The following is a 64,784-nucleotide window of genomic DNA, read 5'->3' as shown; positions in this document are numbered from 1 at the left end:
GGGCCAGGCAGCATTTTGTTCCATTGTGGATGGATGGGGTCACCATGAGTAGGGGCCAACGCGAAGCCACGTAACAACACACAGTTATCTGGACTCTCGAGAGTGGAGTAAAATGGAAGCCAGTTTTACTGCTGCTCCCCGCATTCCTAGACCTAGAGGGTAGAAGATGGAGCTGCTACCCCGAGAGAGCAAGGGTTCAGCTCTCACCAGTGCAGGCAGCAGATGGTGCCCCCTGGTGGTAGCTGGGAGGAGAGGTAGCTTTGGGTTGGCGGGTAAAGTTGACCGGTTAGTGGCACAACAGTGGCTGTGAAGCCGTGAGCAGGTTCCATTGAGTCAGGCTGCCCAGGCAGAGGGCTGGAGCATGCGTGTCTCCTTTCCTGGGGCTCACTGGGTGTCCCGATGCCTCCTGTTGAGGTCAGTCAGCCATTCATCAGTGGTGCATACACACCAGTAACTCAGTCACACTCATAATTCAAACTTTGTGTTTGCACCTAAATTCAGACTCCTGCATCATCCTATTTACAACGCAGGGCCTAGGACTTGAGCTCAATTAGAGGTCAGCCTGGAAACCTCAAGGCGAGGCCTCATTACATGATAGTGTTTGCTTACAGGGACCAGGCCACACATGAGGGATTCCCTGGGGACCGCCTTGCAGAGTGCCCCAAGGCCCAGCCTCACGAAGTCAGACAATGACCACTTGTAATAAAAGACAGGAAGCGGTCGTAGCTGGGAGCACAAGGGAGGGGTGATGAATTCTGCTTGGGGAGCCGGGGAAGGCCTGACATCAGGTTTATAAAACACCAGCACACCCCGGGTATTCACCACACCCTGCCTGCAGCCTCTTAAACAGGAATCACAAAGTGTGTTGACTTTGAGCGTAAATACGGAAAGAGAGCTGACAAACTGAATCTCTGATGGTCTCTCTACATTACCTGGGATAGTCTTCCTCGAATCCTAAGAGGCACCCTTCCTAGAGAGGGACAGGGGAGCGGAGCAGCTGGGAGCCAAGGTGCCTGTGTTCTATTACCAGCTCCTACCTCTGACTCATGGTGTGACCTTGCTGAGGTCATAGCTATGCTTTTCTGGCTGGTCGAAAATCAGGGGGAGCAAAGCCTGCATTTGTCCAAGAGAAGGGAGTCTTGGAATACAGGGGGGACCTCCCTGCTCCTCACAACCCCCAGTCCTGTCTGGCCCTGCTGGTGTTAATGGATCCCAGGGGCTTTGGGAGATACTCAAAGCAAGGAGCAGGTAGTTCCTGAGAGAGTTTAAGGGTTCAGCTCTCACCAGTGCTGGCAGCAGATGGTGCCCCCTAGTGGTGGCAGTGAGGAGGGGCAGCAGGTGAAAACAAATTGAGCAAGACTTGTGGTCACTTGTATATTCAGTGTTTCTCTGGACACTTTTTGAATTATATTCCCATACTTTTCTCCACATGGCTCTAACATCATCTGTGTGGCGGGGGGAGGGAAGGTATTTTCTCCCTAGTTTAAAGATGAGAAAATCAAGACCAGGAGTGGGATTTCTCAGCATTTTCATTACCAAAACCCCAAAAAAAACCCATTGTCATCAAGTTGATTCTGACTCATAGCGACCCTACAGGACAGTGTAGAACAGCCCCATAGAGTTTCCAAGGAGTGGCTGGTGGATTTGAAGTGTTTACCCAGAGGGATCAAGTGGCCCATGAAAAGTTCTAGGGCAAGTGACGGGGGGACCAGGATCAGACTCCAGCCAACCAGGCCCCTTGGCAGAGAGGGCTCGTGCACACACAGACACACAGACACACAGATGCACACATGCTAGATGGCAGCCCCACCAAATGTGGGGTATGCCAAGGGCTCAAACCAGGACAGGTTCCCCTCAGTAGTAGAGTGGGCAGCCAGAACCGAGCTGGAGCTTGCGTTTAGAACGGTAGAGGATCTAACAGGGTGTTCTAGAGAGTTGCAAGAGAGATTGCTGTTGTATGTTGTCGAGTTGGCTCACACTCATGACGACCTTGTATATAACAGAATGAAACGTGCCAGGTCCTGCACCATCTTCATGATCTTTGATAAGTTTGAGCCTGTTTTTTTTTTTCATGCAAATGTTTCTTTTTTATTTTTTTTGTTGTTGTACTTTAGATGAAGGTTTACAGAGAAAATTAGTTTCTTGTTAAACAATTAATACATATTGTTTTGTGACATTGGTTGCCAACCCCGTAACATGTTAACACTCTCCCCTTCTCAACCTTGGGTTCCCCTTACTAGCTTTCCTGTCCCCTCCTGCTGTCTTTTCCTTGCCCCTGGGCTGGTGTGCCCATTTAGTCTTGTTTTGTTTTATGGGCCTAATGTTTGGCTGAAGTGTGAACCTCAGGAGTGACTGAGTTAAAAGGGTGTCTGGGGTGTTTCAGCCCATTTGAGGCTATTGTGTCAATCCATCTCATTGAGGGTTTCTCTTGTTTTTGTCTCCCCTCTGCTTTGTCAAGAAGACGCTGGGTGGTGCAAATGGTCAAGTACTCAACTACTAGCAAAAAGATTGGCAGTTTAAACTGACCCAGAGGTGTCTGAGGAAAAAGGCCTGGCAATCTGCTTCCAACAGGTCACAGACTAGAAAACCCTATGGGACACATTTCTACTCTGCACATTCATGGGGTCTCCATGAGTCAGCATTGACTCAATGGCAACCAACAAACAACAATAACTACTTTACCAAACATTATGTCCTTTTTTAGCAGTTGGTCTTTCCTGATGACATGTACAAAGTAAGCAAGACAGACAAATCTTGCCATCCTTGCTTCTAAGGAGCATTACAGTTGGGGACCTGTTTATTCTGCCACCTGCCTCCGTGTTGGTGGCCTGTTCAAGAAAGCACCATTTCTGCAGGCCAGGCACCTTCACCCACTCGGGGAGCATTCAGATTATTCACCTTTCCCCCAACCCATACCCAAATCCCAGTGCCTTCGAGTCGATTCCGACTTATAGCGACCCTATAGGATAGAGTAGAACTGCCCCATAGAGTTCCCAAGGAGCGCCTGGCAGATTTGAACTGCCAACCCTTTGGTTAGCAGCCGTAGCACTTAACCACTACGCCACCAGGGTTTCCTCCCCCAACCCGGAACCTGCCTTTTCAAGAGCAAGAGACCAGAGGGGGCCCAGAGCCAGTGATGATGAAGTCAAACTGGGGGCCTAGGGAGAGAGGGACACAGACAGGGGACTCCGGAGGCCTGGCTTGGTGGCCTGGGGTTGGCAGAGAACAAGCTGCAGAATCCCAAGTGCCTCAGAGCTTCACCTGTGTCTGTCCCCACCAGAGACTCCTGTAAACACTTGTCCTCTGTTGAGTTCTTGGCTTGGTCCCAGAGGCTCAGTTTTTCATCCTGCGGGCTCAGAAGCATCGGAAGGCATCAAGGCTGCATGTACCTTTGGAAAAAAGCCGGGGGCTTAGCTTTGTGGCTTCAGATTCCAAAGCTCCACCAATCCCCATCAGAGACGGGGTCAGGGCAGGGTCCCTGGGGGCCTGTTGCCCAACAGCTGTTCCCTGGGTTATTTTGGTCCAGTAAGAGCTTGTCAATTCCAGGGTATTTGGATCAAAATAGCCATCAGCAGCAACAATCTCTTGGTGGCTCCGTTAGGACCCCAGCATAAAGAACTTTCTAAAAGGGGGTGGGGTGAAGGGAAAGGAGTTTGGCTTGGGGGCGTGGCAAAAAGGAAATCTGCCAGAGTCTGAGACTGAGCTCCCAACTCCTTCAGCCTTGGCAACTCCCTGACCACCTATCTTGGGAACCAATGCTGAGGGTTTGGTGGGGGAGGGAGTGGATTTTTTTTTTAATATGGTTTCTTGACTCAGTGATCCTCCCCCAAAGCTAGTGAGACACATCTTTCCCTTTCCTACTTTACAAATGCCGCTATGAGGTCCAGAGATGCCTAGGCACTGGTCAGAAGCCTCCCAGCTCTCAAGAAGGTTGGCTACTGCTGAGTGGAGCCGGGACTTCCTACCGCCTCCCAGCTCGCAGGCCACAGTGTCTCTGGGTTTACCCCAGTCAGGTGTGCGCGTGCTCCGTGGTTGCCAATTCTGCCGAGAAGCTCGCGGTCAGCATGGAAAGTGCTGACTTGCCCTGGCCCACAGAGGGGGCTTGGCAGCACCGGTCGATGACCCCTCCTGCCTCGCTGAGATGGGTCAAGTGTAGGTGGGGGGAGAAAAGGGGGAAGACCAGCCACTCTCTCGTCCCCACCCCCACCCCAGCCCAACCTCGGGCCAGCAGCTCCTGGTGCGCAGAGCCAGAGTGACCCAGGTCCTGCTCCCTCCAGCAATGAGATGACGTGCGGGGAGCGCGTTTTGGCACCAGGCCGGCGTGGGGTGCTGGGCGCACGGCTCCGACGCGCCCTATGGAAACCTCTCGGTGGCTCGGTAACTTCACTTAGTCGTCGAATGTCGCTGGCCAAGCCCGCGCGACAGGTCTTATTTTCCGGGCTCGGAAATAAGCGGCCGGGGTGGGGCTGCGCTTGGCAACAGCTACTCGGCCACCCTGACAGCTCCCGCCCGTCCCCTGGGATTTCCCAGCTGGTGAGTTGCCTGTCCGGGTAAATCCCTTCGCCCCTCCCTCTGACTCTCCCCTACCATCCCTGCCTCCCCGGTCCCCGAGTCCGCCCGCGTCGCGCCGGGTCGCCCCCGCGCGCCCGGGCGTACCACTCCCTGCCAGGGCCGCTCTCCCGCTCCGGGCGTCGGCAGCCGGCTGGCCGCGCCGCCGGGTGCAGGGCTCTCCCCGAGAGCCGCCCCCGCGCCGCCGGGCTTGCAGCACCCCTCCACCAGGCACCCCTTGGCCATGCGCCCGCACCACTCCGCCATGCGCCCCTCAGCCTTGCGACCCCGCGCCTCAGCAGCCACGTTCGCGCTCTGCAGCCTTTTGCTGCTGCCGGGGCCCAGGCACGCGTGTCCCACGGGCTGCGCCTGCACTGACCCGCACACGGTGGACTGCCGCGACCGCGGGCTGCCCAGCGTGCCCGACCCCTTCCCTCTGGACGTGCGCAAGTTGCTAGTGGCCGGCAACCGCATCCAAGAGATCCCCGAGGACTTTTTCATTTTCTATGGCGACCTGGTCTATCTGGACTTCAGGAACAACTCGCTGCGCTCACTGGAGGAGGGCACGTTCAGCGGCTCCGCCAAGCTGGCCTTCCTTGACCTCAGCTACAACAACTTGACCCAGCTGGGCGCCGGTGCCTTCCGCTCGGCCGGCAGGCTGGTCAAGCTGAGCCTGGCTAACAACCACCTGGCCGGCGTGCACGAGGCAGCCTTCGAGTCCCTGGAGTCGCTGCAGGTGCTGGAGCTCAATGACAACAACCTACGCAGCCTCAGCGTGGCCGCCTTGGCCACGCTGCCCGCGCTCCGCACCCTGCGCCTGGACGGGAACCCGTGGCTCTGCGACTGCGACTTCGCCCAGCTCTTCTCCTGGATCCAGGAGAACGCCTCCAAACTGCCCAAAGGTGAGCTGAGCTGGCTGAGGGGAGCGGGGAGAGGCCACCACAGCTCCAGTCTAGGTATGAGGAGCCAGGACCAGCCCCAGGATGAGGGATCTGGATGGAGGGACCTTTGCTGGCTTTGATCTGACAGGGGCTTGGTGCTGAGATTGAGAGTCTTCTGGTGGGGCCCTCCCAGATTCCCAGCCTGAACTTTTCTAGGTCTCTGCTGGGGTGAAAGGGACGCACCAGGAATTCTTTGGAATTTCTGGACCCTCATCCTGAGCTTCTCCCTGTTCCTCCAAAAACTCACTTTTATTTTTATTGTGCTTTAAGTGGAAGTTTACAGATCAAGTCAGTCTCATACAAAAATTTATCCACACCTTGCTGTATAGTCCTAATTGCTCTTCCCCTAATGAGACAGCACACTACTTCCCTCGACTCTCTATTTTCGTGTCTATTCCAAAAACTCACTTTTGGAAGTTAGGAACCCACCAGCTCTCAGTTCTCCACCCACAGAGGTCACCTCACTGGTCCTAGGACTGAGGGGTGCAGGTAACTTACGGAAGGCACCCCAGGGTGTGGGAACCAGCTAAGCATCATTTTCTGTACCCTGGACTCAAGGAGCATAGCCTCCGCAGCCTGAACTGGTTTCTTAGCCTCTCAGCTTGCATTGACCCTTCTGTCTAATGCGGGTAAAGAATCTTCTTGGTGAGGAGTAATGACAACCATCAAGAGCCAGTGGTGCAGTAAAGACTTATAGTTCTGTGGCTTTTCAGCCCAGGTGTGAAATAGCTGGTATACTCTTTACTTCTTTCCATTCAGCGCCAAGGGGACAGGAATGGTGATATTGACTTACATACTTGCTCGGCAAACAAGAATACAAGGGCACAGGGAGTTAATGGGCCCTTGTGAAGACCTGGTGGCACAGTGGTTAAGTGCTACGGCTGCCATCCAAAAGGCTGGCAGTTCAAATCCACCAGCTGTGCTTTGGAAACCCTATGGGGCAGTTCTGTTTTGTTTTATAGAGTTGTTATGAGTTGAAATCAACTTGACAGCAATGGGTTTTTTTTGGTTTGTGAAAAACAGGCAAAGCAAGCAAAGGCAGAACCAAGAAGGAAGGGACCTGAGAACCTACACGGGTGAGAGCCAGGGCTGGGAGTAGGGGGAATGTCCTCACTCTCAGTGGGCTCCAGCCTTCCATCCCAGATGCCGCATACACCCATACACCCTGCCCCCAAGGGTTTGTGATAATAGGGACCTGAACTGTAGGCACACATTATAAAAGACAACATAAATGAGAGTTTAGCTTTAGTGTATCTTTTTTTCATCTACTAAGAAATTTTCCATTTGTTCACCTTGGTCCTGAATTTACTTATTCATCCAATAGGATTACTCAGCACTTACTCCATGCAGCTAACAACAGAGAATTCAGAAGGCGGTAACAGTGTCCTACACTATAGGGTTGCCGTGAGGTTTAAATGAGATAGACTATGTAAGGGGCACTGCAGTGTGCCAAGCTCAGAGTTGTCGTTAGGTGCCGGCAAGTCGATTTTCAACTCATAGCAACCCCCTGTGACACACTAGAACTGCCCCATAGGGTTTTCTAGGCTGTAATCTTTACAGGAGCAGATAGTCAGGTCTTTCTCCCGTGGAGCAGCGGAGTGGGTTCAAACCACCAACCTTTTTCAGTTAGCAGCTGAGCACTTAACCATTGCGCCACCAGGGCTCCTGAGCACAGAGTCGGTGCTCAAAAGATGTTAACCGCTGCCTTCCCTCCTCTTCCTGCGTTTGTGTTTATTCTTGTACTGCCCCAGAGGCAGCCGGGTGAAGTGGTTAAAGACTTCACTCTGGTGCCAAGCTGCTTGGCTTCAAATCCTGCCTCTACTTCTTAGTAGACGTGTGACGTTTTTGTACCCCATTTTTCTAATCTATGGAATGGGGATGATAACGGTACCCACCTCGCAGGTTTGCTGGTAGAATTTAAAAGGTGTTATTTGTAAAGTAAAATCTCTGGATGATGCAAACGGATCATGCACTCAGCTAACCACAAGGTGGGTGGTTTGAGTCCACCCAGAGGTGCCTCAAAGAAAGGTTTGGTGATCTACTTCTGAAAAGTCAGCCATTGAAAACCTTACGGAGCACAGTTCTACTCTGACACACTTGGGGTCACCATGAGTTGGAATGACTCGATGGTACCTTTATTTATAAGGTACTTAGAACAGTGCCTGACACACAGTAACTATGCTATCAAACCCGCTGTCATCAAGTGGATTCTGACTCGTGCTGCCCCCGTGTGTTAGAGAGTAGAACTGGGCTCCATAGGGCTTTCTTGGCTGTAGTCTTTACGAACGCAGATAGCCAGGTCTTTCTTCCCTGGTACTGCTAAAAAAAAAAAAAAAAAAAAAACACCACCAGTAGGTGGGCTCAAAACACGAACCCTTAGATTAGTAGTGGAATGCAAACCATTTGCACCACCCAGGGTTAGGGACCTTTTAACTAGCATGTAAATGTCAGCTATTATTAATATAATTACTCTGCTTTAACTAGGAGAGGAGCCCTAATGGCGCAGTGGTTAAGGTGCTCGGCTGTTAAAGGTCAGTGTTTTGGACCCACCAGCCAATTCACAGCAGAAAGATGTGGCACTCTGCTTCTGTAAAGATTACAGCCTTGGAAACCCCATGGGGCAGTTCTACTCTGTTCTACAGTCAGAATTGACTTGCCAGCAGTGGGTTTGGTTTTGGGTTGACTTTGGAAACCCTAGTGGTGTAGTGGTTAAGAGCTACAGCTGTTAACCAAAAGGTCTGAAGTTCGAATCCACCAGGTGCTCCTTGGAAACTCTATGGGGCAGTTCTACTCTGTCCTATAGGGTCGCTAGGAGTCAGAATGAACTCGATGGCAGTAGGTTTGGTTTTCTGGTTTCAGGAGACCCAGAGTGCTGATGTGATTTGCCTAAGGTCACACCAAGAGATAAGACAGAGCTGGTGGTTGCACCGGGACCTCCTGGATCCTGGTCCCCACCACACTGACCATCCGCTTCCTGCCAAAGAGAATTGGGCTTCATCCGGGTACTTGCTCTAGGGCTTTCTAGGCAGGTGCTCTGCCTCCAACAGGGGAGGGAATTCAAAGGAAGGAGCAGAGGAGATCCTGCCTCCGTGCCCTGCCGTTACCTCCCTGCCGCTGCCTCCCCAAGAGAGGCAGGAGCCACGCTCTCTCCCTGCGACCTTGACTTGCTCTGATGGTTACAAAAATGTGTGTGTCTCTCTGGTGAACCTTATGGGCGGCCACAGCGCTGATGGGGAGGGAAGAAAATGTCGTCAAGGCTGACAGGTCCCTGCCATCCAAGCTACCCAGGGCCAAGGGGTCTAGGTCTGCGGAACCAGGAGGAACTGCCCTGCTGCTGCTGTGTCGAGGGAAGAGGGCAAGGGGGTGCCAGGGTGCCCAAAAGCTGATTAGCAAAATACAAAAAACAACCAGCCAAACAAACCAACCCAGGTTGCCTAATTAACGTTGAATTTCAGATAAATGACAAATAATTTTTAATATAAGCAGCCTGGTGACTCGACAGTTAAGCGCTTGGCTGCTAACCGGAAGGTTGGCAGTTTGAACCCACCCAGCAGCTCCTAGGGAGAAAGACCTGGCCATCTGTTTCCATAAAGATTACCGCCTAGGAGACCCTATGGGGCAGTTCTACTCTGTCACGTGGGGTTGCTATGAGTCAGAACCGGCTTGACAGCACTTGACAACAACAAATATATTCTCTACTTTATTGCTGTTGTTGTTGTTGTTAGGTGCCACTGAGTTTGTTCGAACTCCTAGTGATCGTACGTGCAACAGAATGGAACACTGCGTGGTCTTCCTCCATCCTCACAATCGTTGCTATATTTGAGTCCATTGTTGGAGCCACTGTGTCAATCCATCTCATTAAGGATCTTCCTCTTTTTCATTGACCCTTTACTTACCAAGTAAGATGTCCTTCTCCAGGGACTGGTCCCTCCTAAGAACATGTCCAAAGTACGTAAGACAAAGTCTCACCATCCTTGCTTCTAATGAACATTCTGGCTGTACTTCTTCCAAGACAGATTTGTTCATTCTTTTGGTACCAAAAACCAAACCAAACCCATTGCCGTTGAGTCAATTCTGAGTCATAGAGACCCTATATTCTTTGGGTAGTCTGTGGTATATTCAATATTCCAAACCCTGAGTTCCCTAGTCCCAGCTTTCTTGTTCCCTCCTGTCTTCCAGGCCCTGCCCCAGGGCTGCTGTGCCCCTTTCGTCTTGTTTTGTTTCATGGGCCTGTTCAGTCTTTGGCTGAAGAAACCCAGTCTCTTCTTGAGAGGCATTTTCAGAATAGAAAGGGACAGTAAGACTATCTCCGACTCATCGCCACCTTAGAGCCTCCTAGGTGACAGCTGGCTCTTCGTCCTTCCAGCCCCAGATTCTGCACTTGCTCTCATGGTTCTCCTGTGAAAGAATGGGCCCAAGGCAGTTTGGGGCAGTGTGCCACCAAGGGGGCAGTGATGACCCCTCTCTAAGTAAAAAGGGCTGGACTTCGAAGCAAGAAAGCTTGGAAAGGGTGACTGGCCAGGTCCAGAGGGAGAGGATGGGGAGGTTCAAGAGGGAACAGGGAAGAAGAAGCAATAACATTTGTTGTGGGTTGAATTGTGTCCCCCCAACATATGTGTTGCAATCCTAACCCCTGTGTGTGGATGGAATCCTATTTGGGAATAGGGTCTGTTTTGTTATGTTAATGAGGTGTTATGGATTGAATTGTACCCCCCAAACAACTTGGCTAGGCCATGATTCCCAATATTTTGTGGTTGTCCACCATTTGGGGATCTGATGTGATTATCCTGTGTGTTGTAAATCCTAACTTCTGTGATGTTATTGAGGCAGGATTAGAGGCAGTTATGTTAACGAGGCAGGGTACAATCTACAGGATTAGGTTGTATCGTGAATCAATCTCTTTTGAGATATAAAAGAGAGAAGTGAACAGAGAGGAGAGGGACCTCATAACCACCAAGCAATAAGAGCTGGGAGCAGAGTGTGTCCTTTGGACTGGGCGTCCCTGCCCCAAGAAGCTCCTAGACTAGGGGGAGATTGATGATCAGGACCTTCCCCTAGAGCCAATGGAGTAAGAATGCCTTCCCCTAGAGCTGGCACCCTGAATTCAGATTTCTAGCCTCCTAGACTTTTAAAGAATAAATTTCTGTTTGTTAAAGCCACCCATTTATGGTATTTCTGTTAGAGCAGCCCTAGATAACTAAGACATGAGGCCATATAAGTGTTGGGTGTGTTCTAAACCTAATCACTTTTGAGATATAAAAGGAATAGATTAGGTACAAGCTGGGGGAGACAGAAGCACATATGAGGATCACCAAGGAACGCTGGGGCTACAGACAGTGGTGTCACTAGGTTGGTGTCACCCAGTGCAGTAACTCATGGTGTCACTCCCCTCCCCCCATAGACATCCTCCTGTACCAGACCATACAGAATACTTAGTAATGTTTATTATCAATTTTAATCATAGAATAATATGTGATAAATATCATTGTAAATTGATGAAATGTAATATTTTTTAGATTGTGAATGTTAATAACAAAATTGTTTTGTAAAATTTTTCTGCATTGAATTATAACATTATTAGTTATAATATTAATAATATTATTTTTAATTTTTCTTCTTTTCCTTTAATTACTACTTCATTCTCAAAAAGGTATTGATGTCATTGATATAGATTCACAAATGCAAATTACCACAATATTGTAGCTAAAACACTAGAAAATTCAAGAAACTCAGCAACTATAAAAACACCAGTAATAACAAAAATAACAGCACGTGCTTGTGGCACGTGCAGATAAAACCACGTGATTCAAAGCATCGTTGTAATTGGGTGATAACGACAGCTCTGATCAGAGTGTATTAGAACGTTCAAAAAAGTAAATTAGCATAGAGTTTTAGCTTTGTAGGTATATTAACACATGTAAGCTGGGTATACGAAAAATGTTTTTGTTGTTATAATTATAACTAACTACAGGGATATATATATATATATATTTAATGTATTTATTGTGCTTTCCGTGAAAGTTTACGAATCAAGTCAGTCTCTCATACAATAAGCCATACACACCCCGCCGTGTACTCCCAGCTGCTCTCCCCCTAATGAGACAGCACATTCCTCCTCTCCACCCTGTATTCACCGTGCCCATTCAACCAGCTCCTGTTCCCCTCTGCCTTCTCAACTCGCCACCAGCCAGGAGTTGTTCACATAGTCTCGTGTGTCTACCTGAGCCATGAAGTTCACTCCTCACCAGCATCATTGTCTATCTTGTAGTCCAGGCTAATCCCTGTCTGTAGAGTTAGTTTCAGGAATGGTTCCAATCTTGGGCTAACAAAGGGTCCGGGGACCATGACTATCAGGGTTCCACCAGTCTCAGTCAGACTGTTAAGCCTGGTCTTATTTACGAGAATTTAAGATCTGTATCTCAGTGTTATAGGGATATTTTTTTTTAATAATTTTTATTGTGCTTTAAGTGAAAGTTTACAAATCAAGTCAGTCTGTCACATATAAGCTTATATACACCTTACCACATACTCCCATTTACTCTCCCCCTAATGAGTCAGCCCGCTCCCTCCTTCCAGTCTCTCCTTTCGTGACCGTTTTGCCAGTTTCTAACCCTCCCATCTCCCCTCCAGACAGGAGTTGCCAATACAGTCTCAAGTGTCCACCTGGTACAAGTAGCTCACTCTTCATCAGCATCTCTCTCCAACCCATTCTCCAGTCCCTTCCATGTCTGATGAGTAGTCTTCGGAAATGGTTCCTGTCCTGGGCCAACAGAAGGTTTGGGGACCATGACCGCTGGGATTCTTCTGGTCTTAGTCAGACCATTAAGTCTGGTCTTTTTATGAGAATTTGGGGTCTGCATCCCACTGATCTTCTACTCCCTCAGGGGTTCTCTGTTGTGCTCCCTGTCAGGGCAGTCATCGGTTGTAGCCGGGCACCATCTAGTTCTTCTGGTCTCAGGATGATGTAAGTCTGTAGTTCATGTGGCTCTTTCTGTCTCAGGCTCATAGTTATCGTGTGACCTTGGTGTTCTTCATTCTCCTTTGATCCAGGTGGGTTGAGACCAATGGATGCATCTTAGATGGCCGCTTGTTAGCATTTAAGACCCCAGACGCCACAGTTCAAAGCGGGATGCAGAATGTTTTCATAATAGAATTTATTTTGCCAATTTACTTAGAAGTCACCTTAAGTCATAGTCCCCCAACCCCAGCCCTTGCTCCGCTGACCTTTGAAGCATTCAGTTTATCCTGGAAACTTCTTTGCTTTTGGTCCAGTCTGGTTAAGCTGACCTTCCCTGTATTGAGTATTGTCCTTCCCTTCACCTAAAGTAGTTCTCATCTACTAACTAATCAGTAAATAACCCTCTCCAACCCTCGCTCCCTCCCCCCTCTCATAACCACAAAAGAATGTGTTCTTCTCAGTTTATACTATTTCTCAAGAACTTATAATAGTGGTCTTATACAGTATTTGTCCTTTTGCATCTGACTAATCTGTCCTGTAGGGTCGCTATGAGTTGGAATCGACTCAGTGGCAATGGGTTAATTTCACGCAGCATAATGCCTTCCAGGTTCCTCCATGTTATCAAATGTTTCACAGATTCGTCATTGTTCTTTATCAATGCATAGTATTCCATTGTGTGAATATACCATAATTTATTTAACCATTCATCCATTGATGGACACCTTGGTTGCTTCCAGCTTTTTGCTATTGTAAACAGTGCCACCATAAACATGGGTGTGCATATATCTGTTCGTGTAAAGGCTCTTATTTCTCTAGGGTATATTCAGAGGAGTGGGATTTCTGGGTTGTATGGTAGTTCTATTTCTAACTTTTTAAGAAAACGCCAGATAGATTTCCAAAGTACCATTTTACATTCCCACCAGCAGTGTATAAGAGTTCCAATCTCTCCACAGCCTCTCCAACATTTATTATTTTGTGTTTTTTGGATTAATGCCAGCCTTGTCGGAGTGAGATGGAATCTCATCGTAGTTTTAATTTGCATTTCTCTAATGGCTAATGATCGAGAGCATTTTCTCATGTATCTGTTGGCTGCCTGAATATCTTCTTTAGTGAAGTGCGTGTTCATATCCTTTGCCCACTTTTTGATTGGGTTGTTTGTCTTTTCATGGTTGAGTTTTAACAGAATCATATAGATTTGAGAGATCAGGTGCTGGTCAGAGATGTCATAGCTGAAAAGTTTTCCCAATCTGTAGGTGGTCTTTTTACTGTTTCTGTGAAGTCTTTAGATGAGCATAGGTGTTTGATTTTTAGCAGCTCCCAGTTATCTGGTTTCTCTTTCTCATTTTTACTAATGTTTTGTATTCTGTTTATGCCTTGTATTAGGGCTCCTAACATTTCCCCTATTTTTTCTTCCATGATCTTTATTGTTTGAGTCTTTATGTTTAGGTCTTTGATCAACTTGGAGTTAGTTTTTGTGCATGGTGTGAGGTATGGGTCCTGTTTCATTTTTTTTGCAAATGGATATCCAGTTATGCCAGCACCATTTGTTAAAAAGACTATCTTTTCCCCAATTAACTGACACTGGGCCTTTGTCAAATATCAGCTGCTCATATGTGGATGGATTTATATCTGGGTTCTCAATTCTGTTCCATTGGTCTATGTGCCTGTTGTTGTACCAGTACCAGGCTGTTTTGACTACTGTGACTGTATAATATGTTCTAAAATCAGGTAGAGTGAGGCCTCCCACTTTCTTCTTCTTTTTCAGTAGTGCTTTACTTATCCAGGGCTTCTTTCCCTTCCATATGAAGTTGGTGATTTGTTTCTCCATCACTTTAAAAAATGTCATTGGAATTTGGATGGGAAGTGCATTGTATGTATAGATGGCTTTTTGTAGAGTAGACATTTTTACTATGTTCAGTCTTCCTAACCATGAGCAAGGTATGTTTTTCCGTTTATGTGGGTCCCTTTTAGTTTCTTGCACTATTACTTTGTACTTTTCTTTGTATAGGTCTTTTACATCTTTGGTAAGATTTATTCCTAAGTATTTTATCTTCTTGGGGGCCACTGTGAATGGTATTGATTTGGTGATTTCCTCTTCAGTGTTCTTTTTGTTGATGTAGAGGAATCCAAGTGATTTTTGTATGTTTATCTTGTAACCTGAGACTCTGCCAAACTCTTCTATTAGTTTCAGTAGTTTTCTTGAGGATTCCTTACGATTTTCTATGTATAAGATCATGTCATCTGCAAATAGAGATACTTTTACTTCTTCCTTGCCAATCTGGATGCGCTTTATTCTTTGTCTAGCCTAATTGCTCTGGCTAGGACCTCTAGCACAATGTTGAATAAGAGCGGTGATAAAGGGCATCCTTGTCTGGTTCCTGTTCTCAAGGGAAATGCTTTCAGGCTCTCTCCATTTAGAATGATGTTGGCTGTTGGCTTTGTATAGATGCCCTTTATTATGTTGAGGAATTTTCCTTCAATTCCTATTTTGCTGAGAGTTTTTATCAAGAATGGGTGTTGGGCTTTGTCAAATGCCTTTTCTGCATCAATTGATAAGATCATGTGGTTTTTGTCTTTTTTTTTATTATATGGTGGATTACATTAATGGTTTTTCTAATATTAAACCAACCTTGCATACCTGGTATAAATCCCACTTGATCATGGTGGATTATTTTTTTGATATGTTGTTGAATTCTATTGGCTAGAATTTTGTTCAGGATTTTTCATCTATGTTCATGAGGGATATAGGTCTGTAATTTCCTTTTTTTTGTGGTGTCTTTACCTGGTTTTGGTATCAGGGGTATGGTGGCTTCATAGAATGAGTTAGGTAGTATGCTATCATTTACTATGCTTTGAAATACCTTTAGTAGTAGTGGTGTTAACTCTTCTCTGAAAGTTTGGTAGAACTCTGCAGTGAAGCCGTCCAGGCCAGGGCTTTTTTTTGTTGGGAGTTTTTTCATTACCTTTTCAATCTGTTTTTTGTTATGGGTCTATTTAGTTGTTCTACTTCTGATTGTTAGTTTAGGTGGGTAGTGTTTTTCTAGGAATTCATCCATTTCTTCTAGGTTTGCAAATTTGTTAGAGTATACTTTTTCGTAATAATCTGATACGATTCTTTTAATTTCAGTTGGGTCTGTTGTGATATGGCCCAGCTCGTTTCTTATTCAGGTTATTTGTTTCCTTTCCTGTATTTCTTTAGTCAGTCTGGCCAATGGTTTATCAATTTTGTTAATTTTTTCAAAGAACCAGGTTTTGGCTTTCTTAATTCTCTCAATTGTTTTTCTGTTCTCTATTTCATTTAGTTCAGCTCTAATTTTTATTATTTGTTTTCTTCTGGTGCCTGATGGATTCTTTTGCTGCTGTCTTTCCATTTGTTCAAGTTGTAGGGACAGTTCTCTGATTTTGGCCCTTTCTTCTTTATGTATGTGTGTATTTATCGATATAAATTGACCTCTGAGCACTGCTTTTGCTGCGTCCCAGAGGTTTTGATAGGAAGTGTTTTCATTCTTGTTGCATTCTATGAATTTCTTTATTTCCTCCTTAATGTCTTCTATAACCCAGTCTTTTTTGAGCAGGGTATTGTTCAGTTTCCAAGTATTTGATTCCTCTTCCCTGATTTTTCTGTTATTGATTTCTACTTTTATGGCCTTGTGGTCTGAGACGATGCTTTGTAATATTTCGATGTTTTGGATTCTGCAAAGGTTTGTTTTATGACCTAATATGTGATCTATTCTAGAGAATGTTACATGTGCACTAGAAAAAAAAAGTGTACTTTGCAGCTGTTGGGTGGAGTGTTCTGCATAAGTCTATGAGGTCAACTTGGTTGGTTGTAGCGATTAGGTCTTCTGTGTCTCTATTGAGCTTCTTATTGGAAGTCCTATCCTTCTCTGAAAGTGGTGTGTTGAAGTCTCCTACTATAATTGTGGAGGTGTCTATCTCACTTTTCAGTTCTGTTAAAGTTTGTTTTATGTATCTTGCAGCCCTGTCATTGGGTGCATAAATATTTAATATGGTTGTATCTTCCTGGTCAATTGTCCCTTTAATCATACGTAGTGTCCTTCTTTATCCTTTGTGGTGGATTTAACTCTGAAGTCTATTTTGTCAGAAATTAATATCGCTACTCCTGCTCTTTTTTGATTGTTGTTTGCTTGATATATTTTTTTCCATCCTTTGAGTTTTAGTTTGTTTGTGTCTCTAAGTCTAAGGTGTGTCTCTTGTAGGCAGCATATAGACGGATCATATTTGTTTATCAAGTCTGAGACTCTCTGTCTCTTTATTGGTGCATTTAGTCCATTTACATTCAGTGTAATTATAGGTAAGTATGTGTTTAGTGCTGTCATTTTGATGCCTTTTTGTGTGTGTTGTTGACAATTTCATTTTTCCACTTTTTTGTGCTGAGACGTTTTCTTTGTAAATTGTGTGTTCCTCATTTTCATAGTAGTCGAATTTATGTTTGCTGAGTCATTATGTTTTTCTTGGTTTTTATTTTGAGTTATGGAATTGTTAGACCTCTTTGTGGTTACCTTAATATTTACCCCTATTTTTCTAAGTAAAAACCTAACTTGTATGGTCCTATGTTGCTTTGTTTTCCTCTCCATATGGCAGTTCTATGCCTCCTGTATTTAGTCCCTCTTTTTGATTATTGTGATCTTTTACATAATGACTTCAATGATTCCCTGTTTTGAGCATTTTTTCTTTTTAAAATTAATCTTAATTTGTTTTCATGATTTCCTTATTTGAGTTGATATCAGGATGTTCTGTTCTGTGACCTTGTGTTGTGTTGGTATCTGATGTTATTGATTTTCTGACCAAACAATTTCCTTTAGTATTTCTTGTATCTTTGGTTTGGTTTTTGCAAATTCTCTAAGCTTGTGTTTATCTGTAAATGTTTTAATTTCACCTTCATATTTGAGAGAGAGTTTTGCTGGATAAATGATCCTTGGCTGGCAGTTTTTCTCCTTCAGTGCTCTATATATGTCATCCCATTGCCTTCTTGACTGCATGGTTTCTGCTGAGTAGTCTGAACTTATTCTTATTGATTCTCCTTTGTGGGAGACCTTTCTTTTATCCCTAGCTGCTTTTAAAATTTTCTCTTTATCTTTGGTTTTGGCAAGTTTGATGATATGTCTTGCTGATTTTCTTTTTGGATCAGTCTTATATGGGGTTTGATGAGCATCTTGGATAGGTATCTTTTAGTCTTTCATGATGTCAGGGAAGTTTTCTGCCAACAGATCTTCAACTATTCTCTCTGTATTTTCTGTTATCCCTCCTTGTTCTGGAACTCCAATCACACGCAAGTTATTCTTCTTGATAGAGTCCCACATGATTCTTAGGGTTTCTTCATTTTTTCAAATTCTTTATCTGATTTTTCTTCAACTATATTGGTGTCAATTGCCTTATCCTCCAACTCCCCCACTCTGCATTCCAATTCCTCCATTCTGCTCCTCTGACTTCCTATTGAGTTGTCTAATTCTGTAATTTTACTGTTAATCTTTTGATTTCTGAATGCTGTCTGTCTGTGGATTCTTGCAGCATATTAATTTTTCCACTATGTTCTTGAATAATCTTTTTGATTTCTTCAACTGCTTTATCAGTGTGTTCCTTGGCTTTTTCTGTAGGTTGCCTTATTTCATTTTTGAGGTCATCCCTGATGTCTTGAAGCATTCTGTAAATTAGTTTTTTATATTCTGCATCTCGCAATTCCAGGATTGTATCTTCATTTGGGAAAGATTTTGACTCTTTAACTTGGGGAGTTGTAGAAGCAATCATGGTCTGCATCTTTATGTGGTTTGATATCGACTGCTGTCTCCAAGCCATCTATAAGATATTGTAATGATTTATTTTATATTTGCTCACTGAGTCTTATCTTGTTTTGTTTTCTTTCAATATACGTAGATGGGCTACTAGATTGCACTGTCTTGATTGTTGTAGGCTTTGAATCACTTATGTCCTCTTACCAGCTGGTTTGAGCTGTTACCAGAAATATAAGCCTAAGAGTCAATTCACTATTCTTGAGTAGAATCTGATTTTGGGTCACCAAGTATGTGGAGTAGACTGTCACCTATTCCCTTAGAGGAGTAGTGGTGATAGTTGTGTGCACCAGATTCTAGTAGCAGGAGGGGGTCACATTCCAGGGGGGTCAGGATGCTGACAGGCTTCCCCCAAGTGCCAGTGAGGAAGGTGTGTCTCTATTCCTAAAGCACTTTGGTGGGTGGGCTCTGCAGCTGTACCTTAGGCTCCCAATGCATATACCTCTACAGATTAGTAGATGTCACTATCCTCAGACCCCTATGGCAGGAGGTTAGGTGGTTTGGGTGGAGCTTCAGCCCTCAGTTCCCCATTGTGGGTCAGTGAGGGCTCTGTTTAATAGGTAGAGATATCAGACCTGGGAAACTTGTCTTTCCAGTAATCCACTAAAACAATTACTGTCAGATCACTATCAGAATTGCCTTTGCATTATAATAGCCACCTTGTTCCCTATAGGGATGAAAGCCCAAGACTGCGGATCTCATATGCTTGGCTGGAGCTGGTTCTGTTTTTTAGACCAATTTTTGGGAAGTCAGGGAAGGATTCTTGGTCCCTGGGCAGAAGAATGGGTTAGGAAAAGACACACACACAAAAAAAATGCAGAGCACATCACTCTCTGACCCAGGAAATTTCAATGTTAATGAAGCCACCTGGGAAGGGGAGGGGAGGGAGCAGATAGATAGGAGAGAGTAGCACCCAGGAATATAGACAAAGTTACTTATCTTGCTTGATGAGGACTGTTTTACCTGAGATTCCTGAGGGGTGAGTGGACTGTGTGGTTGACTGGGTCGAGATTGCCCCCGAGGGTCAGGCCCACATCCTGTGCATGTGCTGTCTCAGAAGCCGTGGTCAGTTCCTCTGCTCCCAGTCCAAAGCCTAGCGCCAAGGTTCCCTGACTGGGACGCCGCACTCCAGGCTCCAAAACCAGTCACTGCCTCCTGGTGACTTCTCCTCCTGTTAGCTACGTCGCTGCACAGCCTGCGTGCACTGGCTGGGCTTCCCCCGAAATCACTTCTGGGGGCTAGGGCTGCGTCCCCTGTTTGCGCCATCTCAGGATGCCATGCTTATCTCCCCTGTGCCCAGTCCAAATCCCGGCGCCAAGGTTTTCTGACTGGGATGCTGGCTCCTGGCTCTGAAAACAGTCGCTGCTTCCCCGTGGTTGCTCGTTCTGTCATTAGCCGTGTCAGTGTGCAGCTTGCTTGCGCTGGCTGAGTCTCTACGGAGGTTACCGCAGGGAGCTAGGGGTTAGAGCTGTGTCCCATGCCTGCCCTGCCTCAGCAAGCTGCTATCAGCCCCACCATTTGGCACCAGGGAACCTCAAGGGCTCAAGGCTGTGGAGCGGGTCACGGGTTCTAGAAGCGGTTGCTGGTTCAGTGCGCAGCTTTTTGTTCACCTGTCACTCAGGTCAACTCTTTAGATCTGTGTTTGATGGTCAGGGTTCGTAGATTGTCATGTATGTGATCTATTCACTTGTTTTTCCAAGTCTTTGTTGCAAGAGGAATCCGAGGTAGCGTCTACCTAGTCAGCCATCTTGGCCCTGCCTCCTATAGGGATATTTTTATAAAAAACAATAAATTTCTGCTGAAACACTGCACAAAATTTTATAGACTGTGATTTTGGTGTCACCCCCTCTGACAGTGTCACCCAGTGTGGTCTGCACCCCCTGCACCTCCCTAGTGGCTGGCTACAGAAGCTGAGACAAGTGTCTTCCCCCAGGGTAGACAGAGAGCGAAGCCCCAGAGCCGGGGGCCCTGAGTTCAGACTTCGAGCCTCCTGAACTGTGGGAAAATGAATTTCTGTTCTTTAAAGCCACCCATGTGTGGTATTTCTGTTACAGCAGCACTAGGGCACTAAGACAATGTCCCTCACATATATGCAGCGATCTTTACTTTCTAGAATTTCCACAGCTGTTATATCATCTTCCTTTTACAGCAGCCCAGTGGAGTAGGTAGGGAATAAAAACACAGAAATGTTGAGCTGAATGGTGTTTCTCAAATTGTCATCTGAGGACCATGTGTGTAAGAATGACTGGGGAGCTTATTTGAAATGCTGAGTGTTGGGCCCCCAGACCTGAGTGAGAGTCCAGGATCTGCATTTTAACAAGCCCCCACCTCCAGGGGTTCCAGTGCTCACAAATGCTTTAGAACCCACACTGGAGTGGAAAGGGCTGTCGCTGGGACTATGGAAACCCAAGGGCTAGTCTTGTAACTAACTAGCTGTGTGACCTTATACAAATTACCCATTTTCTCTGTGCCTCAGATTTTTCTTTTATAAACAAAGGAGTTTGAGTAGGAGGATTTTAAAGTTTCTTTCAACTCTACAATTCTGTGGTTTCAAGGGAAGGTAATATTGTCCTTATTTTAAAAATTAGGAAGTTGAGGACAAGGGAGGCCAGGTGCCCTCAGAGGCCACTCTGCTGGAATTTAGGGGCTGTTCCTTTGTAGTGAGGCATTGGTGGTTCAGAGAAAGAATTTTTGCCTTCTATGTGGAAGACCCAGGTTTGATTCCCAGCCAATACACCTCATTTGTGGCCACCGTCTATCAGTGGAGTCTTGCCTGTTGTGTATTGTTGAACAGGTTCGGCGTAGCTTCCAGATTAAGATGGACTGGGAAGAAAGACCTGGCGATCTCCCTCTGAAAATCAGTCAATGAAAACCCCATGTATCACAGTGGTCCAATCTATAACTGATCATGGAGATTGCATAGGACTGGGGAGCATTTTGTTCCATTGTGCATGCATGGAGTCGCCATGAGTCAGGGCCTGACCCGATGGCAGCTAACAACAACAACATCAGTCTGTGCAGTAGAGGAGGGGGCAGGGAGCACCCCACCAACCCAGGGGTCTGGTCTCACAGGCCCAAGATGCTGTCACAGCGTGGAAGGCCATTCTGCATGTTCTCCCAAGCCTTGTCCTGGAGCCACAGGGAGGAAACGCCACTGGGATGAGAACCTGCAGCCGGCCGGGCATGGAGCTTGCTCTGTGCTTCTCTTTGGAAATACGTAGAGGGAACAAACTTTCCCAATTGACAAGACTCACTCCACACCTGGAAAGGGGACTACAGAAAAGGGATGTGCAGGTCCCAGGGTCGGGGGCTGAATTTGCTGAGGTGCCCTCCTTCAGCTCCCTGTAGCCACCGCCACATTGGCCAGCAGGTCGTGGCCCACAGTGATAGGGAGGACTCTTTGGGCGAGCCTCTGCCAAATCTCCCAGTAACTCTACTTTCCTTTAGTGGTGTCCAAATGAGTGGGGACATTTTATCACACTAGTAAGATCAATGGTATTCCAGCCAGAGGGACAAAAACAGACAGCTTGCCTGGAGAGCATACAGCTCCTCTCTCCCAGATGACTCCCAGGTGACTCTATTTCTTTTTCTTCTTTTTAAAATTAAATTAGTAAAAAAATAAAACACCAGTTGCCATCAAGTTGATTCCCACTAATGACGACTCCATGTGTGTTAGAGTAGAACTGTGCTCCATAGGGTTTTTAATGACTGACTTTTTGGAGGTAGCTTGCCAGGCCTTTCTTCCAAGGTGCCTGGGTGACTCGACCCTCCAGCCTTTCAGTTAGCAACTAAGTGTGTTAACGTTTTGCACCACCCTGGGATTCCTTAAAAATAAAAAGGTTTTATTTTCTGATTACAAAAATAACATGCTCATTGTAGGCTTGGGAAATATAAATAAGTGTAAGGAAGAAAGAACTAGAATACCATCACTATTAAAGTTTTGGTATATTTTATTTCCGTGAGATGTGTGGGGGTGTGTGCATCTACACATATACACATATTTAAACAAACTGATATTATACTGTATGTTTTCTTTTCATCTTTTTCAATGTTGTTGATTTTGTATTTGCTCTTTATATTTTTCTTGTTTTTTATTTTCATGTGTAGGATTGTTGGTTTCCTTTGTGGTTACCTTAATATTTACCCCTATTTTTCTAGGTGTAAACTAATCTTTTATTTCTTTGTATGGCCTTGACTTCCTCTCTATATGAAAGATCCATGACTACAATTTTTAGCCCCTCTTTCTTGTTTTAATGTTGTCATCTTTTACATATTGACGTCTCTGTTTCCATATTTTCAATGATTGAGATTTGATTTATTTTTATGACTTCTCTATCTGGGTTGATATCTGGTTGTCCTGTCCTGTGTTCTAGTCTTGGGTTGTTAGCTGATGTTATTGGTTTTCTAACCAGAGATCTCCCTTTAGTGTTTCTTGTAATTTTGGTTTGGTTTTTGCAAATTCCCTAAATTTCTTTTTATCTGGAAATGACCTAATTTTGCCTTCGTATTTGAGAGACAGTTTTGCTGGATATAGGATGCTTAGCTGACAATTTTTTTCCTTCAGTGCTTTATATATGTCATCCCACTTCCTTCTTGCTTGCATGGTTTCTGCTGAGTAGTCAGAGTTTAGACTTATTGACTTTCCTTTTTAGGTGACTTTTTGTTTCTCTCTAGCTGCTCTTAAAATTCTCTGTCTTTGGTTTTGGCAAGTTTGATTATGTCTTGTTGACTTTCTTTTGGGATCTGCCTTATGTGGGATTTGATGAGCATCTTGGATAGACATCTTTTCATCTTTTACGATATCAGGGAAGTTTTCTGCCAACAAATCTTCAATAATTCTCTGTGTATTTTCTGTTCTCCCTCCCTGTTCTGGTACTCCAATCACTCATAGGTTATTTCTCTTGATAGAGTCCCACATGATTCTTATAGTTTCTTCATTTTTTAAAAATTCTTTTATCTGATTTTTCTTTGAATATATTGGTGCCCAGTGTTTATCTTCAATCTCACTAATTCTAACCTTAATTCGCTCCTATGACTTTCTATCCAGTTGTCTAATTCTGAAATTTTATGGTTAATGTTCTAAATTTCTGATTGCTGTCTCTCTATGGATTCTTGCAGGCTATTAAATTTGTCATTATAGTCTTGAATAACCGTCTTAATTTCCTTGACTGCTTTATCTGTGTGTTCCTTGGCTTGTTCTGCATTTTGCCTGACCGCCTTCCTGATAGCTTGAAGAGTTCTGTATATTAATCGTTTGCATTCTACCTCTGGTAATTCGAGGAATATATCTTTGGCCAGGAGAGTCCTTGATTCTTTGTTTTGGGAGCTTGTTGAAGTGATCATGGTCTGCTTCTTTATGTGATTTGATATTGACTGTTGTCTCCGAGCCATCTATAAGTTATTGTATTAATTTATTTTACGTTGGTATACTGTGTCCTAGCTTCTTGCTTTGTTTTGTTTTGATATGCCCAAATAGGCTGCTGGAGTGAGTTATCTTGATTATTTGCACATTTGAAGCTCTAGAATCCTGTCTCCAGATGGCTAGAGCTGTTACCATGTATATGAGCCTAGGGGTCCATTCACTTTCCTTGTATGGATTCAGCTCAGGTGTCCAGGTAGTCAGTCACCAAGTATGAGGTGCAGGCTCTCTCTTAGTCTTAGAGGAGCAGGGGCATTTGGTGTACGCACAGGTATCTGGTTGCAGCCAGGGGCCACACTCTGAGCAAGGCAGTGTGCTGACAACTGTCCCCCAAGTGTATGTAAAGAAAGTGTGTCCCTGTTCCCAGAGTGCACAGCTGGGTGGGTTTTGCAGCTGGACCATGGGTACCCAATGCTTTTGGCTGTAAGGACTGGGAAGCATCACTTATCCTTGAATCCCTGTCGAAGGTGGCTAGGTGACGTGGATGGAGCCACCAGTCCTCAGGCCCCTGATGTGGGTAGTTGAGGACCCTGCTTAATAGGCAGAGTGGTGTCAAATGTCAAAAACCCTCCTCTCCACCACACAACTGAAACATTAAAGTCAGATCTCAGGCACATACACCATTGTAGTCAGCCAGCAAGGGCCTAAGCTCCTGAAATGGGCCCACACAGGTCCATGCAGGGGTGAAAGACATTCAAAGTCTGCGGACCGTTTGTGCCTGGACAGGAGCCAGTTCTGCCCTGAGTTCCCAGCTTAGGGGATCCAGCAGATTATTTTTCCCCCATTTGCTAATGTGTTCCTTCTCCAAAGCTCAGGGCAGCAGGACCTATCTCAGGCCCAGTGAAATTGACAGCCACTGGAGCTGGCTTGGGAGCTAGGACAGAGGGAGGAGGGATCATAAAAATGGGAGAGAGTTCTTTCGCAAGGGATGCTGTTTGATCCGCGTGGCCTAGAGTGCTGTTCTTTGCTGATTCTGGAGGCGTGAGTAGACTACATGTGGCTTGCTTTCTCTCCCTGAGAAAACTGTGTCCCGGAGGCTACTACCAGCCCGGCCACGGTCATCCCAGGGAATCATGCCTGAGGGGCACCAGTTCCTGCTGAGTCAGGTCCAACAACTCCTTGCTGATGCTTAGCCATCTCTCCCTCCCCCTGCCACTCAGTCCGATTTCCTAACTTTGCCTTTGATGTTCAGTGTTCCTAGCTTGGCATATATAATTGATTCACTTGTTTGGGGGTGTCTTTGTTGTAAGAGGAATCATCGGAAGCGTCTGGCTACTCCACCATCTTCCCATTGCCTTCTTGCCTGCATGGTTTCTGCTGAGTAATCAGAGCTTAGTCTTATTGATTCTCCTTTGTAGATGCCTTTTCATTTATCCCTGGCTGCTCTTAAATTCTCTCTTTATCTTTGGTTTTGGCAAGGTTGATTATAATACGTCTTGGTGACTTTCTTTTGCGGTCTACCTTGTGTGGGGTTCGATGAGCATCTTAGATAGATATTGTCTCATCTTTCACAGCATCAGGGAAGTTTTCTGCCGACAAATCTTCAACAATTTTCTCCCCGTTCTGGCACTCCAATCACCATAGGTTTTTCCTCTTGACAGAGTCCCACATAATTCTTAAGGTTTCTTCATTTTTTTTTTCTTTTATCTGATTTTTCCTCAAATAAGTTGGTGTCAAGTGCTCTATCTTCAATTTCACCAATTCTGATTTCCTTGCCTCAATTCTGCTCCTATGACTTTCTATTGAGTTGTCTGATTCTGAAATTTTATTGTTAATCTTCTGGATTTCTGTTTTCTGTCTCTCTTTGGAGTCTTAAAACGAAAACCAAACCCATTGCTTCGAGTTGATTCCAACTCATAGCAACCCTGTAGGACAGGGTAGAACTGCCCTGTAAAGTTTCCAAGGAGTGCCTGTTAGATTTGGACTGCCAATCTTTTTGGTTAGCAGCCATAGCACTTTCTCACTTGTTAAATTTGTCATTATGCTCTTCTGTAATTTTCTTAAGTTCCTCTATTGCTTTGTCGGTGTGTTCCTTGGTTTGTTCTACATTTTTGCTTGATCTCCTTCCTGATCTCTTGAAAAGTTCTGTGTATTACTTTTTTTATATTCTACCTCTGGTAATTCCAAGAAATTATCTTCCTCTGGAAGATTTCTTGATTCTTTGTTTTAGGAGCTTGCTGAAGCCATCATGGTCTGCCTCTTTATGTGATTTGATATTGATTGTTGTTTCCCAGCTATCAATAAATTATTATTGTTATTTATTTTATGTTTGCTTACTGTGTCCTAGTTTCTTGTTTTGTTTGTTTTGATATGCCCAAATAGGTTACTTATGTGAGCTAGTTTAATTATTGGTGCCTTTGAAGCTCTTAGTTCTTGTCACCAGGTGATTAGATCTGTTACTAGGTATGTGACCTCAGGAGTCAGTTTACTTTTCTTGAATGGATTCAGCTCAGGTGTCCAGGTAGTTGCTCACCAAGTGTGTGGTGCAAGCTCTCACCTACAGTCCTAGACAGGCTGGGGTGATTGGTGTAAACACAGGTAACTGGCTGCAGTAGGGGGTCATTGCTGATCAAGGCAGGGGACTGATGGCTGACCCTGAGTGTCTGGGTGGAAGGTGTGTTCCTGTTCCCTAGAACGTGTAGGTGGGTGGGTTTTGCAGCCAAACTATGGGTACCCAATACTGTTGCCTGTATGGACTGGAAAGCACCACTAATTCTTGGATCTCTGTTGGGGAGGGTAGATGGTATGGGTGGAGCCACCAGTCCTCAGTCCTGTGATATGGGTAGGTGAGGATCCTGCTTAATAGGCAGAGTGGTGTCAAATGTCACGGAGCTACCACTCCACCATATAGCTTAAACTGTTGAAGTTGGGCTTCAACTATATACCCTGTTGTATTGTGCTAATGAGGGCCTACACTGTTGAAGTGGGCCCACATGGGTCTGTGCAGGAGTGAAAGGCATTCAAAATCTGTGGACCCCTTATGCCTGTGCCTAGGCAAAGGAGCTGTCCTGCCTTAAGTTCTTGGCTTAGGGGACCTGGCAGATTATTTTTTCCTGTTTGTTAATTCATTCCCTCTCCAAGGCCAGAAGAATGGCTCAGGACGCATGATGGGTCCTTCTTCTGGCCCAGGGGATGAGCCAATCTCTGAAGCCAGCCCAGGACCCAGCGCTAAGTGGGAAGGGGGCAGGTAAATGGGAGAGAGGTTTTTCCCAAAGGGGTGTTTTTTGATCTGTGTGGTAGGCTGGACACATGTACTTTTGCTGATTGAGCTTTGCTTTTCACTGGTTCTGGAGGCTTGAGGAGACTCTACCGCTCAGTCTCTCCTGGTGTGGAAAATGCATCCCTAGTGCCACTGCTTGCCTCACCATGCTTGTCAGCCAGTCCAGTCTGCAGAGTGCTGGTTCCCACTGGGCCAGGCCTGGCAACTCCTCGCTGCTTCTGAACCGTCTCTCCCTCCCCCTGCCACTCAGTCCATTTCCTCAGCTTTGCCTTTGATGTTCAGGGCTCCTAGATTGTCACATATAATTGATTTACTTGTGTTTTCTGGGTCTTTGTTGTAAGAGGGACCACAGGAAGTATCTCACTACTCCACCATCTTGGCCCTGCCTCTCTGCTGTATATTTTTATTACTGTTTTTTTCTCTTATTGAGTTGTAAGAGTTTCTTGTCATTACAGTTCTTTGAAATTTAACATTTGATGGCCATGTAATAGATTGTTGTATAGGTATATTAATTGAGCCTATCTCCTGTTGTTATGGCCTGGTTCCTTTTATTTTTCATATGTTAAAATGCTGAGATGAACATCCTAATACATGTAAAGTTTGTGGAAACCTCTCATTATTCCTTTGGGGTGGATTCTTTGAAGTAGAAATGCAAGATCAAAGTCTATGTATTATTTGCAATCTGTGGATGCATTTTTGCCTGATTGCACCCTAGAACAGCAAATACAGAGTACCTATCTGGTCACACCATTGCCAGGTTTATGTTTTATTATTTTAAAAAAGTTCCAACATGATAGGCAAAAAAAAAAAAAAAGCATTATTGCTTTCAAAAAAACAACAAAAAATCCCAAATCCATTACCATTAGGTTGACTCCAACTCATATTGATCCTGTAGGACAGAGTAGAACTGCCCTATAGGGTTTGCAAGGCTGTAAATCTGTACAGAAGCAGACTGCCCCAAATTTCTCCTATGGAGCAGCTGGTGGGTTTGAACCTCCAGCCTTTTTGTTAGCAGCCAAGGGCTTAAGCACTGTGCCACCTGGGCCTTAATTTGCATGATATGATCACTGATGTGAGTGAACATTTTGTATGTTTATGTACCTAAGAGAATCCTGTTCCTGAGCAGAGGTTGATTGAGGTCCCAGTTGCTGTTACATGTGGCCTCACTCCTGCATTTTGTAGGTGTGTAGATGTCCTGTGTGCCACAGGCTAATGCATTTTTAACTTCTCTTCTAATTAGAGTTGAGTTACTGGGTTGTCATTGTTCTTGCCATTGCTGGTGTCCAGGGACTGGGTGTCAGCTTTTATGGCACCAGGTCTGGGGTGTTCATGGACAGTCAACTGGAAAACATGACCTAAGACAGTATCGCCCCTGCCTGGTTTTGCCCCCTGGGGTGCTCAATGGAGTCCTGCTACCCCCGCCCCAAACCCCAGATCTTTCTAAAAACATCACCTTCATTGTGCCATTCTGTCAATTAGCTCAAGAATCCCTGGTTGGTGCAAACTGTTAAGCTCTGCACTACTAGCCAAAAGGTTGGCAGTTCGAACCTAACCAGAGGCACCTTGGAAGACAGGCCTGGAAATCTGCTTGTGAAGGTCACAGCTTGCAAACCCTATAGAGCAGTTTTACTGTGCACACACGGGGTTGCCATGAGTCAGAATCGACTTGACAGCAACTAACAGCAACAACAATCAATTAATTAAAAGGAAGACCTCATGGCTGGACAACATGGGGACAGTGAACATACCTTTGGCTCATCTTGGACACCCCAGCGATAACACAAGATTTGGTGTGGAGAGGACAGTACCACCTTTAGCTGACGCTGACCAGTTGCCAGCTGACTCAGATACCCAAAGGGTTAAGCCCTTTTCAACCAAGTGGCGGTCTAATTGTTGTTGTCCCAGAATTTCATGCTCTTGGGTGTAGTTTGGAATGATGAGGTGCTTGGCAAGCCTTATCAACCTTCTGGCTGGCAGTGCTTATAAAGGTGCAGTAGGAACGTCGCATTGCGTGGGTTGTTGTGAGTATCTAGATTAGGCGGTGTGTTCGAGGTTACATGAGTCAAATTGTAATCCCCAAAATGGTCAACCTAAATGGAAGCTGGAGTTCACTACTTTCGGTCTCTTTTGCCATCTCTGTCCTGAGGTTCTTGATCTCCTCAATCCCTCTTGCCTACCCCTACCTTCTCTTCTTTATCTTTCTATTATCTACTTGACCCTGAGGCTGGGTCAAGTAGATATTTGATCTAATTAGATCCTGTATTAACTTTATGATGACTGCTGGGAATTGCCAGCTCACTTGTCTGGCCCTTTTTGGGAACCCAAAATGTGTCTTATTTACCCTTGACTCCCCAGCAGCTAATATAGTATATGGCATATTTAGGAACATTCCAATGGCTCCCACTGCACTTAAAATAAAACCCAGCCCCTGTCTTCAAGATTGGAGATTCTAGTCCATCCAGAGGCACTTTGGAAGGAATGTCTGGTGATCTACTTCCAAAAAATCAGCCACTGAAAACCCTATGGAGAGCAGCTCTACTCTGGCACACATGGGTTGTTAATGTACTTAGCTGCTAACCGAAAGGTTGGAAATTCGAGTCCACCCAGAGGTGCCTCAAAAGAAAGGGCTGGTGATGTACTTCCAAAAAGTCAGCCATTGAAGACACTAGGGGCACAGTTCTACTCTGACACACGTGGGGTCACCATGAGCCTAAGCAAACAGGAGGGTTTATTATAAGGATGCAGGGGTGTCACAAGAAGCCCAAGTCCTGAGTACAGTCGGGCCCCAAGAGGAAGAACTGGGCACTGCAGGGAACTGGGCTGTTCTCTGTCTAGCTCTCTCCTTTGCTTCTCACTCTGTATGTTTCATTTTTCTCTATATATACTGATGGGCTTTCTCTGCTTCCCCATCCACATGATGAAAAAAATGTGTCCTTTCCCAGCTGCTCCATTCAAGATAAGTAAGACTGGGCACGACACTGTTCTCTTGATCTCAATTTCCAGATCCTGGAAAGGAGGTGTCCCTTTCTTGGTCCAGTTAGCTGGGGGAGATAGGTGGCGTGACATTGTACGTGGGACATTGTACATTGCCAGAAGCTTGTCCTGTTACCATGGGTGAGGGTGGAGCTTAGGGAGAGGCACAGAGAAGCGCAGCTGGCAGGCCAGCCTCTAGGTATCCAGGACCATAGCTCAGGCTTCCAGACATATCCAGGCCACTCTGCTGTATATGCCATCAGACTCACTCACACATTCACAGATGTTTGTCATGCCTCTGCTCCAGGCCAGGAACCATTGCAGGTGCTAAGGACACAGCAGTGAACCCAACAAGGCTCTGCTCTCTTAGAGTGAACATTCCAGAGGGCTCAGAAAAGCTTCGACTGAGGAATTAATCTAGTTTACTCTTGTCCACTGGACCAAGCCTGTGTCAGAGGAGTGAGTTCACACTATGTGGAAGCTGGGCAGCTGGTGGACTCTGATCCAGCATGGCACCCGGGCATACCCGCGTGCTTCTAGCGATGTCCTTCTCACTGCCCGCTTGTCAGCTCAGAGAGACCAAGTGACTTGCCCAGAGCCACACTGCAAAGTTTTGGAAGAGCCAAGCCGCTTGATTCCTGGCCTGGCACTATTTCCCCCACATTGCATGGCAGTCTTTAGACAGGGGATTGTAGCAGAGTAGCTGAGAGCACTGGTTTTGAATTTAGATCCACCAGGGTTTGCATCCTAGCTGTGTGACCCTGGGAAGATTGTTTAGCCTCTTTGTGGCTCAGTTTTCTCATGTGTAAAATAGGGACAATAATATAACCTATTTCATAAGTCTATTGTGAGGGTCAAAGAGATAATCCCTGGAAAGTACTTAGCACAGTACCAGGCACCCAGAAAACATGTAATAAATGTCAGCTGTTATTATTATTGGAGTCCCTGGGTGGTGGACACAGTTAACGTGCTTGGTTGCTCACAAACAGGTTGGAGGTTCAAGTCCACCCAGAGGCATCTTGGGAGAAAGGCCTGGAGATTGACTTCCAAAAAAATAACCCTATGGACCACAGTTCTACGCTGACACACGTGGGGCCACCATGAGTCAGGGTCAACTCGACACCAACTGGTTTGGTTTAGTTTTGGGTTATTATTATCACTGCGGTAGTAATGGTGGCCACTCCGACACTGGGGCCAGTGGTCCCCTCTGGTCTTTTGATTGTTCTGAGGTCACTGTAGGCAAGCAGGGTGACTGAACTGTGGCAGTGCCAAGAGTTGAGACTCGGACCTGGAGCAAGCTCTCACTGCTGTGAAGCCGATGATTGGAGCAGGCCTGAGCCTGAGGAGTAAGTTCACACTGTGTGGAAACTGGGTGGCTGGGGGACTCAAGTGGTACCCAGGCACGCCCACAGGCTCTTGGCAGTGTCCTTCTCACTGTCCACTTGCCGGGTGCCTCCTGGGCACTCTTAGACCATAACACTCAGGCGCTCCAGCTTTTCCTCTTCCTCCTCAGCCTCTTCAGGCCTCTATACCTTCCCCCACACCAACCACCTGGTAGCCCCTTTCCTCTCACAGACACAGCCCTGATGCCTTCCATGGGAACTTCAGGGGAGCCCAAATCATCAGCTGCAGAAGGATAAATCTTCAGAAAGCACCTCACCTGTCTCCATTCTGGGGAAAATGCCCCTTCGCCACCACTGCTTCTAGAATGGGCTGTAACTCTGGCCCCACTGACAGCAGTCTTCACAGTGCTGGGCCACTGAAAGCTGGCAGCAGTGAGGAGACACACAGCACAAATTCATTTTTTATATGGAAACAGCTTCAATATTCATAGTCTGCAGTATTTACTATTGTTGTTTTTTATGGTACTGTTGGATCACCAGGCCCTCTGTCTCCCTGTCTCTGGGGGTCTCTGTTTCTCTGGCTCACTTCTTTTTCCTACTCCCTTCCCCATTTCTTCCATGTCTCTAGTTTTCCTCAAAGTCAGGGCCCGAGCTGCAGCCCATCATCATAAACTCCCTGCTTCCTAGACAATGATTCCCCTTTTCCCCTCCATCCCACCCCTGGAGACCACTAATAAACTTTGGTCTCTATACGTTTGCCTATTGTTGTTATTTCATATAAGCTGAATACTTCTTTGTCATGGGGCTGTCCTGTGCATTGTAGGATGTTTAGCAGCATCCCTGGCCTCTACTCACTAGATACTAGTAGCACCCCCACTCAAGTTGTGACAACCAAAAATGTCTCCAAACATTGCCAAATGTCCCCTGAAGGGCAAAATCACCCCCAGTTGAGAACCACTGGTCTGAAGGTTGTTGAGAAAGGATTAAACAAAATAGTAATGGTAAAGTACTTATCATTGTTCCTGATAGATATAGTAGGCATTTCAAAAAGTTTTCCTTGTCTATAAAATGCCATTTTAGCAGTGTAAATTGCCAAATTTGTTGGGGGGGACCCATCAACGTATACACTCCCTCCTCATCCCCAAGACATTTAACACGTTTCTTCTTCCAGCTAGCTGTTGATTCCACCATTAGAGATTAACTTAGGACACTGAGTTACTTAGAAGGGCAGATTCAGGGAGAGAGTCATTGTGGGTGTCTCTGAGCATCCAGAGGCAGCATGGGACAATGATCACCATGATGAGCAGTGGGGGTACCAGACTCACAGAGCCACTCTTGGTTTTCCTCACACATATCTAACCAGATCATAAATAATAACTAAATGCACCTTAGTATCCCTGGCTCTCAGCCCAGGTTCCAGCTTACAGTAAACGATCATTATTGATGATGAAGGTGGTGGTGGTGGTAGAAATGGAACCTAGTGGTAGTGGTGGTAGACTTGGTAGTGGTGATGGTGGATATGTGGTGGTGGTAGACATGGTAGAGGTGGACATGGTGGTAGTGGAGATGGTAAGGGTGGGTGTAGTGATGGCGATAGAAATGGTGGTGGTAGGTATAGTGATGGTGGTAAAAATGATGGTGGTGGACATAGTGATAGTGATGGGCGGTGTGGAGGTAGATACAGTGGTGACAGTGATGCACATGGTGTAGGTGACTAAAATGGTGGAGGTAGACATTGCAATGGTGATAGAAATGATGCAGGTGGACATTATGATAGTGATGGGCATGGTGGAGGTGACCAAAATGGTGGAGGTGGACATTAATGGTGGTAGAAATGGTGGTGATAAATACAGTAGAGGTGGTGGAGGTGGCAGCGGCAGTGATGGTTGAGATGATGGCAGTGATGGTGATGTTGGTCATGGTGGTAGAAACTCATGCATGCCTTCCAGAGAATGAAATTTTCAGTCCTCAGTGATCATTCTCTGATCATTTCTTTCCGGTGGAAGGACAGGCTGGGGAAACCACATTGTGGGTCAGTTGATTTTCCACAATTGTGTGTGAAATTGATATTGGTGTCCTAAGATTTTAGGGGGGGAGTCAGGATACCAGGTACAGGTCACGACGCTGGTGCAGGACCCACCATACTGTCTCGTCCCATCTACAGGACATGATCTGTGAGGCCAGACCAATGATGAGTCCTTGACTCAGTGTTGCAGAGGTAGCTTCCTCTTAGAAGAAATCAGCTCATTACTTAATCAGATCAAGTGTCTGCTGGCTGAGACAAGAGAGGATGATTAGGACTCGTTCCCTTATGCAACTGTTGATATTTAATGGAAGTAATGGTGGAGAACAGAGGATAGCACTGTAAGAAATTAGAGCTGTGTTCCCTGGCACCCCTGCCCCCAGAAGCAGGAGTGAGCCTCCTTAGGTGGTGTTCCTTTGCAGCAGGAAGCCACTGCAGCAGCAGCCACAGCACATGCTGCTTCTCCCAATGCTCCTAGTGAGCTAAGAACCTGGCATCTAGAAAGAGCTGTAAACAGGGAGCCAGCAGGTCAGGGTTCCAGTCCAGACTTTGTGCAACCTTAGACAAGTCACCTAACTTGTAAAATAAGGGGGAGAGATGGGGAGGGAGAGTAACAGGTGTCATAGGTACTACCTAGAGTTTAGGACCAACAACAAACTTACAAAGAACAAAGAAGAACTGATGCCTTTGAATTACGGCATTGGCGAAGAATATTGAATATATCATGGGCTGCCAGAAGAACATAAAAATCTGTCTTGGAAGAAGTACAACCAGAGTGCTCCTTAGAATCAAGGATGGCGAGACTTCACTTCATGTTCTCTGGACATGTTATCAGGAGGGACCAGTCCCTGGTAAGATAGAGGGTCACTGAAAAAGAGGAAGACCCTCAATGAGATGGATTGACACAGTGGCTGCAACAATGGGCTCAAACATAGCAACAATTGTGAGGATGGCACAGGACTGGGTAGTGTGTCGTTCTGTTGTACATAGGGTGGCTATGATTCGGAAGTGACTCAACAGCACCTAACAACAACACAGAATTACAGGGCACAGTCCCCACAAGACTGCCCTCACTCTTGACATCAATTGCAAGTTCAGGGGGTTCCCAAAACCACCCTCAGTTTTAATAATTTGCTACAACTCACAGAATTCATTAAATTTAGTATATTCATGGTTACAGTTCATTACAGGGAAAGGATACAGATTAAAATCAGCATTCAAGAGGGTTCCAAATACAGAGCTTCCATTGTTCTCTCCCCATGGAGTCAGGATGAGTTACTCTCCAGCATCAATATGTGACAATACACGTGGAGTGTTGCCAACCAGGAAAGCAAGTCAGTGTCCGGTTTTTACTGGGGCTTCATTAGGTAGGAATGACTGATTATCCATGTGGTTGATCTCAGTGTCTGGCTAATGGACACTACATGACCCAGAGCCTGAACCCTAAGACTCTACAGTTGTCCCCAGCCCCTCTCTTAAATCACGCTGTTAGACCATCCACTGTGACCAAGGTCCCCAGGCAGACAAACACACTCATTGATCAGACATAACATTTCAAGGACCCAGAGATTGCCTCCCAGAAGCCAAGGGCAAAGGCTAGAACTTCTCTTGGGCAAAGCCAAATTGTTTACTAAACAGGCACCTTCCAATCTCAAAGCAGTGGTCGTCCATGGTAGAATTCTCATCTTTCATGCGGGAGACCCTAGTTTGATTCCCGGCCAATGTACCTCATACGCAAACACCACTCATCTGTCAGTGAAGGCTTGCATGTTGCTGTGATGCAGAACTGGTTTCAGCAGAGCTTCTAGACTAAGATGGACTAGAAAGAAAGGCCTGGTGATGTACTTCCAAAAATCAGCCACTGAAAACCCTATGGATCACAACGGTTCAATCCACAACCTATCATGAGAATGGTGCAGGACTGGCCAGTGTTTTGTTGCATCGTACATGGGGTCGCCACGAGTCAAGAGCCGACTAGATGGCAGCTAACAATGTAACAAAGGCTTTTACAGCTAACCTTCTCTGATGCTGTGGAGTCAGGATGTGCTGCTGAAAGTCTGGCTGTGGGTGTGAAAGAGCAAAAAGCTGCTTCTATTTCCCGGTCCTTTTGGTTTGGTGTTCAGGGAGGTACCAGAGAGGACCTGGGACAGGGTTTCACAGGCACAGCCTGGGCCCTCTTACCCCAGTGAGGGGGAGGTAAAAGAGGAGACTGATGGGAGCAGTGAATGCTTACTATGAGTGGTGGAACCAGTACCCAGTGGTCTCTGGAGAAGCTTCCATATTGGTCCTTCTGCCAGGCTGGGAGGAAGCAGCCCACTTTCCCTGTGAATGGTAGCTCTAGCAACTCACCGGGAATGGGGTGGGGTGGGCTGAATCAACCACACTCCTTCCCCAAGCTCTCCTTGTCACTAAGGACTTCTCATACCTTGGTAAGACTTGCAAAGTGCTTATCAAAGGTCTCGAGCAGGTACTTCACAAAGAGATAAATCCAAATGGCAGTGAACACATGATACCATGGTCAGCTGCACTGGTAATCAAAGAAATGCAAATAAAATCAACGATATACTCTTTGATGGTTTTCAGGCACTTTTACACACAATCTTCATCTTGTAGGAGTGAACAACAAAACAAACAACCCGAGGCTGTCCAGTCGATTCTGGCTCATAGCAGCCCTATAGGACAGAGTAGAATCGCCCCATAGGGTTTCCTAGACTGTAATCTTTATGGAGGCAGGCTGCCACATCTTTCTCCCTCAGAGCAGCTGGTGAATTTGAACCACCAACCTTTCAGTTAGCAGCCGAGTGCTGTAAGCACTGTGCCACCAGGGCTCCTCCTTAGGGAAATAACTGAGAATGTATACAAGGGTGTTCATAGCAGCATTGCTTCTAGTAAAGAAAGACCTAGTAACAAAAAACTGGAAACGCCTGGGATGAATAAATCCGTGGCTTGTCTGTACAGTAAAATACCCTGTAGCTATTAAAAGTGATGTTTTAAATTTATATTTGTTGAATGAAAAGATCTTTCCAATATGGTTATCCAACAGAGTAGTAGAGTGTATTGCTACTTGGAGGGTTTATGTATACATAGGCTGCTAACCAAAAGGTTGGCAGTTCAAACTCACCCAGTGACTCGGTTGGAGAAAGACGTGGTAATCTTCTCCTATAAAGATTGTAGCCTAGAAATCTCTATGGGGCAGTTCTACTCTGTTGCATGGGGTCACTATGGGTTGGAATCGACTTGACAACAGCTAACAACAGCAACAACGCCTAGGGGGAAAAAAATAGGAGTCCCTTGGTGGCGCAAGTGGTTAAGTGTTTAAATACTAGCCAAAAGGTTGACGGTTCAGACTCACCCAGAGGTGCCTCGGAAGACAGGCCTGGTGATCACACTTCTGAAAGGTCACAGCCTTGAAAACCCTATAGAGCATTTCTACTCTGCACACATGGGGCTGCCGTGAGTTGGAATCAGCTCAACGGCAAACAACAATTAACAAAAGAAAAAAAATCTAGAAAGCTATACACTAGCATGTTAACTGTGTATTTATGGGTTCTTTCATTCCCCTTCTTTTTATTTATTTCTCTTGTCTGAGCGTGTACCAGGGCTTTGCATAGTAAGTGGAATTAAGAAGGCAAATGTTCTTTCTTTTTTATTGTACTTTAGATGAAGCTTTACAGAGTAAATTAATTTCTCATTAAACAATCAATACACATACTGCTGGGTGACATTGGTTGCCAACAACAAAAGCTATTTCCAATGACAAAAAGCGCTACCAGAGCCTGTCATTGGCCTGGCTTATGCAGTTCCTGGGAGGCGCGATCAGGAGAAAGGCCCGACAGAGCTGCTGGCTCCGAAACCACGCCTGTAGCCCTGTGAGAGATTAATCTCAATCTGCCGTCCGCTGCCCTGTCACCATCTATTTTGGGAGAATGGCAGCCCCTCACCCCCTCCAGCTCAGGTGTCAGCTGCTGGCGAGAAGTCATCAGTCAAGAGGAGGGAACCTGGAGGGGTGGTGACAGGCTGGGCCCCCAGCCACCCCGCACAAAGTGCAAAGGCCTATAGTCTGCCTGTGCTGGGGGGAGGGAGCTGAGGAACGAGCAGGGTGGAGTGGAGGGGCTTGGGGGCGGTGGTAAGGATCATGGATTTCACTTAGAGGGAGATGGAGAGCTTTGAGGGGGCTGGGGGCTGAGCAGAGAAATGATGGGATGTAACATTTTCTTTAAAAGCCTTCTTTTGGCTGCCTTGAGAATTGGGGAGCCTTGTCAGGTAGAAGCAGGAAGACAGATAGGAGCCTACAACAATTTTTTCAGTGACTGTTGGATTGAATTGTGTCCCCACAAAATATGTGTTGTAAATCTTAACCTCTATGCCTGTGGTTATAATTCCATTTGGGAATGGGTTGTCTTTGTTTTGTTAATTAGACAGGATTAGTATAGGGTATGTTTTGAGTCAATCTCCTTTGAGATATAAAAAGAGATTAAACAAGCAAGCGGTCATGTAGAGAGGGGAGGAGGGAGACTGATGCCAATCAATTAATGTCTTGGCATCAATCTCCAAGGAAACAGGAAATGAGCTAAAGAGACAAGGACCTTCCTCCAGAGCCAACAGAGAGAAAAAGTCTTCCCCTAGAGCTGGGGCCCTGAATTCGGACTTCTAGCCTCCTGAACTGTGGGAAAATAAATTTCTGTTAAAGCCATCCACTTGTGGTATTTCTGTTATAATAGCACTAGATGACTAAGGCAGTGACGAAGCTGACATTTTTTATTCTGCTCTTTGAATCTCACACCTCTCTTTCATTCAACTCTACACTCAGGGAGGAAACTGGGTTCTGTATTGAATCCACCAGCTATTAATATTATCACTTCAAAAATAATATATAATAAATGGGAAAGGCGCCTTGGTGGCACAATGGCTAAGCGTTTGGCTGCTAACCAAAAAGCTGGCAGTTCGAACCCTCCAGCCACTCTGCAGGAGAAAGATGTGGCAGTTTGCTCCTGACTTGAGGGCAACAGGGTTTTTTTTCTTTTTTTTTAATAAATAGGAAGAGTTCCTTGCATCTGGGATGCACTCCCTTGAAGACTGAAAAACCAAACCCATTGCTGGCGAGACCGTTCTAACTCATAGTGACTCTATAGGACAGAGTAGAACCACCCCATAGGGTTTCTCAGGCTGTAATCTTTACAGGAGCAGACTGCCACATAGTTCTCCCACAGAGTGGCTGGTGAGTTTGAACCACCAACCTTTCGGTTAACAGCCAACCACTTAACTACTGGGCCGCCAGGACAGAAAGTAGAGGAATCATAAAAACGGAGTTCTTAGCATTTTTGCAACTAAGAACTTATTCTATTAATGTTTCCACATGCCAGGTTTAAAGGATTTTGTCTTCTGAACAGACTGCGTTTTTTGAGTTCTAATCGTGTGGCCTAATCACAAATGAGGGAGTGGTTTCCGATCAGCTTTTTGACAAACAGAGCTCCTGGCTCGTTTTCTGGACCCTGGTGAGAACTGCGCACCAGAATCCTTCTTGTCTAGACAGTTCTAACTTGTTCTGGATTTCCTCAGTTTGTGTGAAGGAAGACATTTGTATTTGTTTGATGTGCACTTGCTGTGTGCCAGGCCCTGTGCTGGGAGCTGTGGATGTAGAGATGAGAGGAAGTGGGGAACCAGGAAGGGAAGACTGAGCCAGGAATTGGGGGGTGGGAGGGTGGGGAGGTGGGAGAGGTGGGGGTGGAGGTGGGTGGGGGGGTGGGAAAAGGTAGTACTCAGGACAGACTCCCCAGAGGGGTGATTCCTGGGTTGAGTCTTGAACAGGAGTTGGCAACTGTTTTTCCTTCCTTCCTTCCTTCCTTCCTTCCTTCCTTCCTCCCTCCCTCCCTCCCTCCCTCCCTCCCTCCCTCCCTCCCTCCCTCCCTCCCTCCCTCCCTCCCTCCCTCCCTCCCTCCCTTCCTTCCTTCCTTCCTTCCTTCCTTCCTTCCTTCCTTCCTTCCTTCCTTCCTTCCTTCCTTCCTTCCTTCCTTCCTTCCTTCCTTTTCTCTCTTGTTCTTTCGTTCTCTCATTCTTTCTTTCTCTCTTTCTTTCTTTCTAATAACCTACCCTCTTAACTTTATTGGTGTAGAAATGTTCTCTCTTACAAAATGGTGGTGGTGGTAGTGGTGGTGGTGTGTGTGTTTAATGTCCTTACCGGGCAGAATTAAAAGTTACAGTCCTATGCCAGCCTCCCCTATTTCCTATTTTTACTGGTCTGTAAAATCCAAAAGCCTGGGGAGCACAGCCCCAGACACCAGGCTTCTGAACAACTTTAGTCATGGATGGATGGTGATTTCTTCAACTTCTGTTCGTGCCTTTCACTCCCTGCCTGCTTCTGGGGCACAGAACAGGCAGAAGGAAACCCACTGCTCCAGGAGTTGCAAACTCAAATACTTATTTATGTAGGGGCCAGTCAGGTAGCATGACTGAGTGATCAAGCTCACAACATGTGTCTTGTCTCAATATGACATCCAGACCACTGTCTCCATGCTCTGTCTCCTAATTTAAATATTTTGTCAATTCTTTAAAAAAAAAAAAACAAAAACAAAAAATGACATTGTATTGACAAACAAAAACATGGTTGAGGCCTCAGTGTGATTCTTGGCTGCCATTTTTTTAACTTCCTACTCCAAATTCTCAGTTCCTGGTAATGACTCTCCAGCTACTCCACACTCAGCCCTTTGAACATCAGCCAGCGACGATGATTTTGGAAGTTATCCTATCTAGGGGGCGCTGTTCTAGACCAGGAGGACACATCTAATGTGGTCTTTCATCCCCACTTTCAGATGTGAGAGTTATTTCACCTATGCCTCTAGCCTGCCATGCCCTTCTTATTCTTCCCCAGTCAACCCTCCAAGCTCAAAGATGCTCATTCATAAATACTGGTTGAGCACTAGACTTTTTAGACAACCCCTGTCTCTTCATTCTTTAAATTTGTAAAGCACTACAGTTGATGCTCAGTCATATGTTGTCTTACTCATTTGTTGATGTGGCTTAGTTTTGATTCCTCTGTTGAATTATAGGAACTTTGTTGGCCCAGTGGTTAAGAGCTCCAGCTGCTAACCAAAAGGTTGGCAGTTCAAATCTACCAGCTGTTCCTTGGAAACCCTATGGGACAATTCTACTCTGCCCTATAGGGCTGCTATGAGTCAGAATTGATTGGACAGGTTTGGTTTTTTTGGTTGTTGTTCTTGGGCTATGAATGTCCTGAGGCCTGGGACTTCATTTTCTTTGGTATTACAAATGAGAGTGGTGGAGAAACATGGGCTTTGGAATAAAACAAAGAGAGGGTGGTTTGCATTATGGCTTCACGACTTATTAGTAAGTGAATTGCCAAAGATTTCTGAGCCCCATTTCCTTGCCTATGAATGAGGGTAATGTCACTCACCTCACAGAGGGAGGTAAGTAAGAAATAGCGTGTGCTATGGGCTGTGCACAGTCAGAACATAGTAGATGCTCGGTTAGTGGTGGTCACCACACATGCATACACAAACACTTTCACACACTCACATACATATGGTCACAAACTCACAGATACATTCACACACACACGTTCACACACACCTGCACACACATTCACACACGTACTAACATTCACCCACTCACACACACACATTCTTCAGGGTGTGGGTTTCAGCTCCGGAAGTACTCGTGGAATTATACTGAATTAGGAGTCATGCATGTTCTTCCTTTGCAGAAATCTGCCCAGTGTGTCTCCGTGTCTTCCCTGCCATTCCCAGCCCTGCTCCCCACTTTCTATAGACTTGCATTGGGCCAGCCCTTTGCCAGTTGGTTGCTAACCCCTGACAAAATGTCCCGTGTGGGCTGTATAGGAGCAGCCATCCCCTCTGTAGTCAGATGACAATTCTAGGAAGATAGATTATCCATTTTTGACTCTTTGAAACCCCTGACTAGCTTTGGGGGCAGTCATGGTTCAGTGGAGGCTTGCATGTTGCTGCAATGCTAAACAGGTTTCAGCAAAACTTCTAGGCTAAGACAGGCTAGGAAGACAGGCCTAGTGATCTACTTCCAAAAACTAACCAATGAAAACTCTATGGATCACAACAGTCTGACCCCATTGTGCATGGGGTCACTATGAGTCAGGATCTACTTAATAGCAGCTAACAAGAAGCTTCTGCTCTTGCTCTTTCCACCTCCATATCTCAGACACCCCGAAGTCAGCAGATGGAAGAAGACAGTTTCATCTTCATTTTTGCCTCAGCCTAATGTAGTTAGAAAACTTGTTGCCATCAAGTTGGTCCTGACTGATGGCCACTCCCATGGGTTCCAGAGTGGAACAAAGCTCCACAGGGGTTTTTTGGCTTGATCACCAGACCTCTCTTTTGTAGTGTCACTAAATGGGTTCAAACCTCCAACCTTTCGGTAAGTAGCTGAGAGCAAACTGTTTGTAGTTGGTGTTGGCGAAGAATATTGACTATACCGTGGTCTTCCAGAAGAACAAACAAATCTGTCTTGGAGGAAGTACAGCCAGAATGCTCCTTAGAAATAAGGATGGTGAAACTTCGTCTCACGTAGTTTGGACATGTTATCAGAAGGGACCAGTCCCTGGAGAAGGACATCAAGCTTGGTAAAGTAGAGGGTCAGAGAAAGAGAGGAAGACCCTCAATGAGATGGACTGACACAGTGGCTGCAACGGTGGGCTCAAGCATGCCTACTATTGTGAGGATGGCACAGGACCAGGCAGTGTTTCGTCACTATGAGTTGGAGCTGACTCAATGGCACCTAACAACAACAATGTAGTTAGAACAGCTGCTCTCTTCTCTTGCTGCTGTGGAAACACATGAAGGGCGCCTTCTCTGACACCTGGAGAGTGGGACACAAGCCCTGACTCGGAAAATCTGAATAATAATAACTATGATTTTTCCAAGCAGCTACTGTGGCCAGGCATGGTGGAGAGAGCTTCTCATATACTGCCTCATTCAGTGTTGACAACATCCTCACAAGGTGGCTCTCGGGGAGGTGGGGCCTATGGCCACACAGCATCAGTGATGGAGCCGGAACCCCAGCTTGGTGTCTGTTCTAACGCTCATGGGACAGAGTCTCTATGCGTCTATATTCCAGAGCCATCCATGCCTCCCTTCTCCTGACAGGGTGTCCAGAGGCTATGCAGGGAGCTTGACCTGTTCTCTTGTCCAGGTCAGACCAGGGAACAAGGAGAGTTGCTGGCTAGTTCTAGGGAGAACTAGAGAGTTCTAGAGTTGCTGGAGAGCACATATTTTACAAGACCCTGAGGTGGGAAAGTGGGTGGTTCTATGTAGTGGTCAAGGGCGGGGACTCTGGAGCCAGACTGGCTGGTGTCAGTCCCAGGTCTGTTGTTTCCTTGCTTTGTGACCTCGGGCAAGTCCCGTCACCTCTCTGTGCCTCAGATTGATCATCTGTAAAATGGGGATGATTATAGTAGCCTCGTTATTGGGTTGTCATGAGGATTCAGTGGTCTGATATGTGTAAAGTCCTGAGTACAGTGGCCAGCTCCCATAGAGTGCAGCCGTGGGTACGGATTAGCTTTCATTGGCTATTTTTAAATTGACAGCTGAAGAGATGGGGTCAGGTAAGCAGGATAAGCATTCCAAAGTCAAGTGGGGACATGGCAGGGACCCCTTCTCACCTGCACCTGCCCAGATGACTGCCCACCTTCCATGGCCTCTCTGACCCTCCCACCCAAAGCCCCCAAGCTCTGCTCTGAACCCCTCCGCAGGCCTTCCCTGTGCCTCTCCTATTCCATGTTCCATTCTCTGTCTCGAAATACCCTTGTCTGTGTGTGTGTTCTCATGCCCCCTCCTCTCAGACCTGAGCCCCTGGAGACCATAGCCACATCTTTTTCTCTTTTTGTGTCTGTCATGGCACCCAGCATAAAGCCTGGCTTGCTTGGTTTAGAGCATGAATTAGTAACTAAATGTCTGCCTAGTGACAAAGAGCAGCCTGCCCCAGAGGCTTCCCTACTTAGCAGGGTGTTGCAGTCTGACACGGGGATTCACAACAGGGGTGATTTTGCCCCCCAAGGGACATGGCAATGTCTGGGGATATCTCTGATTGCAATCACTGGGGGCTGCCACTGTTGGCATCTTGTATTTAGGGGACAGGGATGCCGCTAAATATCCTGTGACGAGGAAAGACCCCCATACAAAGAATTATCTGGCCCTGAATGTCCATAGTGCTGAGGTTTGAGAAACCCTGATCTCAAGCTAGATCCTGCAGAAGAGAAAAACAAAAAACCTGTTGCTTTCAAATCAGTTCTGACTCATGGCAACCCCACATGTTTCAGAGTAGAATTTGAGTCCGCTGTTGTGGTTTTTGTGCAAATCCATTGCACCAGGGGTTTCCCTTGTTTTTGCTGACCCTCTGCCAAATACGATGGCCTTTTCTAGCGATTGGTCTTTCCTGATGACGTGTCCAAAGTAAGCAAGCCGAAGTCTCACCATCCTTGCTTCTGAGGAGTGTCCTGGTTGTATTTCTTCTAAAACTGATTTGTTCATTCTTCTCAAAGTCCATGGTGTATTCAGTATTCTTCACTAACACCACAATTTGAATGCATCAATTCTTCTCCTGTCTTCCTTTTTCACTGTCCAGCTTTCACATGCGTATGTGGTGATTAAGAAGACCATGGCTTGGGTCAACAAAGTGACATCTTTGCTTTTTAAAATTTTGAAGAAAATGCTTAGAAGCAATAAATAAACATTTGACCTCTCTGAGAAAAGGAAACAGTCAAAAACGGCAGTCAAGTATAATCTGGGGAGGCCTTTGGAGCTCTGGTCCAGCATCTTCCTTGGCTAGGTGAAGCAGGCACTGATTCCAAGAAAAGAGGGAGCGGGAGTCTGGTTGCTAGGCAACCGGTTCCCATGGGGAGGAAAGCATCAGTGGGTTGGCTCTAGACTACATAAAAGATGGGCCAGGACAGAAGAAAAAAGGAAGCTCAAGCACTTTCTCCGCCTCCTGCTTTTGAGCTGGAGAAGGAAAGGTATACAAAGATCCAAGTAAAGGGTCGTTTCAGGGCCAATTAGTAGGGCTGTTCTTTCCAGGAAAAAGGCAGCTAATTAGCGAGGTGTGAGGAAATCATTCTGACGTTTAGGCTATACTGGAGACGGGCTGAGGGGAAGTTTTTTGAAATCCCGAAGCACTGAAAAAGGGAGCAAGTGAAGGTTTTCCTGAGAGGTTGAAGGGAAGCAGAGATTGATGACCGTTGAGCTTAATGGCAAAATGGTGTCCTCACATCTCATTGGAGAAAAGGTGCTTTGCTGATTAAAGGATAAGAGTAAGCCTCCAGAGCCAACTGCCTGAATACACTTGGCTTTACCACTTGCTAGCAGTGTTGCCAAGGGCAAGCTAAGTAATCTCTCTGTGCTTCAGTTTTCTCATCCATAAAGTGAGCATAATAATAGTACCTACCTCATAAAGTTGTTGTGAGAATTAAGAGTTAACATGTGTGTGGGACTTAGAACATCGTCTGGCACATAGTAAGTGCAATGTAAGTGTTAGTTACTACTACTTTATTTTTCTTTCCTCTTCCAGATCAGAGACAGAAGATCTGAGCTCTTTATGCATTTTAATATTATATATTTTCATATATCCGAGGTTTGTAAAAATCAAATCAAGCAGTGATTTGAGACTATGTAATTCATACTGTGTATCAGGATAGGTGGGTTACGCTTGGTAACAAACAGCCTTCAGTGGCTTTAATGCTGTAGAAGTTCATATGTTTTGTTCATGCCTAATGAGGATTGGTCAGGGTTGGGGAGGGGTTCTGTTTGTCATATTAACTGAAGGACTCTGGCTGACAGGGCATTCATCTCAGTGTGTATTCATCTTTTCTGCCTCATTGCTGTTAGCTGCTGCCAAGTTGGCTCCTGACTCTTGGTCACCTCATCCTCAATGAAACAAAATGCTGCGTGGTCCTGCATCATCCTCGTGATCGGTTGGGGATTGGACTGTTGTGATCTGTAGAGTTTTCATTGGCTGAATTTTTTGGAAGCAGGTCGCCAGACCTTTCTTCCTAGTCCACCTAGTCTGGAAGCTTCACCGAGGCTTGGTCAGCATCATAAACCCATTGTTGAGTTGATTCCGACTCATAGCGATGCTATAAGACAGAGTAGAACGGTCCCATAGGGTTTCCAAGGAGCAGCTCATGGATTTGAACTGCTAACCTTTTGCTTAGCAGCCAAGCTCTTAACAATTATGCCACCAGGGCTCCATTTAGCATCATAACAACATGCAAACCCCCAATGACTTACAGATGGTCACTGCACCTGAGGAGCACTGGCCAGGAATTGAGCCCGGGTTTCCTGCGTGGTAGACGAGAATTCTACCACTGAGTCACCAATACCCTCCCTCACCTCACACTAATTCACCTGTGCCCCCTTTGCTGCCCCCAGTTACACAGTGTTCCCAAATACTGATGCACTTTCTCAACTTCTCCTCTGCCTTGAATGTTCTTCCCATGACTGGTTCCATCTCATCTTTTAGATCTTAGCTATTATATTACCCCCTAACTACTCTATCTAAAGAAGGTCCTTTGTCCCAGGCATTCTTTATCATTTCACCCTGATGGTCCATGTGTTTGTATTTATCCCCATCTTAAACCATTTTAAGTATTCCTTGATCTACTTATTGATTGTCTAAAAGGTAAGCTACATTAGGGCAAAGACTTCGATTTGCTCACTGTTATATTCTCAGGGCCTAAACTTTTGCTGTGGAGTTGACTCTGACTCATGGCAACCCCATGTGGGCCAGAGTAGAACTCTGCTCTGTAGGGTTTTCGATGGCTGATTTTTTAGAAGTAGACCACCAGACCTTCTTCTGGGGTGCTTCTGGGTGGACTTGAGCCACAAGCATTTTGGTTAGCAGCTGAGGGCATTAATTGTTTGTACCACCCAGGGACACCTCCTCAGGGTCTGTTGTTGTTGTTGTTAGGTGCCGTTGAGTTGGTTCCGAATCATAGTGACCCCGTGTACAACAGAACGAAACACTTCCCAGTCCTTCACCATTCTCACAATCATTGCTATGTTTGAGCGCGTTGCTGCAGCCACTGTGTCAATCCGTCTTGTTAAGGGTCTTCCTCTTTTTTGCTGGCCCTCTACTTTACTAAGCATGATGTCCTTCCCCAGGGACTGCTCCGTGCTGATAACATGTCCATAGTATGTGAGATGAAGTTTCGCCATTCTTGCTTCTAAGGAGCGTTCTGGCTGTAGTTCTTCCAAGACAAATTTGTTCATTCTTCTGGCAGTCTATGACATATTCAATTTTCTTTGCCAATGCCATAGTTCAAATGCATCAATTTCTTCTTCGTTCTTCCTTATTCCTTGTCCAGCTTTCACATGCATATGAGGTGATTGAAAATACCATAGCTTGGGTCAGGTGCTCCTTATTCCTCACAGTGACATCTTTGCTTTTTAACATCTCAGGGTCTAACCCTTTGCCATTGAGTCAATTCCAACTCATAGTGACCCTATAGGACAGAGTAGAACTGCCCCATAAAGTTTCCAAGGAGCGCCTGGTGGATTCAAACTGCCCACCCTTGGGTTAGCAGCTGTAGCACTTAGTCACTACGCCACCAGGGTTTCCTCTCAGAGTCTGGTACATAGTAAATACTGAATAAGCATTTGTTGAATACATAAATGAATGTCTCTTCCCAGTAGGATTTACACTCTCTGTGGGTACGGGCCTTCCTTGTTTCATTGATCACCATTCGCTTGGTACAGGCTGAGTCCTCAATACATATTTGTTGAATGAATAAACCAATGTTCAGAGAACCTTCTCTCATCACACTCAGTTTCTCGGGCCTCACTCGAGGCTCACATTTAGGCTGGAGTGTGTATAATTCACCTGCCTGCGGTTCCTGTAGCTTCCTCCTACTTCACTTGCTGGCAGATAGAAGAGAGTACACCAGGAGCAACAGCTTATTGGAGGTATTTCACAAAGGTTATAAGCCCGTTACCCTGGAAGCCATGCCCTTCGCCACTAGGTGACCTAAGACTTCTCTAGCTACTGCCACATTCCACTTGTTAGCAATGGAAAGAAAGCATCAGCCAGCTTCCTGTGCCTCCATCTCCTCTTCTTCTGGTTCTCGTCTTGTTGGCTTTCTTCCCCAGCCTCACATGCCCTTTCTTTTTCTTTTGGAGGCATAGTGATTCCAGACCAGGTCTCTGGAGCCAGATTGCTTGAGATGGAGTCCAGGCTAGGCCACTGACTAGCTGTGTGGCTTTGGGTAAGGTATTTCGCCTTGCTGAGCTTCGGTTTTCTTATCTGTAACATGGGGATACCACATGGAATTGTTGTGAGGATTAAATGAGTTGATATATGTGAAGTGCTTAGAGCTGTGTCTGGCCCATGGTAAGTTCTATCTAGCTGTTGTTATTATAAAGCACTTATTCAGCACACACTCAGTTGTGGTGCTTTTCTAGACAGTAGGATTTGAAGCTTAAAAAAAAAAAATTAGCCAGCACTCTTCAAGTGAAATCTTAAAAAGGACTCTAAGACATAAACAGCGTCAAAGGGGGCTCTTCTGGTCATCTCAGCAGTGAATGTCCCAGATGCTCTCAAGCCCCTAACACTCTCCTTTAGCAACTAAAAACCAGTGTTCCTCAAAGTCAGCCTGTGGGCTCACAGCCTCAGAATCACCAGGGTATTAAAATGCATACTAAAAATGCAGAACTTTGGGCCCCAGACCTACAAATCAGGTTCTTCATGGATAGTGCCTTGGAATCTGCATTTTAACACAGTCTTCAGGTGATTCTTGAGCGCATGTTGTTGTTGTTAGGTGCCATTGAGTCGGTTCTGACTCATAGTGACCCTGTGCACAACAGAACAAAACACTGCTGGGTCCTGTGCCATCCTTATAACTGTTGTTACGGTTGAGCTCATTGTTGCAGCCACTGTGTCAACCTACCTCGTTGAGGGTCTTCCTCTTTTCCCCTGACCCAAAACTTTGCCAAGCTTGATATCCTTCTCCAGGGACTGATCCCTCCTGACAACATGTCCAAAGTATATAAGAAGCAGTCTCGCCATCCTTGCTTCTGAGGACCAGTCTGGTTGTACTTCTTCCAAGACAGATCTGTTCGTTCTTTTGGCAGTCCACGGTATATTCAATATTCTTTGCCAACACCACAACTCAAAGGAGTCAATTCTTCAGCCTTCCTTATTCATTGTCCAGCTTTCACATGCATGTGATGCAATTGAAAATACCATGGCTTGGGTCAGGCGCACCTTAGTCTTCGAGGTGACATCTTTGCTTCTCAACACTTTAAAGAGGTCCTTTGCAGCACATTTGCCCAATGCAATGCATCGTTTGATTTCTTGGCTGCTGCTTCCATGGGTATTGATTGTGGATCCAAGTAAAATGAAATCCTTGACAACTTCAATCTTTTCTCTATTTATCATGATGTTGCTCATTGGTCTAGTTGTGAGGATTTTTGTTTTCTTTATGTTGCGGTGCAAGTCGTACTGAAGCCTGTGGTCTTTGATCTTCATTAGTAAGTGCTTCAAGTCCTTTTCTTGAGCACATAGAAGTGTGAAAACCATCTCAGAGAGTACTACTGGAAGGTCACCTTCAAATATATCCTTCTTTTTCCCCGTTCCTTTCAGGGTAGTGGAGTTCCTACAACCCTTCTGTTCATTTTTGCCCTAAAGGCAATGAAAAGGAGGGTGGCATCAACTTGGGAAATGGCAGCTACGACCTGGAGGCTTCTTCCATTGTTAGCCCTGCCCCATCCCACTGCATCCACCTTAAACCCTATGTTCTATCCCCAAGGTTGGGTATGAACCAGGTCTGGACGAAGATCTACAGATGTCCTAAACCCTCTGGTGGTGCAGTTGTTAAAGTGCTCAGCTGCCAACCAAAAGGTCCCATCACCACCCTCAGTGATCCAAAATCAAAACAATAAACCAATTACTGTCAAGTTGACCCTGACCATGGCGACCCCCTGTGCATCAGAGTAGAACTGTACTCCATAGGGTTTTCAAGGAGTGGTTTTTCCATAGTAGATCGCCAGGCCTTTCTTCCAAGGCACCTCTGAGTGAGACTCAAACCTCCAGCCTTTCAGTTAGTAACCAAGCACATTAACCATTTGCACTGCTCAGGGACGCCAGTCAAAACAGTACTAAACCTTAAAATAGGACAAGGAAGACCAACACATTCTGATTGTTCCTGCAGTGATTACTTTGAGGCTCTTTAAAAAGTTTCAATTCCTTTCAAATCAACTTTTTTTTTTCCTTTTTGGGGGCGGGAGGGAGAATGCCGCTGATTTGCTGGTTTTACAAGCACGTTCCTTGTCAACTTTTCAGTACTGCCGTGCTACACCCTAAACCTCTCTCTCATTCTGCCTGCCTTTCTCACAGGCCTGGACGAAATCCAGTGCTCGCTGCCCACGGAGAACAGGAGGATATTCCTGCAGGAGCTGTCGGAGGCTAGCTTCAGGGAGTGCAAGTTCAGCCTCTCTCTCACGGACCTGTTCATCATCATCTTCTCTGGCGTGGCCGTCTCCATCGCCGCCATCATTTCCAGCTTCTTCCTAGCCACGGTGGTGCAGTGCTTCCAGAGGTGTGCCCCCAACAAAGACACCGAGGATGAAGAAGAGGAGGAGGATGACTGAGCCGCCCCCTCCCCTTCTTGCTTTCGAGTATCCAAGCCAGTGGGTCCTCTCAACCTGAGAGGGAAATGCTGAAAACAGAAAGGAATTGATCCGTGTGCGTGAACCGAGGAGAGTCCTGCTCCTTGTAGTGTCTTGGACCCTGGGAGCTCCCGGTGGGACCTCCAATCTCAGAGTTTAGCATCAGCAGAGTAGAGGAGCCCAGGAAGGACCAAGGGAGTCATTCCTGGAGGAGAGCCTCCCTCTCCCTTTGAGGTGTGTGTGGGGAGAAGATGACCAAGTCAAGCTTCATAGCTGATGGTTGAAAACCTTTTGAGGAGATTTGAAGACTTACACCTTTTGAGTGAAAAGACGATTTTGTGCCATTGATTTCTCTGACCTGTGTTGGGAGACCAAAGCGTCTCCCTCCTTCTAAGAGACAGCAGCTTGCACAGTGAGGATTCAAGCTTAGATCATTCTCCATGGGTGCGGGAATTTTGCTCTTTATGTAATAGGCCTCAGAAACCTTGGGGTGCTATGCACAGAACAAATAAACCCAAGTTTAGCTACAGTGACACCAAGGAAAAAGTTAAGAACTGGCCAAAGGTTTTTTAATGATTTATTTTATTTTTGTTGTTGTTGTTGAGAATATACACAGCAGATCATTGGCAAATTCAACAGCTTCTACATGTACAATTCAGTGACATTGACTGCATTCTTCGAGTTGTACAGCCATCTTCATGCTCGTTTTCCAAGTTGTTCCTCCCCCATTAACATAAACTGACTGTCCCTTAAGCTTTCTGTCTAATCTTTTGAGTTGCTATGGTCAGTTTGATCCCATGCAGAGATAGATATTAAAAGAGCATAATGCTCAAGGTGGACTTTTTTTTACTAGTTAAGCTAAGCTATTGTTTGGTTTTAAGAAGACTTCAGGGGATATTTTTGGTTTACAGTTTAAAGATGATCTCAGGGCAATAGTTTCAGGGCTTCCTCCAACCTCCATGGCTCCAGAAGTCTGGATTCCATGAGAATCAAAGGGGTTTTGTTATTACATTTTTGTGAGTGGGCTGGGTAGACTCTTACTGACATAGCTCAAACCCTGAACCGTATCCTAAGAGGTAGCGACTTATAAAGGCAGGGATGGTTGCTTTGTACGACGGTGATGATCTCTTTTCTAAGAATCACTCTTCCCTCAGAAGTACAAGCAAGTTGTTTTCCTTTCCTACCCTCCACCCTGAGTCTATCCTCCCCCAAATAATGCTTCACCATTCTCCATTGTTGCTGCATGGAGACCTGACAGCTCCGGAGCTTGCAGGAAACTTCCCTGGAGGCCAGGATTCCAGTAAGCAGGTTGTGCTGGACCAACAAATGTTAAACCCTGGGACTTGACTTCTGACAAGACCTCCATCAATGGCTTTAGGGGGTGTGTGACATGTCTTTGAAGCATAGACTGTGACAAGCAGTGTTTTTCAGGATGTGGAATGTTCAGAGACAATGTGAAACAAACGAAATTATGTGCCCCGCTGGATTAATGCAAGATAACTTGCATTCGTGACATTGGACCACGCTGGGGGCTGAGACTTAAACTAGGGGCTCCTGAGAAGCTCCCAGGGTGATTTTGAGAATCACTTCTCCATTGTTTCTCATAATATATTCCCTTATTCCCTTCTTCCTTTGCTCCCTTCCATCTTTGCTTCCACAAATAATTATTGAGTGCTTGCTAAGTGCCAGGCACTGTTCTAGGCACTGCAGATAGGCATGGAACAAGAAAGACAGACTCCCTGCTCACCTTTCCCTTATATTCTAATGGATAGAACATAAAACAGACAAGTAAAGGCAAGTGTAACTTTAGGTAGCGATAAGCACCAGAATCAAACCAAACCAGTTGCCGATGAGTCAGCTCCAACTCATGGCGACCCCATGTGTGTCAGAGTAGAACTATGCTCCCCAGGGTTTTTTTTTTTTTTAATAATTTTTACTGTGTTTTAAGTGAAAGTTTACAAATCAAGTCAGTCTCTCACACAAAAACCCATATACACCCCGCTACACACTCCCAATTAGTCTCCCCCAATGAGACAGCCCGCTCTCTCCCTCCACTCTCTCTTTTTGTGTCCTTTTCACCAGCTTCTAACCCCCTCCACCCTCTCATCTCCCCTCCAGGCAGGAGATCCCAACATAGTCTCAGGTGTCCACCTGATCCAAGAAACTCACTCCCTCACCGGCATCCTTCTCCAACCCATTGTCCAGTCCAATCCATGCCTGAAGAGTTGGCTTCGGGAATGGTTCCTTCCTGTCCTGGGGCAACAGAAGGTCTGGGGGCCATGACCACCGGGGTCCTTCCAGTCTCAGTCAGACCATTACGTTTGGTCTTATGAGAATTTGGGGTCTGCTTCCCACTGCTCTTCTGCTCCCTCAGGGGTTCTCTGTTGTGTTCCCTGTCAGGGCAGTCATTGGTTGTAGTCGGGCACCATCTAGTTCTTCTGGTCTCAGGATGATGTAGTCGCTGCTTCATGTGGCCCTTTCTGCACAGGGTTTTTTTGGTGTCTCTGGGTGGACTTGAACCACCAGCTTTTCAGTTAGTAGCTGAGTATGTTAATTGTTCATACTACCCAGGGATGCCTGTGATAAGCATCATGAAAGAGATAAACAAGATTATGAGACAGAGAGAACCACTGGCAGGAGCCATTCTAGAGTAGGTGGTTGGAAGGCCTCTCATTGGGAGGCTTTTGAGCTGAGCTTGTTACCTCTTTGCTTTATACTCCCTTGCTCCTTTCCTATTCTTAATCTTTTTTTCTACTCGTTCTTCTTCCCCCTTCACCCTTGAGGAGACCCTTGGGCACCCTTCCTACTCCCCAGCACCGTTGGTGCCATTGGAGGAGACCCCTGGCTCAGAGGGGCTATCTCCTCAGAGCCATTGGGCAGCCAACAATAACAGTTACTGCTTTAATCCATGTCTACATGTTCCAGCGATCATTTACACCCTGATGTCAATGAAGGTTCGAAGGTTCCTAGAAAAGGACTTTCATTAGGAGAGAGGGAAACGCCACTCACATTTAGTCACATGAGGGGATATTAGAAAAGATCACCGAAGCATGCCAAGGGGTTCAGAACCTGGGAGTTTGAAGTGCAAAACAACCTAATGTCAGCACTTCCCCAGTTTTGCTGGGTGCACCATGGATTCAGCTGGTGGTACTGGGGTTGGACTTGCTGCCTGTCCCTTCCCTACCCCCATGAGCATCATTCTGGGGACACATTGAAAGGTCCCAAACCCCAACCAGAGTCACAGTTTGTCTTTCCTGGAATCCTAGGGAGATGGTGGCCTGCGCTATGAGAAACGGCAGCAGACCCTTGTTCTAATAGGTTCTGGTGGATGAATTTCACTTGATGAGCCTGTTGTATTCCTTCCATCAGCCCCAGGCAATTCATTCTGGTCAGCAGGCTTGGCTGTTTCCTTAGGAAGCCCAGGCCCTGTGCAGAGTGGGGGCCTAGTGGTCATTTACTGAATGAATTAATGGATGGGGATGGGCAACCAGGGGATTTCTGGGTGAAAACCAACCATAATTTCTGCCAACTGTGCCCCAGAGCTCTGGAATAAACATTGTTCTGTTTTAAAAATTACCAGTTCAGACAATTACTGCCTGGGTACAGTCTCTGTGAGACATTGGGAACATTGGGGATGTGGAGACATTGGGGATGCAGGGCCATTGAGGACATCCCATGAAAATACACTGACATCAAAGGAAGGGAAAATGTCTTTTGAAGGGTGACCTTGCCCAGCCAATAGGCAATGACTTAATGCTCCCTGACTTGCCTTAGAGTTTCAAGTTATTATTATTAATAACAATAACAATAGTGCTATACACCAGGTGAGACTTGTAGGGGGTAGGACTTACTTCCTGTCCCTCCCCCACCCCCATAAGCATCATTCCAGGGACACGTTGAAAGGCAATCAGTGCCAGAAATGCCCCTCTTTCACATCTCCATGGGTGTCATGTGAGTCTTAGTTCAAATGTCACATCCTCAGAGTCACTCTCCTCACACCAGCCCATGTTATTTTCTGTAGAGTGTGTACTGTGATCTGACATTATCCTAGTTGTTTGTTTACATGCTCATTTGCCACCCCACTGGATGCCTGAGTTTCTTAAAGTTGCCATAACACGAATATCACAAGAGAATTAAAGAGCAGAAATTTGTTTTCTTTCAGTTCTGGAGGCTGAACGTACAAGTCAGGGTGTTGGCTGTGTCAATTCCTTCTTTCTAGGCATTCTGAGGTTCCTGGGTTTACAGATGATCCTCACGTGGCATCTGTCTTGCCCCGTGTGTATGTGCATGTGTATCTCTGTGTCTATTCTTCTCTTTTTATAACTCAGAAGTGATTAGATTTAGAACCCACCCTACATGGGTATGTTCTAATCAACATATCATAGAGAACCGTATTTCCAAACAGAATGGCATACACAGGTATAGGGGTTAGAATTCCAGCACATATTTTGGGGAAACACAATTTAATCCATAACATTCCATCCTTTGGTGCCCCAAAATTCATGTCGTTCTGTCTTAGTTATCTAGTGCTGCTATAACAGAAATAACACAGGTGGATGGCTTCAACAAATAGAATTTTATTCCCTCACAGTCTAGGAGGCCAGAAGCCTGAATTCAGGGCAACAGCTCCAGGGGAAGGCTTTCTTTCTCTGTAAGCTCTGGGAGAAGGTCCTTGTCATCCACCTTCCACGGTCGAGAAACTTCTCAACAGAGGGACCCTGGGTCCAAAAGATGCATGCTCCTAGTTCTTCTTACTTGGTGGTAATGAGGTCCCCATGTCTCCCTGCTTGCTTCTCTCTTTTATATCTCAAAAGAGATTGATTTAAGACACAAACTAATCTTGTAGATTGAGTCCTGCCTCGTTAACATAACTGCTGCTAATCCCACTTCATCAACATCGTAGAGATAGGATTTGCAACACACAGGAAAATCACATCAGTATCACAAAATGGTGGACAATCATACGATACTGGGAATCATGGCCTAGCCAAATAGATACACATATTTTTGAGGAACACAGTTTAATCCATGATACCTTCTCAAATGTAAAACCCATTTACCCTCTCTTTATTGGACTAGACTGTGAGCTCTGCAAGGACAGAAACTCAGGCTGTTGGTGTTCTCAGCCTTTTGAAGAGTGCCTGACACATGGAAGGTGTCTAATACATACTGGTTGAAAAAGCAAACAAATGAATTCCAGGCACTGTACTAGGTACTCTACAAACACAAGCTCTATTTAAGCATCCTCACAACTGTAGGAAAGAGCTGTTCTTCCATTTTATAGATGAGGAAGCCAAAGCACAGAGAGGGTGGGTAGATTAAAGGAAGCAGCAGAGCCAGCACAGATTCGGGGCTATTGGACTCCAAAGCATGTGCTCTTGGTTATGATACTTGCTCATATCTATTGAGTGCTCACTCCTTGCTAGGCACTGGGCCAACTCTGTCATGTGGATTCCCTCATTTAAGCCAATCATCAACTGTCAAGCCAAGGTCCAGGGTCACCAACAAAAAGCATGGCTTATACACACAGACACTGGGCTTCCACACAATGCTTTACTCACACAGAAAAGAGACAAAGCAAGGTCAGCTACCCTAGTGGCTCCAGTCCCCCACGGGCAGTGGGTCACCTCTCACAGCTGGTAAAGGGCTGGTATTCTGCACGCACCCCTATCATGCTGCAGATGAGGGACCTTGTTCCGTTCCCACCGGGAACAAATACAGAAGTGGGGCTGGGTAGGTGCCATACGGCACAATCATGCACAGAGCAGAAAGTTTACTGTGTATTCAGAGCAGGGAGGGGTTTTTCCTCATAAGGAGAAGAAACTGGGAGAGAGAGAGAGGCTCAGTTCCAAGACTCCGTTGTCAGGACCCAAGTCTTCTGAGTAGGCAGTCCAGGTGGGGGTCAGGAGGCTGTGCAATAGACTGGTTTCCCGTTTCCCCAACACCAACCCGGTAAGGTGGGCACCATCATCACCTCCCCTTTCTGGTTCCATCACCTCTCTTTTGCCATTGAGAGAACAGATTTGGGTCTGGGGGTAACTTGCCTACGTGACACAGCAGCAGGTGATGGAATGGGCCTTGACGTCAGGTGGTCTGCTTGACCACGGCACAGCGCTGCCTTCTCTGCCCCCCACGTTGGCTTCTTGAGCCAGCAGAGACAGGGTGGAGGGGCTCCTGTCTTGGGAATGTGTCAAAGGCAAAATGGAAGGGACATTTGTTAAAGCAGCAAGATGGATAGATCCAAGCTACTGCAGCAAGGGAGTGAGACTCTAGTAATTAACTGAGCTCAACTCCAATTAAGACAAGGGTGACTAGAGTTTTTAAAAGACAGAGAAGAGGGAACTTGTTAGTTGGCGTTGAGTCGGCTCCAGCGTTGCCTGGTCCTGTACCATCTCCAGGATCTTTGATACGTTTGAGCCCATTGTTGAGGCTGTAGTGTCAATCCATCTCATTGAGGGTTTCCCATGTTTTCCTGAGCCTCTCCTTTACCAACCATGGTGTCCTTCTTTAGCAATTGGTCTTTCCTGATGATGTGTCCAAAGTGAGATGACCTCTCACCATCTTCACTTCTAAGGAGCATTCTGGTTGTATTTCTTCTAAGACCAGCGGAAACCTAAAGGGGCTGGAAGGGGAAATGGAAAGTTACAGTAGGGGGTGTAAAGGTACTGAGAACATCTTGGCAAGGCGGGTTGGACATTGTACAACCCTTCCTGGAACAGTGCATTTTGTGGTTGGGCACTACTATGTGTTTGCTTGAGCAAAAACCTCAACACAAGGCCTGGGGCCCCCTTTGGGAACAGGCAGAAGCCAGACAAAAGTCTGGACAAGTCTGTTAGCGCAGGCGGACAAGCCATTCAGCTGCATGGTCCTATCACTCCAAACACAGTTTGCAGCTGTTTGTTGGGCTCCAGAAAATCGCCTGCAGTCACTGCCAGCACCCTGGATGAGTTTATTTCAAGTCTTTCATCCAGCCTTTCAGACACCCTCCCGGGAGTCAGGTCCATCAGAATATCTTGTCTCATTTTGCTCTCCTTACAATTTGATGAAGGAGGCTGGTGACGTTGTGGTTAAGCGCTCAGCTGCTAAATGAAAGTTTGGTAATTTGTCCCCACCATCTGCTCAGCTGGAGAAAGATGTGGCAGTCTGCTTCCTTAAAGATTTCAGCCTTGAAAACCCCATGGGGCAGTTCTACTCTGTCCTGTAGGGTCACTATGAGTCGGAATCGACTCGTTGACAACAGGCACAATTTGATGATCAGGGGATTGTAGCAGCATCACAAAAAACAAAATAACAACAACAACGACAAAAAAAAAAAGTTACTGTCAAGTTGACTCTGACTCATGGAGACCCCATGTGTGTCAGAGCAGAACTTTTCTCCATAGGGTTTTCAATGGCTGAGTTTTTGGAAGCAGATCACCAAGCCTTTCTTCCAAGGTGCCTCTGGGTGCACTGGAACCACCAACCTCTTAGTAGCCAAGCACGTTAACCATTCGCACCACCCAGAGACTCCACATCACAAATGAACCTGTCCTACTGAGAAGACAACACGTACTACCAGTACAGCCCTGGGCCTTGGGCAAGAGGGGTCCCTTTCTTGGGTCCAGCACTTCAGAAGGTGGCTGTGCTCCAGCTGTACTCTGCCCCATGTGGTGAGGAATCTTTGGGACCAAGGGCATGTGCCCACCCAAAGCCAGAGGCACCCTTCTAGAACATGTTCTGGGAACTTGGACTCTCAGAACGCCCTGTGCAAACAACCCAGGTTCACTTCCAGAACCAGTGTGGGCCTCTTCCCATCATGCCTCCCATGGGGCAGAGTGGTCAAGGGAAAGAAGCTGGCTGGGCATGTGAGTAGAGCTTGGATGTGCAGGCTGGTGCGTCCACACAGGTGTGCTCAGAACCCCTAGAGGTGCAGGATGGAGCCAGAGGTAAAGAGAAGGGGGCAATTCACAGGTACCTTGGTTCTCACCACACTGCCATAATCTGTACACATTTCCAAGAATTTAAGAATTTACGACTTCAACCTGGTCTTCCAAGTCATTAAGAAGTAGTCTTTGGCCCAGACTTAATTGTCTGACTGAGACTAGAATGACCCCGGAGGTCATGGTCCCCAGACCTTTTGTTAGCCCAAGACAGGAACTGTTCCCAAAGCCAACTCTTCAGACAGGGACTGGACTAGACTATGATACCGGTGAAGAATGAGCTTCTTGGATCAAGCAGACACATGAGACTATGTTGGCATCTCCTGTCTGGAGAGGAGATGAGAGGGTAGAGGGGGTCAGAAGCTCTCTGAATGGACACGAAAAGAAATAGGGGAGGGTAGGAGTGTGCTGTCTCATTAGGGGGAAAGCAATTAGGAGCATATAGCAAGGTGTTTATAAATTTTTGTATGAGAGTCCGACTTGATTTGTAAACTTTCACTTAAAGCACAATAAAAATTAAAAAAAAAAAGAAGTAGTCTTTGGCAAGGTGGTTGGATAGAACATTTTCTTGAACAGTTTGCTGTATTCATTTATGAGTTTGTAAATGTTTAGCTACAGGTGTGCAGAGGAGGGTCTATATGTTCTTATCCTGGCTTCACTGATGTTACAGGTGGGCCTGGATACCACAGCAGGGACCAAAGACCAGCCATGTGTCCTGGCTCTTGGCCCCAGGACTGGATACTGTTTCTACCCTGGGGAGGCTGGCCCACGGGGACCTTTACAAGGAAGAAAGACTGAGCCACCCACATCCCATCGTTTTCCTCCGTGAGGAGGAATGGTTTGCACTGAGCTTCTCTGTTACCCCCTCCTTCTCCTCTTTCCCTCTTCCCCTCCTTCTCTCCCTGCTCCTCCCCTCCTCCCCTCCTCCCTCTCCTCTGTTCTCCTTCCTCTCCTCCTCTTCCTCAGGCTTCCCTCCACCTCACTCTCCTCATTCTCACTCTCCTCCTCTTCCTCTCTCTCTCCCTCCTCCTGTGCTCTCCTCCCACCAGGTCCATACAGGCTCAGATGGACAACATGACAGGCATGAATTCTAGGTGCAGTTGGTGGCAGGGAGTGGGTGGAGTTTCCTCCTTATGAAATTTAACTGGGCTACCAAGCACATCAAGACTTTTCGTCTCACCAACAACCTGCCCAGTCAGCTGAGCCAACCAGTCCGCCATTCCTGTGCCTTGGCTGTAAACTCCTTTTTAGTGGCCTCCAGTGGCCTTGAGGATTAAGTGATTTATTAATTGGCAAGTGGGCTATTCAAACCCTGTTCTGTGAAACCACCTGAAGCCTACCCCTGAAGGTTTCATCTGCCTGCAGCTGACAAGGTGGCCTTGTTCCTGAAGACGCCAAGCCAGTAAACGTACATTCAGATGTTATATTCTTTTTCCACGTAAAAGATTTTTTAATCGGCTATTTGGAAACAAGGTCTATTTTTGAAAACATGCCTTGCCAGGGTGTAAGTGAGGTATCATATTTTGGCCTTGGGAAAAGCGCAACATGCTGTTTGGGTCAAACGTCACACCCACGTTTAGGATCATTACTCATGAACTTGTCACCGTGGCGGAGTTCCTGTAACGGGGACCCGAGCCAGGACTGGTTTTCCTAGAATCCGTCTTACAGAGTTTGCCGCTCAGTATGAACGCACCATTCCCTTCCCAGCCTGATCGTGAATAACCGCATGCTATTGTCGTTGTTAGTGCTGCTGTTGAGTCGGCATTGACTCATGGCGGCTCCATGTGCAACGGAACAAAACGCTGCCAGGTCCTAGGCCATCCCCACGATTGCTTGTGGATCGGACCGTTGCGATCCATAGAGTTTTCATTGCTTGATTTTCAGAAGTAGATCACCAAGCCTTCCTTCCTAGTCTGTCTTAGTCTGGAAGATCCACTGAAAGCTATTCAGCATTATAGCAACACATGAGCCACCAATGACAGGCTGTGCATGAGGTATATTGGCCAGGAATCAAACCCAGGTCTCTTGCATAGAAGGTGAGACTTCTACCATAGGACCGTCACTGCCATCTAATCACAAGGGAAATGTTACTAGGTGGAAACCCCAGGTTCTTGCTCAGCATGTCCAATATTGGCCCATAAACGAGAGACTGAGGTGGGAGAACAGGAAAGGCACATTTATTTTGTTGTACAAGGAGATGGAGTCAGTGGGAGCTGCTGCCGCCAAGACTGCTCCCCAAGGGTGGGCAGGCAAGTTACTTTTAAAGGGGTTTACAAGTAGGGAGTTCATATAAGTTATGTCAGCAACATTCTTAATCATAGTACGCACCATGGGGTTTACATAAAACCTCCAAGCAAAAGCAGGATTCAGATGCAAAGCTGGGGAGGGGGAAGGAAGCCAAGCAAAGGAAACAGGATTTTAATACAGCACTCTGGGGTCTCTCTCTCACTAACCATTCTCCAAAAGAGCCCCTGGAGCTGGAGGGCCAGCCCTACTGCCCGTTTTGATCACTAACAGTGGAACATCAACTCCACCCATCACTAGCTGAGTGACCGTGGCCATGCCACAGCCCTTCCCCTCCACCCTGTGACACAGAGCAACCCTGACATCTTGGTGGAGTTGATGAGAACACAATGGCATGATGAGAGGGGACACCCCAGCTCAGTACCTGGCACATAGGACTCACCCAGCAAACGAGGGTTTCCTCCTTTCTTTGCCCCCTGGGGGTTCATAGGTGCACAGAGGAGGGCACTGTTTGAAGAGAACTGTGGAACCAGAGTACTACGTTGCAGTCAGGGTATCAGGGGCTGAGCCCACAGCCTGAAGACCTCGGCAGGAAGAAATTTGTTTCTTCTCTTTAAAAACCAGTTGCCATCAAGTTGGCTGCAACTCGTGGCTGCTCCATGTGTCAGAGGAGAACTGTGCTCCCTAGGGTTTTCAATAGCTGAGTTTTTTGGAAGCAGATCACCAGGCCGTTCTTCCGAGATGCCTCTGAGTAGACTCAAGCAACCAACCTTTCAGTTAGCAGCCAAGCATGTTCACTGTTCTCACCACCCGGGGACTCCTTTGTCCTCTTCACCATTTCATAATTAGCCCCTGGCTCACTGCTTTTGGCCTCACTGACACCGCTGCTTTTTCTGTGCTCATAAATCTGCATAAATGTCAGAGGCCGCTCTTACAAGTGTCACCTACACGTCCCCAGATTCCCTTCATCTAGGAATACAAATGAGGCTACATAAATTCCCAATTTATGTTGTTCTGGTGGATCCCACACACCTGAACACAAGATTTCAGCCCAATCAATGTAGCCCCGTGCTGTCCCCCAGCACACAGACACTAAGGATTCTACCAGATGCCGTGGAGTTGATTCCGATTCATGGTGATCCCATTGTATGTCAGAGTAGAACTGAGCTCCATAGGGTTTTCAGTGGCTGATTTTTTGGAAGTAGATCACCAGGCCCTTCTTCCAAAGTGCCCCTGGGTAGACTCGAACCTCCAGCCTTCTGGTTAGTAGCTGAACGTGTTCATTGTTTATACCACCCAGCAACTCCAAGTAGTTTTAGGGATGGGGAGCCTTTCGCTCGGGCTTACAAACCAGTCTGAACTGGCACCTGCTAAGTGTCCATTGCATTTGCTGGGGGTTACGGCTTCCCTGGGCAATGTGGCCTCCAACTGCCCTGCTACAGCTCCTTGGGGATGGCCTCCCCAGACCATCCTTGCTCTGCCCACTCTTTAATCCCAACCTACCAGTCCCTAAGGTGCTCTCACCGTGTGGCCTTCTCTATATCCCTCCCCCTCCCCCCTAAAGCCACACTGTTCTCACAGAAATGAGGACAGTGTCCCCTCCACAGGGTCGGACTAGTCCCTAGGCTAGCCTTAGGACCAGGCCCCATAATATCCTTCCAATTCCCCATCTCGTTGGCTCTTCCCCTACACCAAAGCCCCCCTTTGATCAAGCCTCCTCCATCCAGGCATTTCAACGTGAGCAAATAGCTTCCCTGGGCAGGGTTGCCACTGCCTGCAACCATGGCAGCCAGCCAGCATCAGAACCCCGGATCAGGCTGCAGTAGGACAGGAGAAATGGACGTCTCTGGAACTCAGGGCCTCTGTTCCTACCCAATGGTGGAGGAGGCTGTGGAGTCCTGCTGGCAGCCAAGGGGTTCACTGGACTCCACTCCATAGGAGCTGCCTAATAAGGCAGGTAAGATGTGCAGGTGCCAGTGCACCCCACTGTGGGATCTAGGCTGGCACTGTGAAACATTGCCCTCCATCCCCACCCAATCTTCTTTTCCCAAAGACACCTTCTAAACTGTAAACTCCATGAGGTCAGGGCTAGTCGGGGTCATCCATCACTAAATACCTGACCTTTGACCCCGGCCTGGCAGACAGGAACCCCCAATTGTCAATGATGAACAAATACAGTTCCCTCCTGAAAAGGGCCACACCATGGCCTCCCTGAGAGAAATAAGTCCATGGGAGTGAGGAAGCAGAGTCCAGGCTGGGGACCTTGTCAGGAACCCACAGCCATTGACGTAGTTCTCCCCATCCCCCTGGAAAGCATCATTACCCCATTTTATTCTCTTCACAGAGAACTCATCACTATGTGGGTTTCTTGAGCTTTGTTTGCTTGTGTACTGTCTGTTTTCTGCTTGCTCTATTATAAACTATGAGAGTGAGGTCAGTGTTTGTCTTGTTTATCCTCTATCCTTGAGCCTAGAACTACCTTGTGCTTGACAGGACCCAAGACATATTTGTGAAATGGATGGATGGATGGATGGATGGATGGATGGATGGATGGATGGATGGATGGATGGATGGATGGATGGATGGATGGATGGATGGATGGATGGATGGATGGATGGATGGATGGATGGATGGATGGATGGATGGATGGATGGATGGATGGATGGATGGATGGATGGATGGATGGATGGATGGATGGATGGATGGATGGGTGGGTGGGTGGGTGGGTGGGTGGGTGGGTGGGTGGATGGATGGATGGGTGGATGGGTGGATGGGTGGGTGGGTGGGTGGTTGCATGGGTGGGTGGTTGCATGGGTGGGTGGATGCATGGATGCACGGATGTGTGGATGCGTAGATGCATGGATGTGTGGATGGATGGATGTTGTTGTTCTTGTTAGGTGCCTTCCAGTCAGTTCCGACTCAGCGACCCCACATACAACGGAATGAAACACTGCCTGGCCCTGCGCCATCCTCATGATTGTTGTTATGCTTGAGCCCATTATTGCAGCCACTGTGTCAATCCATCTCATTGAGGGTCTTCCTCTTTTCTGCTGACCCTGTACCAAGCACGATGTCCTTCTCCAGGGACTGGTCCCTCCTGATAACATGTCCAAAGTATGTGAGATATAGTCTCGCCATCCTTGATTCTAAGGAGCATTGTGGTTGGATGGAGAGGAGGATAGATGCACAGATGGACGGACATGTGGATGGATGGATGGTAAATTTTTTACCCTTTCCAAGGACTTGGAAGCCACACATAGCATGTGAGGACTGTGGCCAGAGAAGACAAAAAATGAAAGTGTCAAAGGAAAATTCCACTTTCCCTCGCAGAGGGCACAGATCCAGCCCAGGGGTACAGAAATGTCAAAACAACTTGCGATGTTTCCTTCCTTAGCAGTTGTCCATTTCTGTCGTAGCTCGGAAGCCTTTCCCTCTGCCCCAGCGTGGGCTGCAGATGACTGATGGGCATGCCTGCACTTCACTTCTTGCCTTTCCTCTGAGAAGCCAGTAGAATAAGATCCTTTGTCCAGATTGTGAGGTCCAGTTAGATGCTGGCAGTTGCCTCCCCGCCTCTCTGAGCCACCGTCCCCCTCCTGTCCTCTTCTCCTTGGCATAAACGGCTGGGCACTGGGTGATTTCCATTCGTGACCATCTGACCCCTAATTACTTCAGTTAATTACTTGGACAGGCTTTCCCTGCAAAAAGGGCTGGATGTGTTTTTGTTTAAAGCCCACGGATGGGGAGAAGGAGATGCTGTCCACCTGTCCTTGTCTCCTGCCTGCACGTGTAGAGGGAGGAGAGGCATTCACTGCTCAGGTTATTCGATTTCCCAAAGATTTACTCTCTTGGGGATTCTGAGTGGTGGAGATCAGTCTGGCTTTGATCAGTTCCCTCAAAGAGCTTATTCTCTCACTAATCCTGAATCTTATAAAGGGACTGATTGCTTGTTGGGGAAACAAGTGTAATGACGGGGCAGGGGGAGGTCATCCTCATCTGTGCAACATGGGATTTATCACTTTTGTTATTTCTGGTCTCTCACTCTGACTCCCCAGGCCAAGAAAAGCCAGCATGAGGGACCCCAGCCCACAGTACGGAGTCATAAGGGATCTAACAGCCAACAGCTCTCATCACCCCTCAAATCATCACACCCGTCCCCACTCTTTTCCTGGGTCCTAAGGAGGATACAGGTCCCTAGGTGATGCAAAAGGTTTTCCCTCAATTACTAAGCTCAAGATTGGCGGTTCAAACCAACCCAGTGGCACTGCAGAAGAAAGTCCTGGTGACCGGCTTCCATTACCCAGGAAACCTCTATGGAGCTCCGTTCTACGCTATAACACGTGGCATCACCATGAGTCAGAATCCATTAGACGGCAACAGATTTTTTTTTCCTTATTTTTTTTAGAGAGGGTACAGGAGTCCCTGGGTAGCACAAAGAGTTAAGCCCTTTGTGAAAGGTTGGCGGTTCAAAGCCACCTAGAGGCATTTTCTGAAGAAAGTCCCGATGATCTGGTTCTGAAGGTCACAGCCATGAAAACCCCATAGAGCGTAGGTCTACCCTTTGGAGTTAGAATCAACATGACAGTGATGTTTTTTTTAAATTGTACTTTAGGTGAAGGTTTACAGAGTAAATTATCTTCTCATTAAACAATTAATACACATACTGTTTTGCAACATTGGTTGCCAACCCCACGACATGTCAACACTCTCCCCTTCTCGACCGTGGCTTCCCCATTACCAGCTTTC

The 64,784-nt window shown here is 46.4% G+C and overlaps 1 protein-coding gene across 1 annotated transcript; it reads left to right on the top strand.

Moving 5' to 3' along the window:
• The first annotated feature begins 4,431 nt into the window (after positions 1-4,431).
• Positions 4,432-53,422, top strand: LRRC38 (leucine rich repeat containing 38). Its single transcript, XM_049877967.1, has 2 exons — positions 4,432-5,450; positions 49,607-53,422. Exons 1-2 carry the CDS (start codon positions 4,793-4,795, stop codon positions 49,858-49,860), a joined length of 912 nt encoding a protein of 303 aa, XP_049733924.1. The 5' UTR covers positions 4,432-4,792; the 3' UTR covers positions 49,861-53,422.
• Positions 53,423-64,784: the final 11,362 nt, after the last annotated feature.

The sequence above is a fragment of the Elephas maximus genome, chromosome 3, assembly GCF_024166365.1.
Source record: "Elephas maximus indicus isolate mEleMax1 chromosome 3, mEleMax1 primary haplotype, whole genome shotgun sequence".
NCBI lineage: Eukaryota > Metazoa > Chordata > Mammalia > Proboscidea > Elephantidae > Elephas > Elephas maximus.
The sequence above is the reverse complement of the archived record's forward strand: the minus strand, read 5'-3'. Positions and strand labels throughout refer to the sequence as shown.

Bases quoted from the DNA above. Each gene is read 5' to 3' on its own strand.
- LRRC38 (XM_049877967.1), top strand. From the start codon at position 4,793: ATGCGCCCGCACCACTCCGCCATGCGCCCCTCAGCCTTGCGACCCCGC. The intron at 5,451-49,606 runs GTGAGCTGAGCT...CCTTTCTCACAG, and splicing joins CGCCTCCAAACTGCCCAAAG to GCCTGGACGAAATCCAGTGC.